A 72,089-nucleotide genomic window follows, 5' to 3' on the forward strand; every position below is an offset into this window, starting at 1 on the left:
ATTTCTTCTTCCTCTTCATCATTTTCCTCCTCCTCTTGTTACTGCTCTTCTTCCTCCTCCTTTCATGCATATGTTTTCCCTCTCCTTTTCTTTCTTCTTTTCAGATATTTCCACTATTTAGTCCTCGCCAGCCTGGAACTTGCTGTGTAGATTATGCTGACGATGAACTCACCAAGATTCACCTGTATTTGCCCCATGAGTGCTTGGATTAAAGACATTCCCTCCCTTGCTCAGCTTCTTCTTTTAATATTTTGATCATGCTTACTACAGTTTTATCAGTGTTATGCACCTAGAGTGCATACAAAATACTCACTTGGCACCAAGGACTGTAAAAGACTATGTAATATGGCAGGAGCTCAGACTTTTTCCACAAAACAAACAAGCAAAACTTGCTTTAAGGAACTAGACACTCTTGATCAGCAGGAAGTAGACAAACCATATTATCCCATTTAAAACCCTGACTTTATTTGGGGATGTCTTCTTTTCTCTTTCCTTTTTTTCCTCTCTTTCTAGTGTTATGGGGTTGAAACAGTACAAGAAGGTGAGGGCAAAAGAATGGAATATAGAAGAACCCATAAACTAGCAAAAGATAGCAATTCCCAGCATAGAGATAATGCAAAATGGGAAATGTGATTTCAAATGCAGTAGAGACAAAAGAAGGGGATGAGGGATAAAGGGATGAAGAGATGAAGGTATGGATATATTTTTTGAGACTCCATTAAAAATTTACTGGGGCCACAATTAGTGGTGTATCTCCCATTCTACTAAGAGAGGAGATTTCCTGTTTTGTTCTTTTTCTTCTTCCTAAACCTGTGTCAAGAAAGATTGGGGAAATGATTTTGCCTCTGGAAAAATTGCTGGTGGAAATGGGGGGTCTGAGAAACAAAAAAATGCCTGCAATGGGAAAACAAAAGGGTCCACTCTGCTCTCTCCTTTGTGAAGGCTAATTTATCATGGGCACAGACCAAATAGTGCTCTGCTAACTTTACATTTTACAAATGTTAATAAGAAAGGAACAACAGCATCCTAGAGACAATGAGGTATAAAACGACTGTGGAATTAAGTCTTCCTATTTACATAAAGAATATGTTAACCACAGAATGAAATTCCTCAAAATTCTTTCATTGGGAAGAGTGATTTGTTTATATTTTCTTCAGGAAATGAAAAACTTTGGATGCAATGAAATCTCATAAAGATTTGAATTGAGTGGGGGAAGTCTCCTGAAAACCTTCCTCAGTAAACCAAAAAAGTGCTTATTTCAGTGAAAGCATCTCTGTTTACAAATTCTTTGTGAATATTGTAGAATTAATTGCTTAAAACATATACAGGTAAATGTCATGAGAATTTTGAAATTTTGGTTCCTTAAAAAAAACACAGAGATATTGGAATATGGATTTGTTTTAATCCCAGGTGTAGGATATGAGGGGAACCTCACATTTTTCCAATGTCGTGATTATGATATGCTTCACTTTCTTTTTTTTGTGTCAATATATTTTTTAAAATTTTTAAATTTTTTATTACATATTTTCCTCAATTACATTTTCATTGCTATCCCAAAAGTCCCCCATACCCTCCCCCCCACTTCCCTACCCACCCATTCCCAATTTTTTGGCCCTGGCATTCCGCTGTACTGGGGCATATAAAGTTTGTGTGTCCAATGGGCCTCTCTTTCCAGTGATGGCCGACTAGGCCACCTTTTGATACATATGCAGCTAGAGTCAAGAGCTCCAGGGTACTGGTTAGTTCATAATGTTGTTCCACCTATAGGGTTGCAGATACCTTTAGCTCCTTGGGTACTTTCTCTAGCTCCTCCATTGGGAGCCCTGTGATCCATCCAATAGCTGACTGTGAGCATCCACTTCTGTGTTTGCAGGGCCCGGCATAGTCTCACAAGAGAGAGCTATATCTGGGTCCTTTCAGCAAAATCTTGCTAGTGTATGCAATGGTGTCAGCGTTTGGAGCTGATTATGGGGTGGATCCCTGGATATGGCAGTCTCTAGATGGTCCATCCTTTCGTCACAGCTCCAAACTTTGTCTCTGTAAATCCTTCCATGGGTGTTTTGTTCCCAATTCTAAGAAGGGGCACAGTGTCCACACTTTGGTCTTCATTCTTCTTGAGTTTCATGCGTTTAGCAAATTGTATCTTATATCTTGGGTATCCTAAGTTTCTGGGCTAAAATCCACTTATCATTGAGTACATGTTGTGTGAGTTCCTTTGAGATTGTGTTATCTCTCTCAGGATGATGCCCTCCAGGTCCATCCATTTGACTAGGAATTTCATAAATTCATTCTTTTTAATAGCTGAGTAGTACTCCATTGTGTAAATGTACCACATTTTCTGTATCCATTCCTCTGTTGAGGGGCATCTGGGTTCTTTCCAGCTTCTGGCTATTATAAACAAGGCTGCTATGAACATAGTGGAGCATGTGTCCTTCTTACCGGTTGGGATATCTTCTGGATATATGCCCAGGAGAGGTATTGCTGGATACTCCGGTAGTACTATGTTCAATTTTCTTTTTTCTTTTTTTTCCCCATTTTTATTAGGTATTTAGCTCATTTACATTTACAATGCTATACCAAAAGTCCCCCATACCCACCCACCCCCACTCCCCTACCCACCCAATTCCCCTTTTTGGCCCTGGCGTTCCCCTGTACTGGGGCATATAAAGTTTGCGTGTCCAATGGGCCTCTCTTTCCAGTGATGGCCGACTAGGCCATCTTTTGATACATATGCAGCTAGAGTCAAGAGCTCTGGGGTACTGGTTAGTTCATAATGTTGTTCCACCTATAGGGTTGCAGATCCCTTTAGCTCCTTGGGTACTTTTTCTAGCTCTTCCATTGGGAGCCCTATGATTCATCCATTAGCTGACTGTGAGCATCCACTTCTGTGTTTGCTAGGCCCCGGCATAGTCTCACAAGAGACACCTACATCTGGGTCCTTTCGATAAAATCTTGCTAGTGTATGCAATGGTGTCAGCGTTTGGATGCTGGTTATGGGGTGGATCCCTGGATATGGCAGTCTCTACATGGTCCATCCTTTCATCTCAGCTCCAAACTTTGTCTCTGTAACTCCTTCCATGGGTGTTTTGTTCCCAATTCTAAGGAGGGGCATAGTGTCCACACTTCAGTCTTCATTTTTCTTGAGTTTCATGTGTTTAGGAAATTGTATCTTATATCTTGGGTATCCTAGGTTTTGGGCTAATATCCACTTATCAGTGAGTACATATTGTGTGAGTTCCTTTGTGAATGTGTTACCTCACTCAGGATGATGCCCTCCAGGTCCATCCATTTGGCTAGGAATTTCATAAATTCATTCTTTTTAATAGCTGAGTAGTACTCCATTGTGTAGATGTACCACATTTTCTGTATCCATTCCTCTGTTGAGGGGCATCTAGGTTCTTTCCAGCTTCTGGCTATTATAAATAAGGCTGCTATGAACATAGTGGAGCATGTGTCCTTCTTACCAGTTGGGGCATCTTCTGGGTATATGCCCAGGAGAGGTATTGCTGGATCCTCTGGTAGTACTATGTCCAATTTTCTGAGGAACCGCCAGACTGATTTCCAGAGTGGTTGTACAAGGTTGCAATCCCACCAACAATGGAGGAGTGTTCCTCTTTCTCCACAATAACGCCAGCATCTGCTGTCACCTGAATTTTTTTCCCATTTTTTATTAGGTATTTAGCTCATTTACATTTCCAATGCTATACCAAAAGTCCCCCATAGCCACCCACCCCCACTCCCCTACCCACCCACTCCCCTTTTTTGGCCCTGGCGTTCCCCTGTACTGGGGCATATAAAGTTTGCCTGTCCAATGGGCCTCTCTTTCCAGTGATGGCCGCCTAGGCCATCTTTTGATACATATGCAGCTAGAGTCAAGAGCTCCGGGGTACTGGTTAGTTCATAATGTTGTCCCACCTATAGGGTTGCAGATCCCTTTAGCTTCTTGGGTACTTTCTCTAGCTCCTTCATTGGGGGCCATGTGATCCATCCAATAGCCGACTGTGAGCATCCACTTCTATGTTTGCTAGGCCCAGGCATACTCTGACAAGAGACAGCTATATCAGGGTCCTTTCAGCATAATCTTGCTAGTGTATGCAATGGTGTCAGCATTTGGAAGCTGATTATGGGATGGATCCCCGGATATGGCGGTCTGTACATGGTCCATCTTTTTATCTCAGCTCCAAACTTTGTCTCTGTACCTCCTTCCAAGGGTGTTTTGTTCCCAGTTCTAAGGAGGGGCATAGTGTCCACACTTCAGTCTTCATTTTTCTTGAGTTTCATGTGTTCAGGAAATTGTATCTTATATCTTGGATATCCTAGGTTTTGGGCTAATATCCACTTATCAGTGAGTACATATTGTGTGAGTTCCTTTGTGAATGTGTTACCTCACTCAGGATGATGCCCTCCAGGTCCATCCATTTGGCTAGGAATTTCATAAATTCATTCTTTTTAATAGCTGAGTAGTACTCCATTGTGTAGATGTACCACATTTTCTGTATCCATTCCTCTGTTGAGGGGCATCTGGGTTCCTTCCAGCTTCTGGCTATTATAAATAAGGCTGCTATGAACATAGTGGAGCATGTGTCCTTCTTACCAGTTGGGGCATCTTCTGGACATATGCCCAGGAGAGGTATTGCTGGATCCTCCAGTAGTACTATATCCAGTTTTCTGAGGAACCGCCAGACTGATTTCCAGAGTGTTTGTACAAGCCTGCAATCCCACCAACAATGGAGGAGTGTTCCTCTTTCTCCACATCCACGCCAGCATCTGCTGTCACCTGAATTTTTGATCTTAGCCATTCTGACTGGTGTGAGGTGGAATCTCAGGGTTGTTTTGATTTGCATTTCCCTGATGATTAAGGATGTTGAATATTTTTTCAGGTGCTTCTCTGCCATTCGGTATTCCTCAGGTGAGAATTCTTTGTTCAGTTCTGAGCCCCATTTTTTAATGGGGTTATTTGATTTTCTGAAGTCCACCTTCTTGAGTTCTTTATATATGTTGGATATTAGTCCCCTATCTGATTTAGGATAGGTAAAGATCCTTTCCCAATCTGTTGGTGGTCTTTTTGCCTTATTGACGGTGTCTTTTGCCTTGCAGAAACTTTGGAGTTTCATTAGGTCCCATTTGTTAATTCTCGATCTTACAGCACAAGCCATTGCTGTTCTGTTCAGGAATTTTTCCCCTGTGCCCATATCTTCAAGGCTTTTCCCCACTTTCTCCTCTATAAATTTCAGTGTCTCTGGTTTTATGTGAAGTTCCTCGATCCATTTAGATTTGACCTTAGTACAAGGAGATAAGTATGGATCAAATCGCATTCTTCTACACGATAACAACCAGTTGTGCCAGCACCAATTGTTGAAAATGCTGTCTTTCTTCCACTGGATGGTTTTATCTCCCTTGTCGAAGATCAAGTGACCATAGGTGTGTGGGTTCATGTATGGGTCTTCAATTCTGTTCCATTGGTCTACTTGTCTGTCTCTATACCCGTACCATGCAATTTTTATCACAATTGCTCTGTAGTAAAGCTTTAGGTCAGGCATGGTGATTCCACCAGAGGTTCTTTTATCCTTGAGAAGAGTTTTTGATATCCTAGGTTTTTTGTTATTCCAGATGAATTTGCAAATCGCTCCTTTTAATTCGTTGAAGAATTGAGTTGGAATTTTAATGGGGATTGCATTGAATCTGTAGATTGCTTTTGGCAAGATAGCCATTTTTATAATTTTGATCCTGCCAATCCATGAGCATGGGAGATCTTTCCATCTTCTGAGATCTTCTTTAATTTCTTTCTTCAGAGACTTGAAGTTTTTATCATACAGATCTTTCACTTCCTTAGTTAGAGTCACGTCGAGATATTTTATATTATTTGTGAGTATTGAGAAGGGTGTTGTTTCCCTAATTTCTTTCTCAGCCTGTTTATTCTTTGTGTAGAGAAAGGCCATTGACTTGATTGAGTTAATTTTATATCCAGCTACTTCACCAAAGCTGTTTATCAGGTTTAGGAGTTCTCTGGTGGAATTTTTAGGGTCACTTATATATACTATCATATCATCTGCAAAAAGTGATATTTTGACTTCTTCTTTTGCAATTTGTATCTCCTTGATCTCCTTTTGTTGTCGAATTGCTCTGGCTAGGTCTTAAGTACTATGTTGAAGAGGTAGGGAGAAAGTGGTCAGCCTTGTCTAGTCCCTGATTTTAGTGGGATTGCTTCCAGCTTCTCACCATTTACTTTGATGTTGGCTACTGGTTTGCTGTAGATTGCTTTTGTCATGTTTAGTTATGGGCCTTGAATTCCTGAATTTTCCAAGACTTTTATCATGAATGGGTGTTGGATCTTGTCCAATGCTTTCTCCACATCTAATGAGATGATCATGTGGTTTTTGTCTTTGAGTTTGTTTATATAATGGATCATGTTGATGGATTTCCATATATTAAACCATCCCTGCATCCCTGGAATAAAACCTACTAGGTCAGGATGGATGATTGCTTTAACGTGTTCTTGGATTCGGTTAGCGAGAATTTTTTTTTTCCAATTTTTATTAGGTATTTACTTCATTTACATTTCAAATGCTATCCAGAAAGTCCCCTATACCCTGCCCCACCCTGCTCCCCTACCCACACACTCCCACTTCTTGGCCCCAGTGTTCCCCTGTATTGAGGCATATAAAGTTTGTAATATCAAGGGTGCTCTCTTCCCAACGATGGCCAACTAGAATATCTTCTGCTACATATGCAGCTAGAGACACCAGCTCTGGGGGTACTGGTTATTTCTTCTTGTTGTTCCACCTATAGGGTTGCAGACCCCTTCAGCTCCTTGGGAACTTTCTTTAGCTCCTCCGTTTGGGGCCCTGTATTCCATCCAATAACTTACTGTGAGCATCCACTTCTGTGTTACCCAGACACTGGCATTGCCTTACATGAGACAGCTATATCAGGATACTTTCAGCAAAATCTTGCTAGCTTATTCAATAATGTCTGTGTTTGGTGGCTGATTATGAGATGGACCCCTGGGTGGGGCTGTCTCCGGATGGTCCATCCTTTCATCTCAGCTCCAAACTTTGTCTGTATACTCCTTCCATGGATGTTTTGTTCCCCATTCTAAGAAGAGGTAAGTATCTACACTTTGGTCTTCCTTATTCTTGAGTTTCATGTGTTTTGCAAATTGTATCTTGAGTATTTAAAGTTTCTGGGCTAATATCCACTTATCAGTGAGTGAATATCATGTGAGTTCTTTTGTGATTGTGTTACCTCACTCAGGATGATACCCTCCAGATCCATCCATTTGCCTAGGAATTTCTTAAACTTTCATAAAATTTCATTGTTTTTAATAGCTGAATAGTACTCCCTTGTGTAAATGTAACACATTTTCTGTGTCCATTTTTCTGTTGAGGGACATCTGGGTTGTTTCCAGCTTCTGGCTATTATAAATAAGGCTGCTATGAACATAGTGGAGCATGTGTCCTTCTTACCATTTGGAACATCTTCTGGATATATGCCAGGAGAGGTACTGCTGGATTCTCTGGTAGTAGTATGTCCAATTTTCTGAGGAACCCCCAGAATAATTTCCAGAGTGGTTGTACAAGCTTGCAATCCCACCAACAATGTAGGAGTGTTCCTCTTTCTCCACATCTGCTGTCACATGAATTTTTGATCTTAGCCATTCTTACCAGTGTGAGGTGGAATCTCGGGGTTGTTTTGATTTGCATTTCCCTGATGATTTAGGATGTTGAACATTTTCTTCTGGTGCTTCTCAGCCATTTGATATTCCTTAGTTGAGAATTCTTTGTTTAGCTATGTGCCGCATTATTTGATTTGTTGGAGTCCATTTTCTTGAGTTCTTTATATATATGGATATTAGTCCCCTATCTGATTTAGGGTTGGTAAAGATCATTTTACATTTTGTTGGTGGCCTTTTTGTCTTATTGACAGTGTCTTTTGCCTTACAGAAGCTTTGCAATTTTATGAGGTCCCATTTATTGATTCTTGATCTTACAGCACAAGCCATTGCTGTTCTATTCAGGCTCCCCCCCCCCCCCGTGCCCATATCTTCGAGGCTTTCCCCCACTTTCTCCTCTATAAGTTTCAGTGTCTCTGGTTTTATGTGGACTTCCTTGATCCATGTAGATTTGACCTTAGTACAAGGAGATAAGAATGGATCAACTCACATTCTTCTACATGATAACTGCCAGTTGTGCCAGCACCATTTGTTGAAAAATGCTGTCTTTTTTCCACTGGATTGTTTTAGCTCCCTTGTCAAAGATCAAGTGACTATAGGTGTGTGTGTTCATTTCTGGGTCTTCAATTCTATTCCATTGGTCTACCTGTCTGTTATTGTCAGAGTACTATGCAGTTTTTTTTTTTTTTTAAATCACAATTGCTCTGTAGAACAGCTTTAGGACTGGCATGGTGATTCCACTAGAGATTCTATTATCATTGAGAAGAGTTTTTGCTAGGTTTTTAGTTATTCCAGATGAATTTGCAAATTGCCCTTTCTTTTTTTTTAATTTAATTTTATTTTTATTAGGTATTTTCCTCGTTTACATTTTCAATGCTATCACAAAAGTCCGCCATACCCACCCCCCCAAACCACTGCCCACCCACTCCCCCGTTTTGGCCCTGGGGTTCCCCTGTACTGGGGCATATACAGTTTGCAAGTCCAATGGGCCTCTCTTTGCAGTGATGGCCAACTAGGCCATCTTTTGATACATATGCAGCTAGAGTCAAGAGCTCCGGGGTACTGGTTAGTTCATGATGTTGTTCCACCTATAGGGTTGCAGTTCCCTTTAGCTCCTTGGGTAATTTCTCTAGCTCCTCCATTGGGGGCTGTGTGACCCATCCAATAGCTGACTTCTGTGTTTGCTAGGCCCTGGCATAGTCTCACAAGAGACAGCTATATCTGGGTCCTTTCAGCAAAATCTTGCTAGTGTATGCAATGGTGTCAGCGTTTGGGAGCTGATTATGGGATGGATCCCTGCATATGGCAATCACTAGATGGTCCATCCTTTCGTCACAGCTCCAAATTTTGTCTCTGTAACTTATTCAATAGGTGTTTAGTTCCCATTTCTAAGAAGGGCCAAAGTGTCCACACTTTGGTCTTCTTTCTTCATGAATTTCATGTGTTTAGCAAATTGTCTATTATATCTTGGGTATCCTAAGTTTCTGGGCTAATATCCACTTATCAGTGAGTACATATTGTGCGAGTTCCTTTGTGTTTGGGTTACCTCACTCAGGATGATGCCCTCTAGGTCCATCCATTTGCCTAGGAATTTCATAAATTCATTTTTTAAAATAGCTGAGTAGTATTCCATTGTGTAAATGTACCACATTTTCTGTATCCATTCCTCTGTTGAGGGGCATCTGGGTTATTTCCAGCATCTGGTTATTATAAATAAGGCTGCTATGAATATAGTGGAGCATGTGTCCTTCTTACCGGTTGGGGCATCTTCTGGATATATGCCCAGAAGAGGTACTGCTGGATCTTCCGGTAGTACTATGTACAATTTTCGGAGGAACCACCAGACTGATTTCCAGAGTGGTTCTAATTGCTCTGGCTATGACTTCAAGTACAATGTAGAATAGGTAGGGCGAGAGTGGACAGCCTTGTCTAGTCCCTGATTTTAGTGGGATTGCTTCCACCTTCTCACCATTTACTTTGATGTTGGCTATTGGTTTGCTGTAGATTGCGTTTATCATGTTTAGTTATGGGCCTTGAATTCCTGATCTTTCCAAGACTTTTATCATGAATGGATGTTGGATTTTGTCAAATGCTTTCTCAGCATCTAATGAGAGGATCATGTGGTTTTTGTCTTTGAGTTAGTTTATATACTGGATTACATTGATGGATTTCCGTATATTGAACCATCACTGCATCCCTGGGATGAAACCTACTTGGTCAGGATGGATGATTGTTTTGATGTGTTCTTGGATTCGGTTAGCAAGAACTTTATTGAGTATTTTTGCATCGATATTCATAAGGGAAATTGGTCTGAAGTTCTCTATCTTTGTTGAGTCTTTTTGTGGTTTAGGTATCAGAGTAATTGTGGCTTCATAGAATGAGTTTTGTAGAGTACCTTCCGTTTCTATTTTGTGGAATAGTTTGTGAAGAACTGGAATTAGGTCTTCTTTGAAGGTCTGATAGAACTCTGCACTAAACCCATCTGGTCCTGGCTTTTTTTTGGCTAGGAGACTATTAATGACTACTTCTATTTCTTTAGGGGATATAGGCCCTTTGAGATCATTAACCTGATCTTGATTTAGCTTTGGTACCTGGTATCTGTCTAGAAATTTGTCCATTTCTTCCAGGTTTTCCAGTTTTGTGGATTATAGCCTTTTGTAGAAGGATCTGATGGTGTTTTGGATTTCTTCAGGATCTGTTGTTATATCTCCCTTTTCATTTCTGATTTTGTTAATTAGGATGTTTTTCCTGTGCCCTCTAGTGAGTCTGGCTAAGGATTTATCAATCTTGTTGATTTTCTCAAAGAACCAGCTCGTTGATTGGTTGATTCTTTGAATAGTTCTTCTTGTTTCCACTTGGTTGATTTCACCCCTGAGTTTGATTATTTCCTGCCTTCTACTCCTCTTGGGTGAATTTGCTTTCTTTTCTTCTAGACCTTTTAGGTGTGTTGTCAAGCTGCTAATGTGTACTCTCTCTAGTTTCTTTTTGGAGGCACTCAGAGCTATGAGTTTTCCTCTTAGGAATGCTTTCATTGTGTCCTATAAGTTTGGGAATGTTGTGGCTTCTTTTTCATTGAACTCCAAAAAGTCCTTAATTTCTTTCTTTATTCCTTCCTTGACCAAGTTATCATTGAGAAGAGTGTTTTTCAGTTTCAACTTGAATGTTGGCTTTCTATTATTTATTTTGTTATTGAAGATCCGCCTTAGTCCATGGTGATCTGATAGGATGCCTGGGACAATTTCAATATTTTTGGATATGTTGAGGCTTGTTTTGTGACCAATTATGTGGTCAATTTTAGAGAAGGTACCATGAGGTGATGAGAAGAAGGTGTATCCTTTTGTTTTAGGATAAAATGTTCTGTAGATATTTGTTAAGTCCATTTGTTTCATCACTTCTGTTAGTTTCACTGTGTCCCTGTTTAGTTTCTGTTTCCATGATCTGTCCATTGGTGAAAGTGGTGTGTTGAAGTCTCCCACTATTATTGTTTGAGGTGTAATGTGTGCTTTGAGCTTCACTAAAGTTTCTTTAATGAATGTGGCTGCCCTTGTATTTGGAGCATAGATATTCAGAATTGAGAGTTCCTCTTGGAGGATTTTACCTTTGATGAGTATGAAGTGCCTCTCCTTGTCTTTTTTGATGACTTTGGGTTGGAAGTCAATCTTATCAGATATTAGGATTGCTACTCCAGCTTGTTTCTTCAGACCATTTGCTTGGAAAATTTTTTTTTCCAGCCTTTCATTCTGAGGTAGTGTCTATCTTTTTCTCTGAGATGAGTTTCCTGTAAGCAGCAAAATGTTGGGTCTTGTTTGTGTAGCCAGTTTGTTAGTCTATGTCTTTTTATTGGGGAGTTGAGACCATTGATATTAAGAGATATTAAGGAAAAGTAATTGTTGCTTCCTGTTATTTTTGTTGTTAAAGTTGGCATTCTGTTCTTGTGGCTGTCTTCTTTTAGTTTTGTTGAGGGATTATCTTCTTGTTTTTTCTAGGGCGTGGTTCCCATCCTTGTATTGGTTTTTTTTCTGTTATTATCCTTTGAAGGGCTGGATTCGTGGAGAGATAAGGGGTGAATTTAGTTTTGTCGTGGAATACTTTGGTTTCTCCATCTATGGTAATTGAGAGTTTGGCTGGGTATAGTAACCTGGGCTGGAATTTGTGTTCTCTTAGTGTCTGTATAACATCTGTCCAGGCTCTTCTGGCTTTCATAGTCTCTGGTGAAAAATCTGGTGTAATTCTGATAGGCTTGCCTTTATATGTTACTTGACCTTTTTCCCTTACTGCTTTTAGTATTCTATCTTTATTTAGTGCATTTGATGTTCTGATTATTATGTGTCGGGAGGAATTTCTTTTCTGGTCTAGTCTATTTGGAGCGCGAGACTAGCTCTCTCCTCTGAGTTTCAGTGGTCAGAGCAGTCTCTGCAGGCAAGCTCTCCTCTTTCAGGGAAGGTGCACAGTTATCTGGTGTTTGGACCTCCTCCTGGCTGAAGATATAGGCCCAAAACAGGATCTTTCCCAGAAGCTGTGTTGCTTTGGCCAGGAAGGTGGCTGGTTGTCTGGAACCAAAGATGGCGCCACCTCAGAAGCTCCGTTGCTCTCGCCTGTCCCAGAAACTGCTGGCCTCTGATTTCCACACCCTCACCCATGCAGCCTGCCCTCTGCGGAGTCCAGGAGCCAAGGTGGCTCCCTCCGGAGGAGCCTGAGGCAGAAACCTCTCGGGCCGGGCAGACCCCTTTGCTCTCACCAGGGAGGTGGCTCTCGCCTGTCCCAGAAACGGCTGGCCTCTGTATTCCACACCGTCACCCGTGCAGCCTGCCCTCCGCGGAGTCCCGAAGCCAAGGTGGATCAATCACAACTTAACCAACTTTTTGTTTTCGATAGTCTCCTTCACTGGATACATTTGGCTTTCCTGGAACTTACACTGTAGACTAGGCTGGACTTGAACTCTGAAAATATTCCTGTCCTTTAAGGGTTTATGCCATCATGCTCCACCCTAAGCATTTCTTATTTCCTTTTCACAAGTTGGAAGCTTAGCTAGTCACCACTCCTTTTATTCTATTTAATATCAGACCTTCCATAATCTGTTTACCTCCCTTAATACAAGATTTAGCTCCATTACACTTCTTGTTGCCCCCTTTTCCCTTGTCCTGTACATTTTCTAATTTTCCTTGCTTAGTTTGCTTATTTTGTTATACATTTTCATAACAGTAAGCACTAATAACCACACAATAAGTCAATTCTAAGCTGTTTTGAGATTTCCTGTACTAAGAGAATTAATAAAAAAAAAGACTTTAGCCTCAAGCTGACATTTTGGACAAGAGTAGAAAGCGGTCTCATTCTTCAAAAAAATATCCTAAGAACCATCTATAGGCCACATATTCATATTCTCTGAAACCACTTGAAACAAGGCCCCACTTCTCAAATCACCCTCAGAACTTTACTCTTCTGATATCCTTCTAAGATAGCCCACACATAAAAGCCTTCTTCCCTAATTCAAAATTCTAAAGTCCATATTTCTCCAAATAAAAGCATGATACACCAGTACTCTAGTCCTTGCATCCAACTTTTATCTTAATTAGCTTTTAATTGCTGTGGAGGGACACCATGACCAAGGCAACACTTATCAATGCAAACTTTTAATTGGGGCTGGCTTACAATTTCCAGGTTCAGTTCATTATCATCCTGGCAGGAAGCATGGCAGTGTTCAGGCAGACATATTGCTGGAGAAGAAGGTGAGAGGTCTGTTTTGAACTGCAGGCAGCAGAAGGAGACTGGATATAACATGGGAATATCTTGAGTACATTTAAGATGTCAAAGTCTGGCTCCACAGTGACACACTTTCTTCAATAAGACCATACCTACTCCAACAAGGCCAAACTTCATAATAATGCCATTCACTATGGTTCAAGCATTCAAACACATGTATCTCTTGGGGCCATTACTATTCAAATCACCATAAATAGTGTGACTTTAATTTATTTAATGCCAACTACTTTTTCCAGACAGGGATTCTCTGTGTATCCCTGGCTGTCCTGGAGCTTACTCTGTAGACTAGTCTGGCCTTGCGCTCAGAAATCCTCCACCATCTGACTTCCAAGTGCTGGGATTAAAGGTGTGTTCCACCACTGTCCTGCCAATGCCTCCTTTTAATGATGGTTCTTAAATACTTCAACCTCCTTTCTACCCATCTCAAACAGAGGTAGTAGAAAAGAAAGGGTAAAGGACAAATAGACCTGTTTAAAAATGATTCTTTGGAGCAAATACCATAAGTTTTGTTTTGGAAATCACCAGTCCAGTTCCCAGGTCAGCAGGAGCAGCTCAATCCACTCACAAATACTTCATGGTTATACCAGAAGTCCAGTTAAGAAGTTTTGGTTTACCAGAGGCAGTGGCACTACATAGCAGGAACTGTCAGGACTTGGCCAAATATGCATGAATCATTCATCAGTTGAGACCAGGGCCCAGAGGAAAAGCAGGAGAAGTTCACATCTGTGCCTGTCACATCAAAATATAGCTAAGCAAAGTCATGGGACCAAGAAGTGTATAGCTATGCAAGAAGGCCAATCTGCTCCCACAGTCCATTGGGCCCTATTTATGCTCCTTCCAAACTTCAAGTGTCCTACATGCATCTTGCCTTGCCAGGTGTCTTACCGCAGCATCTGAGTCTGACTTTGCTGTCATCAGTTTGCCAATCATCCTGAGTCTTAGGAAGCAGCAAAAAGTACCAGTACACCACTAGAAGTTTTTGATGCCTTTCTCTCTTTGGACTTACAATAAATGGAGCTCAATTATACAATGAAAGGTGGACCAACTTTTTATATTTGGTCCTTGCTGCTTGTATTATGCTCATTTAGTCCCAAACACTTCACAAGAATCTGTGTGTCCATCCACATGTAAGACACTGAGGGAACCTGCCCTTAGTTGGCTTTGATTGGTAAATAAAGGCCCAGGACACCACCAGAAGTTTTTTCATATTTTTCTCTAGGGGTACCTAACAAGGGGAGCTCAACTACATTATATAAGGCAGTACAATACATGTGTATAGTCACACATGGTCACCTGTCCTTACACATGCTTGCTTTATTAGAACATCCTTTCATCTGTGTCTGCTTCAGTGAAAAGTTCTTTCATGAATCTGCCTTAGCCTTTCACCTATGTTTGTTTCAGCACAACCTTCCTTCAGGTGTTTGCCCAAGCAGAACACCATCCAAAGTAATTGACTTGCCAAAGAACCCTGAAGTTTCTATTTCAAATGGGGCTTGAAGGTGCAAAACGACTTATGACCCGACCTTTGCTTTTCCATGAAAACCCCAAAGACACTGGAAAGATTTCTGGTAGCATTACAACAGAGTCAAACACTTTAATTCCAAAATCACCAAAGACAGCCTCTGTGCATTCCCATCTTCTTCTGTCCCATATCACATCTGCTCTTGCTCCACTGTACAACTACACGAACTCTGGACAGTACATGTATATTAGTAGGTAAGGTAAGACATGTAAGAAGAGAGTGAAAAACCATGGAAAAGGAAATGTGACACTTGAAAAGTGAAAGACCATGGAAAAGAAAATGTCAAAATTATACAGTTTGCTCAGTGGAAAAAGATGTTGGTTTCTAATTTTGGTGAGTCTAAAGGATTTTGCTCCTTCTGGAAATGGACAGACACAGTATCAGCGGTTGCTGACCCAGTATTTCTATAACCTGTTTTCTGCACACATGGAAGGGAAAAATGAGTTGATTGTCTTGCTCTGTTTTCTTGGACTTGGACTATCTTTGCCCCTGGCAGGGGTGGTCTATCTGTGTGTTGATTAAATTGTCCTTGGAGACTGGCAATGAATGGGATTTTCCTTTTCCCCTGGCCCAGTTCTGAACCCACAATACCCCTACCATTTTAACCGTTTCTCTTTTGAGATCCTGATGGTACCTCAATTCCCTTGGTGTTTACTGGGCCCTCCCTGGAGTTTTTCCAACTCATTGGTAGGAAAATTTTCTTGAGGCCAAGCCCTTCAGTCAATAAAACATGAGATTTGGCCCAAATTGTCTACCTTCAATGTTCTAGGAATGTCCAGACCCCTTACCACTTCCAGATTGGTGAATATGTCTACAAAAGGAGGCATCAGCACAGTTGCTGGACTCCTGGTGGAAGTGACCCTTCCTGGTGCTGCAAAGGATGTCTTTCCTGCAACTCACTCTGTAGACCAGGGTGACCTCAGCATCAAATATTTGTCTGCCTCTGCCTCCCAAGTGCAAGGTATAAAGGCTTGTACCACCACTACCTAGACAAATATATACTTAAAAACTCTTTTGAAAATCAATAATGAAAATACATCTGGCAAACAAAGAAGCAAAATGTCAACTAAAGCTACAGACTTCCAGTGAATATGCCAGAATCAATGTCCTGTATATAATGTTATCATGACCTTGATATAAAAAAGCTTCTGGCAGGCTGTGCTGGTACACACCCTTAGTCCCAATACCATTATGGAGAGGAAGAAATATCTCTGTGAGTTTGAGGCCATCAAGGTAGTTGAGGTGAGTTCCAAGAGAGCCTGAGCTACCTAAAAAACCCTGTCTCAATAAAGCAAAAGGGAAACTAAAAAAGATGCAGACCCAGACCCTGCAGAACTGTTGTTTCTAGACATTGCTGAGCAAAGAAGAACATGGTGTCTTGGAATTATATTATGTCTAAGTATGTGACCAAGCCACCTCAGACAGTCAATGGGTTCTCCTGGGAGGGACTGATGATCAAAATAGAACAAAAGACAATTAGACAATATTATAACATGACTCCAGTCAATTCTGATGCTGAAGTAAGTTTATATTTTCCCAGTCTGCTTTCATACCATTTTAATGATATGCAAGTAATAAGATAATTTCTAGGTTAAGGAAATAGCAAGGTAATAAACAAATGTACCAAGAACACTGTTTCTAAGGGGCATATCAGGATAAACAACATATCTGAGACTACTTTTCTGTTCTCGTCCAATGTAAAATTACTGTCACGTTTTTAGAAGTGGTCCTAAGAGCTCTCCACAACGATGTCTTCTGGACTTCTTTTCAGATTGCTTTTTTTTCACATTAATTTTCAAAAATATGAGGGGCAAGCAGTGTTACAAAACAAAACAGAATTTTTTCTTAGTTGTTTTTAAGTTAGTCAGTCAGCAAAGATGTTCTCTACTGGACACTAAGAGGACACTGAGTTTGAGTTTCTTACTCATATATTGTGGAAAATTGAAACCAAACCCAAAACTTGGATGTGGCAGCTTTTTCCCTTGCACCATCTTCTTCTCCCATGGTCCTCTTCAAATCCAAATCCAATGAAACCTAAACCACATCTATGTCTCTTATGCTCAGTTATTGGCTGTTGGCATCTTTATTTACCAATCAGAAATAACTTGGGGGCAGAATCATAGGTCTACATGCAGACTCCAGTTCTTGGTTGGGTGGGGAGTCTACCCTTAGCATTACAACAGATATTAAGACAAAACCTCAAAAATTCCCCTTTTAGTCCAATAAATGTCTCCTTTCTCATAGATATAAATTGAGTAACATTATGACAATTATGAAAACCATAAGGTATTATATACACCTATAATGTCCAGTCTGTTATATTTGGCAATTGAGATAAAGTATTTTCTCATCTGTGCTAACTTAATGAGTTTATCATTCTGTACCTTCCCAGCATTCCTTCCCCCTGTTCTATAGGAGTACCTAAGAAGCATCCTCTGTTCTGCTGTGGGTGTCTGCATCTGTCTGAGTCAGATGCTATGTGGACCTTCTCAGAGGACAGCTGTACTAGACTCGTGTTTGCAAGCAGATTAGAATATCATTAATAGTGTGAGTGACTGATACTTGCCCATGGGATGGATCTCAAATATGACCCATTATTGGTTGGTCATTCCCTCAGTTTCTGCTCCATCTCCACATCACATCCATGTCTCTGTTTTAAAAGTGTCTTAGTTAGGGTCTTACAGTTGTTAACAGACACCATGACCAAGGCAACTCTTATAAAGACAGCACTGAATTGGGGCTGACTTACAGGTTCAGAAGTTCAGTCCATTATCATCAAAGTAGGACATGGCAGCATTCAGGCAGACATGGTGCAGGAGTTGCTGAGAGTTCTACATCTTTATCTAAATTCTTCTAGCACAATACTGGCTTCAAGGCAGCTAGGATGAATTCTTAAAGCCCATACCCACACTGACACACCTACTCCAACAAGACCACACCTACTCCAACAGAGCCATACCTACTAATAGTGCCACTCCCTGGGCCAAGCATATACAAACCATCACAAAATTCATCATCTTCATATATTAAAGAGCTCACACCAAAGGAGACCTTGAGCTACTGGCTCTCCCTCCTACAATGGGAGATTTACCATGGAGTAAGAACTTGAAGTTCATGGAGTGTATGACCTATAGAGACAGCTTAATGCCTGGCAGCAAAAATGATTGCCAAAGTGGCCTTTGTGATATAGCCATCACCCATATGTTGACATAAGCATGGAGATATAAGCTATGGGGGACAGTTATGTGAGAGGGGTCATTAGCCATGTTGCTCTTGTAATCTGCATAAATATCCTTCAAAAGGTCTATCACTACAAGTCCTGTGACTGAAGCTTGCTTACTCCAGGGAGCTGGTATGTATCATGTGGAACAGTATTCGATAACTAACACATGGGACTTCATGTATATTCCTTCAAGGATATCAGGTATAGAATAAGCACATTACAGCTTGACACAAATATATCCAAACACGATGTTTAATTAGTAAGAATTCAGGGAAGCAAAACCAAGAAGGCTGTTATGGATAGCCCTGGGGCTAATTATATTTGATTTTAATTCTGTTCTCCTGTGAGGGGTTGGGAACAAGGATTGAGTCAGCACTTAGATGATTACCTGTATACCTGCTTCCCACCTTAATTTGTAAAATAAAGGAGAGCTGATTATTGGGAAATAAAGGGAATGTGGAGCCGAAGGTGGAGGGAAGAGAAAGAAGGATAAAAAGGAAGAGGAATAAAGTGCAGAGGAGGAAGAAAAAGATGGTAACAAGCAAATGTTCTGGAGAAACCGCAAGTTATATGGGGTCACTTGATGTGGAAGATGGTATTGTAGCAGTAGATCTGCCCTAGAATCTAGGCACACAGTATGTATTTACATTAATTGTGTTGTGTTTTCATTGCCTAGGCATATATTGGATGGAGAGTTACTGCAACAGAAGGCTCTTAGTACTGTGCTGCGAGAGATGAGGGCACACAGACAGTCTCCAGCCTTCTCTAATTATTTCTTTGTAGGAAAATATTCAAATGTTTCTGGCTACACAGGCCAGTGGTGATGATGATCCCTTGACTTGGAATTCAAAGTCAGTTATTACTGTTCATGATGCTTTGCTCTGGTCAAAGTAGGAATCTCTTCCAACTAGCAGGAGCAGTGGCTTTGGTCAAACTCTGGACTTATAATAGATAGAAGAAATCAGATTCTTGTGATGGTTTTAAAATAATTTCTTTTGTACCGAACCATTTCTTTTATTAAAGCTTGGTTGAGGCAGAATTTCTGTGCCTTCTACTGTGTATAAATTTTAAAATGTGAGAGACTTGTTAATGTTGGTGTTAGTGGTTTTGTATTGTGAGTCAGGGTAACTATGTGTAGTCCTGGCTGCCATGGAAGTCTCTCTGTTGACCAGGCTGGACTCCAGCTCAGAGATTTTTCTGCTTCTGCCTCCCAAGTGCTGCAATTAAAGGCCTTCTCTACAACTGACTGGCATGGTAGGTGTTATTTAATGTATAAAACCAAGAAATCACTGTAGTCCTGATAGTGATCACTTTCATTGCTCCTAATGTGACCACTTATAGTCACCCTTTTCCTAACTGCCCATCAGGGTGTTCATTGATTTGTTTTCCCCCTTCAGAAGAACTTGTAAATAAAATAATTATCTCTGATTTGTGTACAACCATGAGGATTTTCCATTAATATATGTGTGGGATTGTGTGTTGTAAGGCAATTTCTCCTATGTCATTAGTCCAAGAACTTTTTGCTGCCTTCAGTTTGGGACTATTTTAAATAAAGCTTCTATGTGCATTCATTAACCTGTTCCTCTCTTCTGCGTGTCAATAATCAGACATCAAAGGCCTGCATGCCTCATTTCTACATGTGAGAGTTTACCTTCTAGATATGATGGAACAAGAATGTCAACAACGAAGGAACATACTACCTACATGTATCAAGAGAAGGCACATATATCATGCCACACAATGCTATGTCAGGCAGACTATTGTTGAGTGGGAGACAGAAAAACATGAGGAAGAGGCCTCACCCTTTCGTGGGGACTCCTTGGGCACAGGAAACTGTTCTTGGACTTGCTGGTTTGAATAAGCTCAACAGGTTTCAGATTTGGGACCAGGCTTGGTCCTGAGATGGTATTTTGGAAAAATACTGGATAGGGTGTTAAAAGTGAAGATGTTCTGTTTCCTCAGAGTCATTGGTTTGCCTGTGAGAACTTTGTCCCTGGGAAGGCCATTTGGCCTTCCACAGAACAAGTCAGCCTTCTTTAGGAAGCCCTAGTTGTTTTCATGTCACATCAGGAAACAGATGAACAGAGCAATGGATCCATGCTTGTCAGTCTTAAACACTGACCAATGTGTCTTTTTTGTATAACTTTCAGTCCCTCAGCCTGCTCACCAGCACTTGTTCTCTTCGATGTGTCTTCTCAATTTTTGCCACTGTTATACAGAATAAGAGTTGTGTTACTATGTTGTATGCCAATTTTAACAAATGGAGTTCATCATTTTCATTTACACAGCTTTCCAGTCCTCTCTCCCTTTTACTTTTTGGGTTGCTGTTTTGTGTTTGAGTGTAGAAAGAGTGGATATGCATATGGCACAGCATGCATGTAGAGATCAGAGGACAATCCTGAGCCATTGTTTAGTACAGTCCTCTGGCTTTCTGATATTGTGGAATGCCAGGGTAGCTGGTCTACAAACTTTTGAGAATTTACCTGAGCCCTCCAATCTCTCAACAGGAGCACTAGGACTCTAGACACATACTAACAAGTCTGGCTTTACATTGATTCTGGCAGCCAAACTCAGGTTCCCAATAATGCACTGAAACACTCTACCCATTCAACCTTCTTCCAAGTGCTTCACTCTTTCCTCATGTTGGGCATTGATTCCTGTCTCTTTCCTCATTGAAATTTTTTTGTATATTATTAAGTTTTGGATTTCTTTTAAAGATTTATTTATGTATGTTATGTATATTAGTAAACTGTTGCTGTCTTCAGACACACATGAAGTGGGTCACAGATGGTTCTGATCCTTCTTGTGGTTGCTGGGAATTGAACTTGGGACCTCTGGAAAAGCAGCCAGCATTCTAAACTCCTGAGTCATCTCTTCAGCCCCCTTGGTTTTGTCTTTGAGGTAGGTCTCATAGTGTAACCATCACTGTCTTAGAAACTGCTATATTGGTCAGGGTGTGACAAATGGTAAATGTCACTATCAGACCAAGATTATCTGAGAAGCACACCCTTGTGATCTCTGCTTTACTCTCCTGATATAACTGGAAACAAGGATTTCATAGTCTTGTGATACAGCCCAGAGAACGCACATGAGTTAAGTGTTTTTCCACTTCTTTTCTATCCTGACAACCTGGTGAATCCTGTGGCTACTTACATGCTATTTTCCCTCAGACAATCCCAGTCTCCAGAGTCTCACAGAGCTCCAGTAAACTGAGCATGGGGGCTCACATCTATAATCCCAGCACTCGGGAGGAAGAGGATCATGGATCTCTGTAAGTTCCAGGCCAGCCTGGTCTACACAGTAACAATAAAAGGAGACCAGAAAGTCTCTCTCATGATCACCTGGCTAATCAGGAGCAGTCACGTTGCTCTCAGTGACTATACAAATCATTTCTCTCAGTATTTCCTGGATCCTCTGAAGACCTTGTTTAGCACATAGACACAGGTCACAGAACAGAGCTGCAAGCATTTATTTGAATCAGTCTAAGAGACTGGATCATGAAAGAACAGGATCAGGAATCCAACTTCAGGAGAGAAAGAGGACAGGTCAGCAAGATGGCACTTGGATCAGAAATGTTGCAAAGATGGGTTGTCCCAAACACATTAACATCTACTGTCTTAATACCTTGAAAAGATAGTCTAAATAGGATTTTACAGTGCCCCTTCTATAGTGTGACTGGCATTCTGGGCTGGCGTCCATGGCTTTCTGGAAAACAAAAAGGCAGAGAGGGACAGTGTTGGCTATAGGCAAGGTACAGGACCTCAGCAGGGCTCCCCAACCACCCACAAGGAGACTGATCCTCATGCACAGCAAAGAAAATCCAATACAGTGATTCAGGTCTCCAGTAACTAATTTTGCCTCAAGGGAATTGGAGTTCACTCACACCCTTCAGGAGGAAGCCTGAAAAACCACCATAGTCAAGCAGGGAAGAAGTGGAGAAGGTTCTGGAAAGCATAATGGCGGCTAGGTCTAGAGAGGGACAGTAGATCTGAGTATGAGTTTGGTGATATCTCACATAATTGAGCACCTCTCTACGGGCACATTTGCTGTGTAGCCATGTTAAAAATATGTCCCCCATTTGGACTTGCTAGAGGAAGATAATTTTGGATAGCACTGTTGTTTTTCAAGACCTGATACTCAAGTAATATACTTTGGGAAATAGGGTGAGAGCTGCACTGTTCAAAATATGCATCTCTGTAATCCAGTTATGCTTGAAACAAGAGAGGACAGGTGACAACAGTGGTGAGGAACTATAGACAGTCCCTGGGGTGGGGGTGGCATTTCAGACATGGTGGGAGGTTTTGTTTTAGCACAGATGATGTCCGCAGAAATGGCCTTCATCGGGCTGGGTAAAATAGACCCCAGAGAGGTTCCAAAAAAGACACTGGTGAGAAATTTCAAGCATCTTAGAGTAGAGCTGGGAGTACCAAACCAGTGCAGAGGCCATCCCAAGGATTCCCTGTTCCTACTATGGGTGAGAACATATTTAACCAGCATGTGCGAGTGAGCTGCAGGATCATGCAAGGAACAGGCTGGCTGTGTACATGGCATGCTGCTTTACATGTACTAGGGTGGGCAAAGGTTTCAGTTCTCAGTTGCAAGTCACCTGACATGTAGTAATGGTTGCATCTATCACTTGTACACAGCCTTACAGCATCTGTTTCATGGGTGAGTGGAGGTAGGGAGAAAATTACCATAATTTTGCGTTCCAGAAGTATGTTTCTTAATCTTTCCTTTCAATAGCAGCCCTGGATTTTTTCCAAGGCCACCTTTTCCTCTGCAGTAGCATTGAATGCCTGGAGTTCTTGATACATCCACACCCTACTTCCAGAGACAACACTTGAATAGACTTCAAAGAAAGGAACACATGCTTCTGCTGCAAACACAGAGTGAAAAACACCATTAAAAGACAATGGGATGGTCAAAACAGAGGCCCAATGTTCCTTGCAGCACCTACAAATGCCTTAACTGACTTTTCTCATAGTCAAATGTGGAGAGCCATGCAGCGAGCAATCGGGAGCCATGAGCAATTGCCACTATAAGATGGCGCTGGCCTCTGCTGAGCCTAACTAGTAAACAAGCCTTGTACGCAGGTGTGAGAGTGAACTCACGTCTAGTCACTGCCCATCTTGGGGCGTAGTAATGGGGTGATGGGCGAGCAACAAATCAGGAGCTGGCAATCATATCAGTTGCTGTAACTCCATGGCTGAGGGCTATATAAGCGACTTTATTTTCTGGGGTCTGGGTCTTCCTGAGAAGTAAGCAATAAAGCTTTGCTGCAGAAGATTCCAGTTATTCTGAGTGTGTTCTTGCCAGCGGGGACAAAAGCTCGGGCAATAGTCAAACCCTCCCAAAGGCTTCAGCCTCCCAGAAAAAACATGGTTTACATGAGATACACAGATCTAGCACAAAAACATCAACGAGAGGACAGACCTTGATATCTGACCTTCACATAAGCCCAACACTTGCCTCAGCTACAACTGTGCATCTAAGGTCCCTTCATCATGAGTATCATCACCAGCATACCTCTGTCTCCATGTCCCACAAACCTAACAGTTTTAACTCAGTGCAGAAAGCATGAATTACTTTTGCAGCTCCTTGCCAGTGGCCTCTGGAGGACACCTAGGTCTGTCTCAGGCCCCCATTTAGATATCTCCATGGGACTGAGATGGGGTGAACAAGGGTACCACTCTCACTTGTCCAGAAGGTCAGCTCTCCAGTCACCAGCAAGCCCAGCAGAAGAAGTGTCCCCTTCATGGTGAAGAGTGCTAAATGCTCCTCACAGTGCAGATCCTCTTCTTTATAAACCATTCTAGCTCTGAGCCCAGCCACACCCACCCACAAACATGCCTCCAGGAGTTCCAAACACCATTTGGGAAAGAGCCTAGCACCTGTGGATCTCCTTTCAACTTGCACAGAGGTAGCAGCATGGGGCCTCTCCCATTCTGAAGAACAAACACCCTGAGACAGCCTGATGTCATCAGTTTCTGGAGAGAAGTTGTTTGTACCTTTGCCAAAGATGGTTTAGTGCTGATCTTTGCAAGCAGCTCATGTGCTGAACAAAATGACATGTGGTCCTGTATTACTTGTCACCTGTGCTTCCTTGTCAAACTCCTTACCTATGCTTGATCCCATTGTCCAAGCTACTGAGACCTTTGTATTGGAAGGCTGAGGACAAGGAAGCAGCATCTACCTCTCTGTGACACTCAGCCAGGGTAGTCACCAGCTCTTTGGCAGTGTGGATATCCTTGGGGGCTGATGATGATTTTGTACCACAAACTGTGCTTCACTGCACAGTCGCTCATTCCTGTTGTCATGTTCACCTTGTCCACTCTCGGCTCTGTTAGGAACCATGTCTTAAAGAGGTTTGAACAGTATTGTCCATGTGGTGAGAGCAGTGCGTGGTACAGTGAGGTATTCAACCCTGAACATGAACTCTGCTGTCCAACACCCCTCAAGCTACTATGAACTGCCTGCCTGTATACTACACTGCTCCACAGGCCACAGGAAGTGCTGTGTGTATAGTCTGTCTCAAGTTTAGAACAACATACTTACCCTAAGGAAGACATTTCCAGCACAGATATGATTGTCAGCTCTGTGTGGTAGTTCATGTTTCTTATAACAGGAAGGTCTTAAATTTAGGCTCACCCTGTTTGCAGTGTGTGATGGTTGATCTTGATGATCATTCTGACTGGGTTGAATGTTGCCATAGAAACAAAGTTCTGAGTGGGTGTTTTTAGGCGTGGTCAATTGAGGTGGGTAGACTTACTTTTATGGGGAAATGTGTACTATGGTTCAGAGACAGAGGTAACCAAGCTGAGCAGAACCATTCATGCCTATCTGCTTCCTGATTATAGATGTGACCAACCACCTCAAGTTCCTTCACTGTGCCTAACTGAGTGTGATGAACTGTATCTCTTCAAACTGTGATTAGAAATGTTGCTTCTCACCTGTCATTTTGTCACTAGTTCTCTACAACAGTGGCAGAATAGTTTTTTAGCACGTGTAAAGTCCTAGGATTATCTTACAGCATTGCACACATAAACATTAGCAACCAAAGAGATAGCTCAGTGTGCAATTTGCTTATTTTGCAAGCATAAGGTCCATTGTTCAAATCCCTAGGACCCATAAGAGTGTTGGCATACATGGCTAATTCCATGTGAGCCTCATGTTCAATAAGAGACTTGGTCTCAAAAAATCGTGTGGAAAGATGAGATAGCTCAGTGATTAAAGGTGCAGTGATTGAAAGTGATGACCTGAGTTCAAATCTCAGAAACCACCTGGTAGAGGAAGAGAAATAACTCCTCCAAATTGTCGTCTGACCTTCACATGCACACGAACACGCACACGCACACGCACACGCACACGCACACACACACACACACACACACACACACACACACATCTTAGTACCACTGTCCATACACAGGCACATACACAAGTACACAAACACATGAACAGACATCTAGAATTTTCTGTGGAAGCTGGAATGAGAAAGCATGAACAGGCTCCTAATTGACCAATATAAAACAATTTGAACAAAAAAACTAAACAACATGATATTGGATTGTACTAGAATTTTAAAATAACCTATAAAATCATGCTGTTGTGAATGGTTTTGTGGCATATAAATGAGCATGGATGAAAGTCAGTGTTCTTACATCTCACAGAAAAATTCCAGAGGATCTGTAGATGTTTCTCCTGGGAGCAGTCCCCTCTTCAGTCCTTCACTGTGAGCTATATGTTCTCAAGAAAGCAGCAGGGTGAGCTTGGGGAACAGGCAAGTAAGTGAAGTAGTTGCTTGGCATACACTCTTGAATCCATGGTTTCCAAACCTCTGAACTTGTGAGGACAGCTAGGCACAATGTGACCCCTTGTAACTCCAGCACCAGAGAGCTTACTGTCCAGTCCATCTAGCCATTAGCAAGCTCCAGTAAGAGGCCCTGTCTCAAAAAATATAAGATTGTCTCAGCTCTAAAAAGGACACAGAATTACTTCCCAGTACTCACATGGTAGCAAACAACCGTCTGTAACTCCAGTTGCAGAGAATCCAGTGCTTTCCTGTTACCTACACAGGGAAAGCATTCAGTATTGCATAAGACACTCATGCAGGCACAATCTCCATACACATACATTCAACCTAAATAAAATGTCAAATAAGCACACACATATGCATATATGTATCAATACACAGATATAATGTATATACACACATCTCATGGAGGAGAGCAACTGAAGGTCCTCACTTTCTTTCCCTGGCCACTTTGTACATACAGATATAAATGTCACGTGTCTTATTTAAGATTACTGTTACAGTGATACAATACCATAATCAAATCAGAGTAGCATCGGGTCACTGGGAAGTAGACACTTGCTTAACCACATGATGCCCTTGTCTCCATTCCCAACCCTGTGCAGAACAGAGAAGCACCCAGTGGGCACATTCTACAGGCCATCTCAGCCCTCAGGACACGCAAGGTTATAAAAACAAGGACCAGTAGACCGAGCAGAGAGCTCAGAATTAGATCTCAGTACTTGGCACCTAATTGACCAAACAGTTACAGGAGGTAAATCCTGTTTGGCTCAGATAACCAGTAAAATTCAAAGGCGTTGGACTTTTTAAGTCTTCAGCAAAGTTCATTCTGTCACTGTGTGCTGTACAGATTGTGACAGTCAAGTGCCTTTTACAACAAACTACTTAATTGTGCCTTATCAAAACACATATAATCTTTACTTTTAAAATTAAATACCAACCAAATTACTTAAGCACAAACACTTATGTAACATAGGCATGTGGGAAGAGTAGTTTGAAACCAAGGCTGCATTATATGACAAGATAGTGTTGTGTGTTTTAAATAGGGTCTTGTTTATAGATTTGAGAGAAGTGAGATAGCCCTTTGGCCAGTCTAACCAGCATTTGTGAAGACATCCTATGTGTGCTGACTCTGGGAGAGAGGAAGGCTTTGCTCTACTGAGCCTTCAGATATCTAAATAACACCAACAGTCAGCCAAGGAAAGAGGAGCTATAGAAGAGGAAACAGGATTCAGAGCCTTTGCTATGGTGAAGGTCAGATGTCTTCTTATATACGAGGGATCCATGTGGACTGTAGGGTTGTAATTCATGTTCTGTTGCTTTGACAAATGACCCAAGACTAGGTCATGTATATAGGAAAGAGTTTAATTTGCTTCATGGTCTGGAATCTTGAAGGTAGAGAATAGGGCAACTTCAGGTAGTCAGGGACTTGTGTTATCTGAACACAGGGTGAACTGCAGAAAGGCAACAGGGGATTGTGGAAGACTGAGAGCAGAGGCTCTACCTTCCTTCTCAAAGACTTACCATACATTCCTCAGTCCTGACACAGTGGGGACAAAGGCTCAATGTGGGTGTTTGGTGTTTGCCTTAAACATGGCGAAAGCTATAGCTTCCCTCTGATATGTTGGTTATTGATGCAATCTGGGGATTTAGGTGACAGATTTTCCAGGAATATGAAGGGAAAGCATTTCAGGCAGTGAGGGCAGAGCATATGAAAGCCCTGGTTCTCTCTTGGGTAACAAATATGGAAAAGTAGTGTCATACCAAATGTAGACACTCAATAAATAATAAACACACTGGTTAAATGGTAAATTCTAGGTTCACGTGTAGACAGAGCAGTCAGATGACTGGTAAAGTCCAAAGCAAAGAGATGAAAACATAGTGCTTCTCACCTTTGGTCCTCACTTGTGGGAAGTTGAGGCAGGTGTGTCCCAGTTACCTGTGTGGGATCCCCTCAATCACAAAGAAAAATTTTGCTCAGGTAGGGAGATGCTCTCCCAGGCTGACTTCCGCTTCTTCATTACTCACAATGTTTCACAACAAGGAGCTGAATATGGCTATAAATGAAATACATATTTTGTTAGCCTCTATAAAAGACCAAAATATTTGTATATTATTTGATGAGCTGAAAACCTAGATCAGACAGGTTGTATACTATTTTGACTTGCATACAATCCATAGGCCCGATGTTAATTGCTGGTTAAGTGTTGCCCAGGGTTATTTCTGCTCCATTAGCCTGTACTCATGGTCCAGAGCTCCTCGTAATGTGCTCTTGAGCCATCAGGCCCTTGGGCAGCCTTCCCCTTTCTCCATCTTCTTCCTCTAACTCTCTCCTCTTCTCTTGCCTTATAATACCTACATGTGACACACAGCCCATTGGAAAAAAAAGCCCAGCATACCTCTCCTCTCTCTATCATTGCCTGGCAGTAACATTTTCTTAGATAGTAAGAGATTTAGGTGAGCTGCTTTACTAAGCAACATCTGGTGTATGTGAGAATTTTTAAAGAGATTGGCAAGTAGTTGGAGGTTTGGGGGATTCCATTCTGTGGGTTCCAGTACTTGGCATTTGAATACACAGCAGCAAGGGACTAACTCCAACAGGTAGCAGGTGGTAGAGGCAGCAGTGGTATACTGTCCTGAGAATTCCTCTTACAAGCATGGGACCCTGATGCCTACCTGTGCTGCAGATCCTCCACTGCATGGACAGGAAGCTGAGCCTTTCTGGCACTCTGCCATGATGAGTCTCCAGGCCTTAGTGTAGTCTCCAAAGACTGTACAATTTCTTAGACAACTTCTGGCAATTGGGGTCAAATTATCCTGTCCTCTGGATCCCTCGTGTTCTTCTTCAGAGTCTGCCTCTGCCCTCTCTTCATTCCATGACCCTACCTACTCTCTCCTGCATTTCCCCCATCAAATGCTTCAGCTACCATAGAGCAGTAAGACTCTTGGCCTATTTCACAGCTCATCCTGCAGACCCTTCAATCTTTACAAGTCTGCCTCAGGCTTTGCTCTGCTGTCTTAAGCCTCCTCCATTGGTGTTTGTTCAGCCCACACTTCCTAAAGAAGGACAAAAGAGCTGTCAAAAGAAACCATTCATGAAGCCTAAAATGGCAATGCCAGGGTGGCCAGTGTATCTCCTATCTGAGTGAATGGGCTTAAGCAGTCTGCTTCCAAGGTGGGTGGAGCAGGGGGCCTACCACAGCCTTGCCTCTTAGCACCCTTCCCAACAGTCCCCTTATGTTGAAAATGGCCATCATGCAGGCTTTTTGATCAGTAGTCAGAATAGCTAGAGCAGCAATGCATAGTCTGGCAGTGACCAATTAGGAGGCCAGGTAGCTCAGAACTGATATATCCTTGCTTAGTTATGAGAAAATGAGCACAAGGCACTTGAAGTGAGAACTTAATGAACACACTAAAGATGTTTATTAACAGGGTCTTCCTGTGTAATTTTGGGTAGCCTAGAACTCTTTGTGTAGACCAGACTAACCTCTAACTCACAAGGTAGGAAAGCTCTTCCTCCAAAATAGTAAGATCAAAGGTGAGAATTACCATACCTGTTCATTGCTAACTGATTTTGATAATGATTTCCACCAGGCCCAAATAAAGTTGTTTCTACAACATATATACATAAACAGACAGATATACAGACAGACTCACAGACCGACAGACAGAAGACAGATAGTTAGGCAGGCAGGCAGGACCACACACTCATTTCTCAGGAAGGTTATGAGGTCAACACAACCTGAGCAAGATCTTCTTTAAAAAACAACAACAACAACAAAAACAAAACAAAAAACTAAAAAGCAACAAACAAAACAGAAAACCTCAACAATGGGTTTAAGAAGTCAAGTTTAGGCAAAAGTGAAATTACTTGCCTTTTATTCCACTATTTACATGGGAGAGAGTCACAAAGACTTCTGTGAGTACAAGGCTAACCTGATCTACATATTTTCAGGACAGCTTGGTCCACACACCTTGGAAGAATATGGAATTAGAGGAAGAACAAAGACAGGGCAGGCGTCCCATGCCCAGTGGTCTGAAGTTTGGCTTGTTTAGAAGTGACTATGAGTATGGCTCTTGAGGTTCCCATTGTGAGAGGAGGACACAGGTCTCATTCTGGAAGTCTGATTGAGAGACCATTTGATCCTCTCCCTAGTCATACTTTTTTTTTTTTTTTTTTGGCTGTCAAATGGCAAGTGACAGTTGTCATATCTTTAGAAGATCACTAAGAAGGCAAACAAGCTGAAATAGGTTATTGACCAGGATCTTGCCAAAATACATATCTCTCAATGATGCAAACACACACCCTCAGGAAGTTCCAAGATGTGTACTGGGAGGGGCATGGAGAGGCTCAGACACGGGCCCCTCCCTGCACACTGAGGCAAACAGGGCAGTTAAAGAAGGGGACCAAGCTGTGTAAGAACACCTGCCACCATTATCATGAAGCTTGCTGGTGCTGTGGTTCTTTGGGGCTGCCCTGCTCCTCCTGACTTCAGGGGGAGGTAGTTATTACTGTGTTGGGGTCATGGATGCAAGCTATCTAGGCTCTCACACCCTCTGTCCTCTGGGATATACTGATGCAGGTCTTTCAAGTGAAGGTCACCTTGTCTTTGTGTTCCAGATTGTGGCATTTGCCCAGCTATAAAAGAGGATGTTCGTCTATTTTTAAATGGAACCTCAGAAGAGTATGTTGAGTACGTGAAACAATACAAAGATGACCCTTAAATACTGGAAAATACTGAAAAAATCAAGCAGTGTGTTGATATATTATTGACAGAGGAAGACAAGGCACATGCAACTTCTTTCATCCTGAGTCTCTATATATCTGGTTAGGGGCGAGGCTTGTGCTCTTGCACACCACTGAAGCTTCACTGAGAATCCAGATATGTGACAAACCTGATTGAGAATGTCAGAAGGATAGGGCAGGAAGGAGCTCTAGGACTGCCTGAGCTGGCCCTGGCTGCTCAGCTCAGCAAAGCCACCATAGATCCCTGCCTGAGTTTGGCCTCCCTCAGACTTCCTGACACAGCCTTCCAAGTCTAGCTATAGAAGCTTGGCACCTGGCACCCTTCTCTAGCTTAGGTCTTTTATCCTCAATTTTCAAGCCTATCACTCCAGCTCCAAAAAAGTCATATGTTATCCTGTTCTCTGAACTTTGAAGACCACGTTGTGGAGTCCACATGTGAATATTCAAGGGTACAATTAAAGTGAACCCCCTCATGTCCCTAGAGCAGGTATGTTAAAGCCCTGCCTTTAGCTGAAGATATTTGAGGGTCATCATCAACATGTGACAGGAGTCAGTTTGCTTGTGGGGCCCCAGCTGCCCAGAGGGTCACATGGGTCTCTGTCTGTCCTCCCCATTCAGACCCACTGGGACTATGTTGTCTCCCAAGTTGGTTCCTCCCATCTGGCTGGATTTGGGGCTCTTTACTAAGCTTGTCTCAACCGGTTGGGGAAAAGGCTCCCTGGTCCTGGTCAGATGTAAGAGCAATTGCAAATTGGCTGCAGGTCTTTCTAGGAAGTGTCTCAGTGCATGGTCAGTGTGGCATTAGGTCTGCTTCACCCCCGAAGTATCACTTTGCTTTCTGTTTGTAGCAAAAAATAGAAGCCAGCCCCACTATGTTGATGGCTACAACTTTACTCTCAAGGAAACCATTTGCCTTCTCACCTGTATAGATGCAGCAGGCTATATCCCTTCCCTCCAGGTGTCTAAGAACAGGAATCCAACAATAAAAACCTTGCAATTCATTCGGGAGTCTGGATTTTTGGATTCAAGGTTGGGTCTGATTTGATTGAAAGATATTGCAGGTACAACCTCTGGGACATTGAGGTGTCACAGCTCAATTGTGGTGTTGCCTAAATGCCATGCAGAATGCATTAGAGAATGCTAAGATACCATAGTCATTACTCTACACTGCCTGTCACCTTCATGGGACAGGGTCCACAGGGCAATTAGATGACCTCCCAGACTGAACTCCTCAGGAACATGGAACAGAGTAGGACCAGGAATACCAAGGGTCTGTTGAGGACCACACAGGCTCTAGATAGCAAAATCTGTCCCTGCTCTCTAGTGTTTGGTACATGATCCAGTTGTGCATGTCTGTGTGTCACAGTGTGTCCCATGTAAACAATAAAATAAAAGTACCTATTTCAAAAGCTTTTGTGAGGCTTCCTGCCCCTCACAGTGAACAGAATTTCAGCCTGGTTATCAGAGCGGGATGTGGCCAGAACAGAATTCAGGTTATGCTAATATCAACTACCCAGTTTTGAACCCTGTTACCTCACCACTGGGTGTTACATGGAGTGGGGACCCATGGTCTTAGGGCTTTAGGATCTGTCCTGTGGCTCTTCTCTGTGGACATGGCAGGATGTCGTTTCCCACACCAGTCACTAAATCGATTTTCTGTGGCCCATCTCAAGGCCATGTGCCTTACTGCTCCATCAATGAGTCAGATCCTCACATAGGTCCCAGGCTCACACCATCAGGCATACCCAGAAGAATGAACATATATATACATATACATATACATATACATATACATATACATATACATATACATATACATATACATATACATATACATATACATATATACATATATATACATATATATATATATATACATATACATATATATATATGTATATGGAAGGCCCAACATATACAGTCTTACTCATTATAGAGTATGTCCTGGAAAGAGTAAAATGTATTATTCTTTTTCATAAGGCTATGATAAAATAACCATGGTTGAGTATTTATTAAAAAAAAAAAACCTAATCATTTTGAAGGCTCCATGTCCACAGTCCAGTAGCTTAACCTCTTAGATGCTCTTGAGGACCCTGTCATTATTAGAGACAAAGAAAATTGCATGAGACTTGTTGCCAAGTCAGTGTGTGGGTTGTCTCCAGTATTCACCCAATCTATAGCAGTTTTCCCTTTCCATGGCAACACCCCATGATTATAATCATTTTTCCAGTTGTCTCCTGTTCTCCATCACATTTTATCTTGAGACCTTATGATGGTAACCAAGTTTCCAGCACAGGACACATTGAATCAGATTCAAATCACACAGCACATTAGGAGGCCATCTTACGTAGACTGAGGCCTGATGTCTGTGGCCCTGGCCTACAACTAACCATTGTCTAGCCAGAGGTTGCTTCTGAAGGATGTCTCCTTCCTTATGGAAGCTAAGGGTGCTCTAGGGACTATGCAGATGCTGTGACCTAACTCTCCGCACTACACATGTAAGTCAGAGAAGGCTTTTCTACTATGCTTCTCTCTACAGATTAAAAAACCCAGAGCCCCTCCATCTGATGAACAGCTCTATTTGGTTATCTGGGATTTTCTAAAATTCTAGTGGATTTTCCTACATACTTTCATGTAGGGTATTCATCTGCAAATTAGTTTATATTTGGGTGTAGTAACTCTTGTCTCCCTGAGACAGTTAAGAAGAAAGGTTCCTTACTCCATTTATTGAAAGAATTTAACGTTAGAGAAATATTGTTCTAATGTACTTGATTGGCCAGTGTTCATTTCCATCATAGAAAGGTGTTTATCATCACTTGTTATTCTTTGAGTATTGGGACTTAAGTGATGTTCTTGCCTTCATTCCTGATGTTATTTGATACTTCCCATTTGAATTTTTTTGGTTGAGATAGGATCTCACAATATAGACTAGGCTGTGCTGACAGGCTGAGAGAGCTGTCTGCATGTGTCCCTTTGTTCTAGTATTTAAGGAATGTACCACCAAGACCCAGCCTTTAAATTTCTTCTTCTTCCTCTTCCTCTTAGTCATTTTTCTCCTCCCCTTGTTACTCCTCTTCTTCCTCCTCTTTTCATGCATCTGTTTTTCCTCTCCTTTTCTTTCTTCTTTTCAGATATTTCCACTATTTAGTCCTGGCCAGCCTGGAACTTGCTGTGTAGATTTTGCTGAAGATGAACTCACCAAGATTCACATATATTTTCCCCATGAGTGCTTGGATTAAAGACATTCCCTCCCTTGCTCAGCTTTTTAAAAATATTTTGATCATGCTTACTACAGTGTTATTAGTGTTATGCATCTAGAGTGCTCAGCAAATACTCACCTGGCACCAAGAACTGTAAAAGACTATGCAATATGGTAGGAGCTCAGACTTTTTCCACAAAACAAACAAACAAACAAACAAACAAACAAACAAACAAACAAAACTTGCTTTAAGGAACTAGACACCCTTCATCAGCAGGAAGTAGACAAACCATATCCTACCATTTAAACCCCTGGCTTTATTTGGAGATGTCTTCTTTTCTCTTTCCTTTTCCCCCTCTTTCTAGTGTTATGGGGTTGAAACAGTACAAGAAGGTGAGGGGAAAAGAATGGAATAAAGAAGAACCCATAAACCAGCAAAAGATAGTGATCCCCAGCATAGATGTAAGGCATAATGTCAAATTTGATTTCCATTGCAGTAGAGAAAAAAGCAGGGGATGAAGAGATGAAGGTACGGATAATTTTTTTTGAGGCTCCATTAAAAATTTACTGGGGTCAGAATTAGTGGTGTATGTCCCATTCTACTAAGAGAGGGGATTTTCTGTTTTGTTCTTTTTCTTCTTCCTAAACCTGTGTTTAGGAAGATTGGGGAAATGATTTTGCCTCTGGAAAAATTGCTGGTGGAAATGGGGATCTGAGAAACAAAAAAATGCCTGCAATAAGAAAACAAAAGGGTCCATTCCTCTCTCTTCTTTCTGAAGGTTAATTTATCCATGGTCATAGACCAAATAGTGCTGTGCTTACTTTATATTTTACAAATGTTTTTAAGAAAGGAACAACAGCATCGAAGAGACAATGAGTTATAGAAAAGACTGTGGAATTAAATCTTCCTATATACATAAAGAATATGTTAACCACAGAAAGAAATTCCTCAAATGTTTTGCACTGGGAACAGTAATTTTATTTTATTTTATTTTTATTTTTTACATTTTCTTTAGGAAATGAAAAACTTTGGATGCAATGAAAACTCGTAAGATTTGAATTGAGTGGGGGAGGTCTCCAGAAAACCTCCTTCAGTAAATCAAAAAAGTGCTTATTTTAGTCAAAGCATCTCTGTTTACAATTTCTTTGTGAATATTGCAGAATTAATTGCTTAAAACAGATACAGGTAAATGTTATGAGAATTTTGAAATGTTGGTTCCTTAAAAAAAAACTGAGATATTTTAATCCCAGGTGTAGGATTTGAGGGGTGCCTCACATTTTCCACTGTCATGACTATGATTTGCTTCACTGTCTAGAACAGGCATAATTTTGCCATCTGTGGATAGAATGTGTGATTTGTGATGTGTAGAATTCTGGGGACATTTTAAGGCTGTATAATTGTTATGGTCCTGAGAAGGGTGGTTGATTGTTGTTGGTCATGGTCTTTTAAGTAGTTAGGTGCAAAATGGAAATAGTAAGAAATCATATATCCTGACAAGAAAGATCAACATTGCCTCATGGAGGTCATTGCCCAAATTATCAATAAGTAGTCTAATGATAATATTGCCACCTTTCTGACCCCTGACTTTATTCTGGGATCTATTTCCTTTCCCCTCCATGTTGTTTTCAAAACAAACAAAAAAAAAAGAAAAAAACAAATGAACAAAAAATCTCTCATCTAGTGTTAGGAGTTTAAAATGGTGGAAGAAAGAGGATGAGGGAGTGTGGAAGAAAGAAGAACCCACACAGTAGATAACAAAATGTACAGTGGATTCTTATCACACACCAATAGCCCCATCTCATAATAATGCCCCATTAGATGTGACTTTGTGTGGAAAGTTTCAAGGAGCATGAAACTTTGAAGCCACAGCTGTTCCACTGTAGCTTCTTATAAGCCTAACTACGTTCCTACTTTTCAGCCACATCCTGCAACATCATTATTTTTCTTGAATGTTTTGGAAGTTGCCTTAGAAGGATCAGATCTTTTTCCATAGGCAAAATCCTGTACCAGAGAGAATCCATTGCTGGAGCTCTGCTTCTGTTCCTGTGTATTCTTTAGCCCTACACATCCTCCTCCAGCTTTGCAAAAGCAGCCATGATACTGATTTATACATGTTGGTCAGCATCCTCAGGAAGGTGAAGAAAATGACAAATGCCACCTGCATAGTGATGGATATTGAGATGAGTAGTTCTAGAACCCCCTGAATTATTGGGTGACCTTTTGGGAAAGGAAAACCCCAAAATGCCTATGGACGTTCAAACTAATTTAAATTTAGAAGCGGAAAAATCCTGGCAAAGGTCATTGCTGGAGGGCTAGAGGTACCAAAATACCCTATAGCATGGGGAATAATTTCAGGAATCTCAGGTGCTAGCTGAATGGTTTCTTATCAGAAGGAAATTAAACTTGAAATCTTAATCATGGTCATAAGGAATTCTGCAAGTAGAGGTAAGGGTGAGGTTTGAATTCCTATACAAGGTAGAGAAGAGTTTGTTTAAGCCTATTGTATATGCATGCCATGCTTTACCAGCGCACAAACCAGACTCAGAAAGATGTTGAGAGTTTAGACCTGCTTCTAGTAACTTGGAAAGAATTTGACATTGATCCTAGACAAGGAAGTAGGCTTCAGGACAGTATTTGACTTTGAGCTAGGATAGTGAAGTAGGTTCAGATATCTTGGTCATCTGGTTAAGCCTCTAGAAACAGTGATCATGGGACTTTGTTCACTGCCATGCTTGTTCCTTAACTATTCGTGTTTATTGCCTTGTTTGTTCCTTAACCTAGAACTGACCTATTACTTGCCTGTAATTAAAATGGTATACAAGCAGACTTCGGAAAAAACAAAGCTGCTTCATTCTCAGAACTGGCTGGGGTCATGATACACTGTTGTCTAATTTTTTTTCTTTTTAATCCTTGCTCCTGCCCAGGAGAACCTGTTCTTTGACTAAGCTGACTCTGTCAGATCTCATCTTAACGTTGGAGCTCTAGTAAATGGGATAAAGTGAAGGACACCTTTGGAATTGGAAGTGCAGAGAAGGGAAGTCAAGAAGAGTTGGCTTAGTGATGACATAACCCTGTCAATTGGGACAAGCTAATGGTAAAATTCCTTTTGTATGTATGCTTTTGCTAAAACACAGAGAAGCAATAATAATTCTCATAGATGCTCTTGGTCTTTGGAACCTGACTAGATATAGCTTACACCCTAGGCATAAGAGAGAGTAGGTTTCAGAAAAGCAGTCTTTCCCAATTGTCCAGGGATGGTTTGACAATGAATGTAAGCTGTTTTAGAGCTTCTCTAGGGACAAACAGAGGACAGGAGACATCATGATCCTCTTGGCTCCTACTGGAGGAATGCTTATTTCTCGCTCTGGTTTTTTTAGGTGGGATATCTGAGTCCTTTTGGCACATCTAGTACTCTCCTCTCTGTCTGTTGACTCTCCTTGGCATGCCAATCTGTCCATGTCTTTCAGTTTATGTCTGTGTTTTTGTTTCATTTTTTGTTGTACTATGTTTCATGTTCAAAAGAAAAAAATGTTAAAACTTAATTGTTGGTTGTTCACCCCTTGATATGTTTTTAACTCATTGAAAAAAAATAGTCTCAGTTGGTCTTTGGACTCCTAAACCTGTAGCTAGGAGGCTTGCACAGCTGGAGAATCCCTGCTAGGAGCTGATTATCTGCACAAGCCCTCTTAAAGTCTAAAAGGGCCAATAGCTTCTCAGCTTCTATGGTAAGGAAGCTGATGGCTATTTCCTTTACAAGAATATCTGTGACTGACATTATTGGGTTCATAACATGAGAAGGTGTTCCTCTCTTGAAATTACAGCTAGGAAAATTAAGAAAATTTTGTTTTGTCTAAATAATAAATATATTAAGCTACTTCAGTTTTATTTCTGACTGTTGCAGAAAATATTTAATATATCAACCTGCCATCTCTACTGTCCCTTGGGTCCACATTCCCACTCTAATACTGGTGCTGGCAGGCCACAAGACTATGTTCCTGATGGGTCTTGCTCTATGTATTCTCACCTCTGAGCTACTCTCTCCCATCTAGCGAGTTTATCTAGTTTCCATACAGCTGCCCACACATCCATGACCAGACACTTCAATACCCAATTACCCAAATAGAAACATGCCTCTCAAAGTTTAATTATCCAATCAGATTTTTATAGCAATAAGATCAAAATTTACCAGATGCCAATACAATAATTTCTGAGCCAAGAGATAAAGATACAGCTTTAACCCAACTTTTCTAACCTTGTGAAAATCTTAACTACTTGTGGCTTTATATCCCCACGTGAAGGTAGTTTCAAAAAATTCAGGATTTTCTACCTGTTCATCTGTTGGCTTCTCTCCCTCCTCCTGTTACCTCTCTATCTCTCTCCCCAGTTCTTAGCTCTGCCTCTCTTTTCCTGTCTAATCACAGGACTGTTACTGCTCTAATGTGTCTAGACAGGGAACGTCCTGCAACATCTGACTGATTTTAAAATATGTTCTGCATGTCTTGGCTATATAGTATTGGCTTATAAATTATTGGGGATGATTAAAATTTTGTAATGTTGGTAAGAGAAAGTTGGATTAAACTGGTAACTCAGTGTTGTAGTCAGTCAGAACAACAACATGGGAGTTGATAGATGGCTCAGTGGTTAAGAGCACTGACTGCTCTTTCAGAGATCCTGAGTTCAATTTCCAGCAAACACACTGTGGCTCACAACCATCTGTAATGGGATCTTATGCCCTCTACTGTTGTATCTGAAGACAGTTATAGTGTATTCATATGAATAACATAAGTAAATAAATATTATGAAAAAATAAAAAAGAAAAGAAAAGAAAAACAACATGTGGCATGAGCTTTATAGAGCTTGCAAACAGAACTTCAAAGATACTTCCAAATTGGGCAACATTGTATGTAGTTCTTATCCTAGAAACCAGACTTATAAAACATAGGATTTAAGGCCATGTCTCTGTGGTGAGGTCTTAGAGTCTGCACCATTATGTGTCAGTCTCCAGGAACTGGCCGCCAAACGCTGTAGTGGGGGTGATGCACTCAGAGATTTTGGAGAGAATAGATTGTCTGTTGGAGGTTGAGTTTGCTTTCCAAAGTTGTGGTTGTACTCTGATTTTGCAAGGGAACCTTGAAGATTGTGTTTGAACTGCCAGTGTTCTATTGGCTGCAGTTTGCAGTTTGATCCCAGGCTCAGGATTCTAACTCACACATATTTGGAATTAGGAGGATAGATCAGGCTTTGTGAAGAGCTGATGAGGCTATGGAACTTATGAATGTATTATAGCTTAACTTGTGTACTCCAGCTGCCTTTAAGGAAATGCAGATAGCATTATTATCGATTTGGAGGATTGTTTTTATACTATTCCTTTGCATCCTGTTGAGTGTAGGATGTTCACATTTAGTGAGATTGTTTGCAATTTTAAAGAACCCTTGAAGTGATATCATTAGAAAGTTTTGCCTCAAGGAATGGTCAATAGCCCTACATTATGTCAAAAATCTGTTGCTGCTTCAATACAAGAAGTTAGGACTTTGAATCTTTCAGTGTATATTATTCATTATGTGGATGGTATTATATTAGCTGATTTCTCTGCAGGCATTGTACTACAAGCCTTTGCTCTTACAAAACAAACTTTGAAAACTTAGTGATCAGTTCTGAGCCCCATTTTTTAATGGGGTTATTTGATTTTCTTAAGTCCACCTTCTTGAGTTCTTTATATATGTTGGATATTAGTCCCCTATCTGATTTAGGATAGGTAAAGATCCTTTCCCAATCTGTTGGTGGTCTTTTTGTCTCATTGACGGTGTCTTTTGCCTTGCAGAAACTTTGGAGTTTCATTAGGTCCCATTTGCCAATTCTCGATCTTACAGTACAAGCCATTTAGCCTCATAGGGTTGCACACCTCTGTTCAGGAATTTTTCCCCTGTGCCCATATCTTCAAGGCTTTTCCCCACTTTCTCCTCTATAAGTTTAAGTGTCTCTGAGCTTTTGACTCTAGCTTCATATGTATCAAAAGATGGCCTAGTCGGCCATCACTGGAAAGAGAGGCCCATTGGACACGCAAATATTATATGCCCCAGTACAGGGGAACGCCAGGGCTAAAAAGGGGGAGTGGGTGGGTAGGAGAGTGGGGGTGGGTGGGTATGGGGGACTTTTGGTATAGCATTGGAAATGTAAATGAGCTAAATACCTAATAAAAAATGGAAAAAAAGAGAAAACTTAGTGATTCAAAGTTGCTCCAGAATATATTAAAAAAATATACCCCTTTCAATATTTGGGACATTAGTTATATCCTAAACAAATTTTGGTACAGAGTAGTCACATAAGAAAAGATAATTTACTTACTTTAAATGCTTTTCATAAGCTGTTAGGGATAGTTAATTGGCTAAGAGATTATTTTAAGCTTATCTCAGGAGAACTTAAAACACTTTTTGATTATCTTTTTAATTTTTTTAATTAGGCATTTTCTTCATTTACATTTCAAATGCTATCCCAAAAGTTTGCCAGACACCCCTGCCACTCCCTTTACCCACCCACTCCCACTTCTTGGCCCTGGCGTTCCCCCTTACTGAGGCATATAAAGTTTGCAAGACCAAGGGACCTCTCTTCCCATTGATGGCTGACTAGGCCATCTTCTGATACATATACAGCTAGAGACATGAGCTCCAGAGGTTACTGGTTACTTCATATTCTTGTTCCACCTATAGGGTTGCAGACCTCTTGAACTCCTTGGGTACCATCTTTAGCTCCTCCATTGGGGGCCCTGTTTTCAATTCAATAGCTGACTGTGAGCATCTACTTCTTTGTTTGCTAGGCCTTCACATAACCTCATAAGAGACAGGTATATCAGGGTCCTTTCATCAAGATCTTGGGAGTGTATGCATTGGTGTCAGTGTTTGGAGGCTGATTATGGGATGAAACACTGGATATGGCAGGCTCTAGATGGTCCATTTTTTCATCTCATGTCCAAATTTTGTCTCTGTACCTCCTTCCATGGGTGATTTGTTTCCAGTTCTAAGAAGGGCAAAGTGTCCACACTTTGGACTTCGTTCTTCTTGAGTTTCATGTGTTTTGCAAATTGTATCTTGTATCTTGGTTATTCTAAGTTTCTGGGCTAATGTCCACTTCTCAGTGAGTACATATCATGTGAGTTTTTTTGTGATTGGGTTACCTCACTCAGGATGATGCCCTCCATGTTCATCCATTTGCCTAGAAATTTCATAAGTTCATTTTTAAATAACTGAGTGGTACTCCATTGTGTAAATGTACCACATTTTCTCTTCCTCTGTATCAATTCCTCTGTAGAGGGACATCTGTGTTCTTTCCAGCTTCTGGCTATTATCAATAAGGCTGCTATGGACATAGTGGAGCATGTGTCCTTCTTACCTGTTGGAACATCTTCTAGATATATTCCCAGGAGCAGTATTGCTGGATCCTCAGTTATTACTAAGTCCAATATTTTTAGGAACCGCCAGACTGATTTGCAGAGTGGTTATATAAGCTTGGATCCCACCAACAATGGAGGAGTGTTACTCTTTCTCCACATCCTCACCAGCATCTGCTGTCACCTGATTTTTTGTTCTTAGCCATTCTGAATGGTCTGAGGTGAAACTCAGGGTTGTTTTGATTTGCATTTCCCTGATGATTAAGGATGCTGGCCATTTTTTCAGGTGCTTCTCAGCCATTCCGTATTCCTCAGGTGAGAATTCTTAGTTTAGTTTGAGCCCCTGTCCTGTCCAGGAGGACTTAGTTATTCCCTGGGTTGAGGAGGACCAGGGCCTGAAAGAGAAATGATCGGAGAACGGGGAGCGAGACCAAGCAAAGAGTTGTCAAGGTCTGTTTAATGAAGGTTAGGAGACTGATTATAAGCACACAGTGAGAGAAAATAGGGAGGGATTTGAAGGGGCATAATAAAATACAGAGAAAGGGATGGACATCTGGGACGAATGCTGATTACAGGCTTCTTGAAACTTATCTTGCTTAAGATTAGGCATGGTGATTTAACCAGATGTTCTTTCATTGTTGAGAATAGTGTTTTGCTCTCCTAGGTTTTTTATTATTCCAGATGAATTTGCAAATTGCCCTTCAGGTGCTTCTCAGCCATTCGGTATTCCTCAGTTGAGAATTCGTTCTTTACCTCTGTACCCCATTTTTAATGTTTTTTTTTTTTTTTTTTTTTTTTTTTTTTTTTTTTTTTTTTTTTTTTTTTTAGTTTTTGGAGTTCAGTTTCTTGAGTTCTTTGTATACATTGGATATTAGTCCCCTCAGATTTAGGCCACTCTGTTGGTGGCCTTTTTGTCCTATTGACATTGTCTTTTGCCTTACAGAATCTTTCAATTTTATGAGGTCCCATTTGTCAATTCTTGATCTTACAGCACAATCCATTGCTGTTCTGTTTAGGCATTTTTACCCTGTGTCCATATCTTCAAGGTTTTCCCCCACTTTCCCTCTATTAATTTCAGAGTCTCTGAGTTTATGTGGAGGTCATTGATCCGCTTAGACTTGAGTTTTGTACAGGGAGATAAGAATGGATCAATTCACATTCTTTACATGATAACCGCCAGTTGTGCCAGCACCATTTGTTGAAAATGCTGTCATTTTTTCCACTGGATGGTTTTAGCTCCCTTGTCAAAGTTCAAGTGACCATAGGTCTGTCGGTTCATTTTTGGGTCTTCATTTCTATTACATTAGCCTACTATTCTGTCGCTATAACAGTACCATTGAGTTTTTTTTTTTTTTTCACAATTGGTGTGTAGAACATCTTTAGGTTAGGCATGGTGATTCTACCACAGGTTCTTTTATCATTGAGAAGAGATTTTGCTCTCCTAAGTTTTTGTTATTTCAGATGAATTTGCAGATTACTCTTTGTAAGTCGTTGAAGTTTTATGTTGGCTACTGGTTTGCTGTATATTGCTTTTATTATGTTTATGTACGGGCCTTGAATTCCTGATCTTTTCAAGACTCTTATGAAGGGGTATTGGATTTTGTCAAATGCCTTCTCAGCATCTAAGAGGATGATCATGTGTTTTCTGTCCTTGAGTTTGTTTATATAGTGGATTATGTTGATGTGTTTCCTCATATTAAACCATCCCTGCACCCCTGGGATGAGCCTACTTGGTCATGGTGGATGATTATTTTGATGTGTTCTTGGATTCGGTTTGAAAAGGATTTTATTGAGTATTTTTGTATCGATATTCATAACGGAAATTGGTCTGAAGTTCTCTTTCCTTTTTGGATATTTGTTTGGTTTAGTTATCAGAGTAATTGTGGCTCCATAGAATGAATAGGGTAGAGTACCTTTTGTTTCTATTTTGTGGAATAGTTTGAGGAGAGTTGGAATTAGGTATTCTTTGAACTCTGATAGCATTCTAAAGTAAACCCATCTGGTCATGGGTTTTATTTGGTTGGGAGTCTCTTGATGACTGCTTCTATTTCTTTAGGGGAAATGGGACTGTTTAGATTGTTAATCTGATCCTGATTTAACTTTGGTACTTGGTACCTGTCTAGGAAGTTGTCCATTTCATCCGGTTATTCTAGTTTTATTGAGTATAGCCTTTTGTAATAGGATCTGAGGATGTTTTGGATTTCCTAAGGTTCTGTTGTTATGTCTCCTTTTTCATTTCTGATTTTGTTAATTAGGATACTTTCCCTGTGCCCTCTAGTGAGTCTGGCTAAAGGTTTATCTGTGTTGTTGATTTTCTCAAAGAACCAGCTCCTGATTTGGTTGATTATTTTATAAGTTCTTTTTGTTTCCACTTGGTTGATTTTAGCCCTGAGTTTGATTATTTCCTGCTGTGTCCTCCTCTTGGTTGACTTTGCTACCTTTACTTATATAGCTTCCAGGTGTGCTGTCAGGCTGCTAGTGTATGGCCTTTCTAGTTTCCTTTTTGAGGCACTCAGAAGTATGAGTTTTCCTCTTAGGACTGCCTTCACTGTGGCCCATAAGTTTGGGTATGTTGTGGCTTCACTTTCACTAAACTCTAAAAAGTTTTTAATTTCTTTCTTTATTTCATCCTTGACCAAGAAATCATTGAGTAGAGTGTTGTTCACTTTCCATGTGAATGTTGGCTTTTTTTAATTAGGTATTTTCCTCATTTACATTTGCAATGCAATCCCAAAATCCCAGATACTATCCCCCAACTCCCCTACCCAACCACTTCCACTTCTTGGTCCTTGCATTCCCCTGTACTGAAGCATATACATTTTGCACGACCAATGGGCCTTTCTTTCCACTTATGGCCAACTAGCTCATCTTCTGATACATATGCAGCTAAAACACGAGCTCCGGGGGTACTGGTTAGTTCATATTGTTGTTCCACCTATAGTGTTGCAGATCCCTTTAGCTCCTGGGGTAATTTCTCTAGCTCCTCCATTGGGGGCCCTGTGATCCATCAAATAGCTGACTGTGAGCATCCCCTTCTGTGTTTGCTAGGTCCCGGCATAGTCTCACAAGACAGAGCTATATTAGGGTCATTTCAGGAAAATCTTGCTAGTGTATGCAATGGTGTCAGGGTTTGGAGGCTGATTATGGGATGGATCCACTAATAAGGAAGGATCTAGATGGTCGATCCTTTTGTCTCAGCTCCAAACTTTGTCTCTGTAACGTCTTCCATGGGTGTTTTGTTCCCAATTCTAAGAAGGGGCAAAGTGTCCACACTTTGGTCTTCGTTCTTCTTGAGTTTCATGTGTTTTGCAAATTGTATCTTATATCTGGATATTCTAAGTTTCTGGGCGAATATGCACTTCTCAGTGAGTACATATCATGTGAGTTCTTTTGTGACTGGGTTACTTCACTCAGGATGATGTCCTCCATGTACATCCATTTGCATAGAAATTTCATAAATTCATTGTTTTTGATAACTGAGTAGTACTCCATTGTGTAAATGTACCACTTTTTCTGTATCCATTCCTCTGTTGAGGGGCATCTGGGTTCTTTCCAGCTCCTGGCTATTATAAATAAGGCTGCTATGAATATAGTGGAGCATGTGTCTTTCTTACCAGTTGGAACATCTTCTGGATATATGCCCAGGAGAGGTATTGGGGGATCCTCTGGTAGTACTATGTCCAATTTTCTGAGGAACTGCCAGAGCGATTTTCAGCGTGGTTATACGAGCTTGCAATCCCACCCACAATGGAGGAGTGTTCCTCTTTCTTCACATTCTCGCCAACATCTGCTGTCACCTGAATTTTTCATCTTAGCCATTCTCATTGGTGTAAAATGGAATCTCAGGGTTGTTTTGATTTGCATTTTCCTGATGATTAAGGATGCTGAATATTTTTTTAAGGTGCTTCTCAGCCATTCAGCATTCCTCAGGTGAGAATACTTTGTTTAACTCTGAGCCCCATTTTTAATGGGGTTATTTGATTTTCTGGAGTCCACCTTCTTGAGTTCTTTATATATATTGGATAATAGTCCCCTCTCTGATTTTGGATAGGTAACGATCCTTTCCCAATCTGTTGTTGGTCTTTTTATCTCATTGACGGTGTCTTTTGACTTACAGAAGTTTCACAATCTTATGAGGTCCCATTTGTCAATTCTCCATATTACAGCACAAGCCATTGGTGCTCTATTTAGGAATTTTTCCCCTGTGCCCATATCTTCGAGGTTTTTCCCCCACTTTCTCCTCTATAAGTTTCACTGTTTCTGGTTTTAGGTGGAGTTCCTTGATCCACTTAGATTTGACCCTAGCACAAGGAGATAGAAATGGATCAATTTGCATTCTTCTATAGGATAACCATCAGTTGTGCCAGTACCATTTGTTGAAAATGCTGTCTTTTTTCCACTGGATGGTTTTAGCTCCCTTGTCAAAGATTAAGTGACCATAGGTCTGTTGGTTCATTTTTGGGACTTCATTTCTATTCCATTGGTCTACTTTTGTGTCCCTATACCAGTACCATGCAGTTTTTGTCACAATTGTGATATAGAACGTCATTAGGTTAGTCATGGTGATTCCACCAGAGGTTCTTTTATACTTGAAAAGAGTTTTTGCTATCCTACGTTTTTTGTTATTCCAAATGAATTTGCAGATTGCTCTTTCTAATTCATTGAAGAATTGAGTTGGAATTTTGATGGGGATTGCATTGAATCTGTAGATTGCTTTTGGCAAGATAGCCATTTTTACTTTATTGATCCTGCCAACCCATGAGCCTGGGAGATCTTTCCATCTTCTGATATCTTCTTTAATTTCTTTCTTCAGAGACTTGATGTTCTTATCATACAGATCTTTCACTTCTTCGGTAGAGTCATGCCAATGTATTTTATATTATTTGTGACTATTGAGAAGGGTGTTGTTTCCCTAAATTCTTTCTCAGCCTGTTCATCCTTTGTGTCTAGAAAGGCCATTGACTTGTTTGAGTTAATTTTATATCCAGCTACTCCACCGAAGCTGTTTATCAGGTTTAGGAGAGTTCTCTGGTGGAATTTTTAGGGTCACTTATATATACTATCATATCATCTGCAAAAAGGGATAATTTGACTTCTTCCTTTCCAATTTCTATTCCCTTGATCTCCTTTTGTTATCGAATTGCTCTGGCTAGGACTTCAAGTACAATGTTGAATAGGTAGGTAGAAAGTGGGCAGCCTTGTCTAGTCCCTGATTTTAGTGGGATTGCTTCCAGCTTCTCACCATTTACTTTGATGTTGGCTACTGGTTTTTGTAGATTACTTTCATTATGATTAGGTATGGGCCTGGAATTCCTCATCTTTCTAAGACTTTTATTATTAATGGGTGTTAGATTTTGTCAAATGTTTTCTCTAAATCTAATAAGATGGTCATGTGGTTTTTGTCTTTGAGTTTGTTTGTATAGTGGATTACTTTGATGGATTTCCATATATTACACCATCTCTTCATCCCTGGAATGAAACCTACTTGGTCACGATGGATGATTGTTTTAATGTGTTCTTGGATTCGGTTTTAGAGAGTATTTTTGCATTGATATTCATAAGGGAAATTGGTCTGAAGTTCTCTATCTCTGTTGGATTTTTCTGTGATTTAGGTATCAGAGTAACTGTGGCTTCATAGAATGAATTGGGTAGAGTACCTTCTGCTTCTATTTTGTGGAATAGTTAGTGCAGAACTGGATTTAGATCTTCTTTGAAGGTCTGATAGAACTCTGCACCAAATCCATTTGGTCCTGGGCTTTTTTTTTGGTTGGGAGATAATTAATGACTGCTTCTATTTCTTTAGGGGGTATAGAAGTGTTTAGACCATTAACCTGACTGATCCTGATTTAACTTTGGTACCTCGTATCTCTCTAGAAATTTGTCCATTTCATCCAGGATTTCCAGTTTTGTTGAGTATAGCCTTTTAGAAGTATCTGATGGTGCTTTAATTCTTCAGGATCTGTTGTTATGACTCCCTTTCATTTCTGATTTTGTTAATTATGATGTTGTCCCTGTGCCCTTTACTGAGTCTGGCTAAAGGTTTATCTATCTTGTTGATTTTCCCAAAGAACCAGCTCCTCCTTTGGTTGATTCTTTGAATAATTCTTCTTTCCACTTGGTTGATTGTGCCCCTGAGTTTGATTATTCGCTGCTGTCTACTCCTCTTGGGTGAATATGCTTCTGTTTGTTCTAGAGCTTTTAGGTGTGTTGTCAAGCTCCTAGTGTGTGCTCTCTCTAGTTTCTTTTTGGAGGTAATCAGAGCTATGAGTTTCCCTCTTAGAAATGCTTTCATTGTGTCCCATAAGTTTGGGTATGTTGTGGCTTCATTTTCATTAAACTCTAAAAAGTCTTTAATTTCTTTCTTTATTCCTTCCTTGACCAAGGTATCATAGACAAGAGTGTTGTTCAGTTTCCATGTGAATGATGTTGGCTATTATTTATGCTGTTATTGAAGATCAGCCTTAGTCCATGGTGATCTGATAGGATGCATGGGACAATTTCAATATTTTTGTATATGTTGAGTCTTGTTTTGTGACCAATTATATGGTCAATTTTGGAGAAGGTACCATGAGGTGCTGAGAAGAAGGTATATCCTTTTGTTTTAGGATAAAATGTTCTGTAGATCTTTTAAATCCTTTTGTTTCATAACTTCTGTTAGTTTCACTGTGTCCCTGTTTAGTTTCTGTTTCCACGATCTGTCCATTGATGAAAGTGCTGTGTTGAAGTCTCCCACTATTGTTGTGTGAGGTGCAATGCATGCATTGAACTTTACTAAAGTTTCTTTAAAGGATGTGTCTGCCCTTGCATTTGGAGCATATATATTCAGAGTTGAGAGTTCTTTTTGGAACATTTTACCTTAGTGTCCCTCCTTGTCTTTTTTGATAACTTTGGTTTGGAATTTTATTTTATTAGATATCAAAATGGCTACTCCAGCTTGTTTCTTCAGACCATTTGCTTGGATAGTGTTTTCCAGCCTTTCATTCTGAGGTAGTGTCTGTCTTTTTCCCTGAGATGGGTTTCCTGTAAGCAGCAAGATGTTGGGTCCTGTTTGTGTAGCCAGTGTGTTAGTCTATGTCTTTTTATTGGGGAATTGAGTCCATTGATACTAAGAGATATTAATGAAAAGTAATTGTTGCTTCCTATTATTTTTGTTGTTAAAGTTGGCATTCTGGTCTTTTGGCTTTATTATTTTTGTTTTTTTTTTGAGGATTACTTTCTTGCTTTTTTTAGGGCATGGTTTCCATCCTTGCACTGTTGTTGTTGTTTTTTTGTTGTTGTTGTTTTGTTTTGTTTTGTTTTTCTTTTATTATTCTTTGAAGGGCTGGATTCATAGAAAGATAATGTGTGAATATGGTTTGTCGTGGAATACTTCGGTTTCTCCATCTATGGTAATTGAGTGTTGGGCTGGGTATAGTAGCTTGGGCTGGCATTTGTTTTCTCTTAATGTATGTATAACATCTCTCCAGGACCTTCTGGCTTTCATAGTCTCTGGTGAAAAGTCTGGTGTAATTCTGATAGGCCTGCATTTATATGTTACTTGACCTTTTTCCCCTTTCCTCTTTTAATATTCTATCTTTATTTAGTACATTTGTTGTTCTGATTATTATGTGTCAGGAGGAATTTCTTTTCTGATCCAGTCTATTTGGAGTTTTGTAGGCTTCTTGTATGTTCATGGGCATCTCTTTCTTTAGGTTTGGGGAGTTTTCTTCTATAATTTTGTTGAAGATATTTGCTTGCCCTTTAAGTTGAAAAATCTTCATTCTCATCTACTCCTAGTATCTGTAGGTTTGGTCTTCTCATTGTGTCCTGGCTTTCCTGGATGTTTTGAGCTAGGATCTTTTTTGCATTTTGCATTTTCCTTGCTTGATTTACAGATGTTCTCTATGGAATCTTCTGCACCTGATATTCTCTCTTCCATCTCTTGTATTCTATTGCTGATGCTCACAACTATGGTTCCATATTTCTTTCCTAGGCTTTCTATCTCCGTGTTGCCTCACTTTGCATTTGTCTACTTCCCTTTTTGGGTCTAGTATGGTTTTGTTCATTTCCATCACCAGTTTGTATGTGTTTTTCGGTTTTTGTCTAAGGACTTCTCCCTGTTTGGTTGTGTTTTCCTGTTTTGTTTACGGACTTGTAACTCTTCAGCAGTGTTTCTTTAAGCGAGTTATGAAAGTCCCACTTGATGTCCTCTACCATCATCATGAATTCTGCTTTTAAATCCGGGTCTAGGTTTTTGGGTGTGTTGGGGTGCCCAGGACTGGGTGGGGAGGGAATGCTGCGTTCTGATGATGGTGAGTGGTGTTGTTTTCTGTTAGTAAGATTCTTACGTTTGCCTTTGGCCATATGGTATTCTCTGGAGTTGGTTGTTATAGTTGTCTCTGGTTAGAGCTTGTTCCTCTTGTGATTCTGTTAGTGTCTATCAGCAGACCTGGGAGACTAGTTCTCTCCTGAGTTTCAGTGGTCAGAGCACTCTCTGCAAGCAAGCTTTCCTGTTGCAGTGAAGATGCCCAGAGATAACTTCTTCTAGTGTCCATCTGTCTCTGTTTAATTTCTCTTTTCTGGATCTGTCCATTTTTCAAATTTGGGTGTTGAAGTCTCTCACTATTATTGTGTGAGGTGAAATGTGTGCTTTGAGCTTTACCAAAGTTTCTTTAATGAATGTGGCTGCCCTTGTATTTGGAGCATAGATATTTAGAATTGAGAGTTCATCTTGGTACATTTCACCTTTGATGAGTATGAAGTGCCCCTCATTGTTTTTATGATAACTTTGGGTTGAAAGTCAATTTGCTTCGATATTAGAATGACTACTGCAGGTTGTTTTTTAGGACCTTTTGTTTGGAAATTGTTTTCCAGCCTTTCACTCTGAGGTAGAGTCTGTCTTTTTCCCTGAGGTGGGTTTCCTGTAAGCAGTAATATGTTGGGTCCTGTTTGTGTAGCCAGTCTATTATTCTATGTCTTTTTACTAGGGAATTGAGTCCACTGATGTTAAGAGAAACTAAAGAAAAGTAATTTTTACTTCTTGTTATTTTTGTTGTTAAATTTGGGATTCTGTTCTTCTAGCTGTCTTCTATTAGGTTTGTTGAAGGATTTCTTTCTTGCTTTTTCTAGGGTGTAGTTTCTGTCCTTGTTTTAGTATTTTCTCTTTATTACCCATTGAAAGGCTGGATTCGTGGAAGGAGTTTGTGTGAATTTGGTTTTATCATGGAATACTTTGGTTTCTCCATCTATGGTAATTAAGAGTTTTGCTGGGTATACTATCCTGGGCTGGCATTTGTGTTCTCTTTGGGTTTGCATAACATCTGTCCAGGATCTCCTGTCTTTCATAGTCTCTAGTGAGAAGTCTGGTGTAATTCTAATAGGTCTGACTTTATATGTTACTTTTCCTTTTTCCCTTACTGCTTTTAGTATTCTATCTTAATTTAGTGCAATTGATGTTGTGATTATTATGTGTCAGGAGGGATTTCTTTTCTGGTCCAGTCTATTTGGAGTTCTGTAGGCTTCTTGTATGTTCATGGACATCTCTTTGTTTAGTTTTGGGAAGTTTTTTTTTTTTTTTATAATTTTGTTGAAGATATTTGCTGGTCCTTTGAGTTGCAAATCTTCATTCTCATCAACTCCTATTATCCATAGGTTTGGTCTTCTCATTGTTTCCTGGATTTCCTGGATGTTTTGAGTTAGGATCTTTTTGCATTTTCCATTTTCTTTGATTTTTGTGCTGATGTTCTCTATGGAATCTTCTGCACCTGAGATTCTCTCTTCCATCTCTTGTATTCTGTTGCTGATGCTCCCATCTATGGTTCCAGATTTCTTTCCTAGGGTTTCTATTTCCAGCGTAGTCTCACTTTGTGTTTTCTTTATTGTGTCTTCTTCCCTTTTTAGGTCTAGTATGGTTTTGTTCATTTTCATCACCTGTTTGGATGTGTTTTCCTGTTTTTCTTTAAGGACTTGTTCCTGTTTGGTTGTGTTTTCCTGTTTTTCTTTAAGGACTTGTAACTCTTTAGCAGTGTTCTCCTGTATTTCTTTAAGTGAGTTATTAAAGTCATTCTTGATGTCCTCTACCATCATCATGAGATATGCTTTTAAATCCGGGTCTAGCTTCTCAGGTGTGTTGGGGTGACCTGGACTGGGCAAAGTGGGAGTGCTGGGTTCTGATGATGGTGAGTGGTCTAGGTTTCTGTTAGTAGGATTCTTACATTTACCTTTTGCCATCTGGTAATCTCTGGAGTTAGTTGTTATAGTTGTCTCTGTTTAGAGATTTTTCTTCTGGTGATTCTGTTATAATCTATCAGCAGACCTGGGAGACAGGCTCTCTCCTCTGAGTTTCAGTGGTCAGAGCACTCTCTGCTGGTAAGTTCTCCTCTTACAGGGAAGGTGCCAGGCCAGATATCTGGTGTTTGGACCTCCTCCTGGCAGAAGATGAAGGCCCAAAACAGGATCTTTCCCAGAAGCCGTGTTGCTTTGGCAGGTTCTAGAAGCTGTCAGCTTCTGTGGTGCACACTCTCACCTCTGCAGACTAAGTTCCTAAGTTCAGTGGAGTCCCAGAACCAAGATGGCACTGCTGCTCCTGAGGCAGAGGGCTTCTGAGCCAGGCGGACACCTGTCCTCTGGCCGGGAGGGTGGCCGGATGTCTGGAGCCAGAAAAGGGCGCTGCCTCAGAGGATCGGTGGGTCCCGCCTGTCCCAGAAGCTGTCAGATTTTGTGCTGCGCACTCTTGCCTGTGCAGAGTAAGTTCCTAAGTTTGGTGCAGTCCTGGAACCAAGATGGTGCCCACCGCTCCTGAGGCAAAGGGCTCCCGGGCAGGGCAGACACCTGTCCTCTGGCCGGGAGGATGGCTGGATATCTGGGTCCCAAAAAGGGCGCTGCATCAGAGGCTCTGTGCCTCCCACCTGTCCCAGAAGCTGTCAGCTTCTGTGGTGCACACTCTCACCTGTGCAGACTAAGTTCCTAAGTGTGGTGGAGTTTGCAAATTGCTACTTTTGCAAGCATAAAGTCCATTGTTCAAATCTCTAAGACCCATAAGAGTGTTGGCATACATGTCTAATTCCATGTGAGCCTCATATTCAATAAGAGACTTGGTCTCAAAAAACCATGTGGGAGGATGTTGAGATAGCTCAGTGATTAAAGGTGCAGTGATTGAAGGTGAAGACCTGAGTTCAAATCCCAGAAACCACCTGGTAGAAGAACAGAATTAACTCCTCAAAATTGTCCTCTCACCTTCACATGCACACACACACACACACACACACACACACACACACACACACACATCTTAGTACCACTGTCCATACACAGGTACATATACAAGTACACAAAGAGTTGAACAGACATCTAGAATTTTCTGTTGAAACTGGCATGAGGAAACATGAAAAGGCTCCTAATCGACAAATATAAAACAATTTGAACAAAAAAATTAACAACATGAAATTGGATTGTAATAGAATTTTGAAATAACCTATAAAACCATGCTGTTGTGAATGGTTTTGTGGCATATAAATGAGCATGGATGAAAGTCAGTGTTCTTACATCTCACAGAAGAATTCCAGAGGATCTATAAATGTTTCTCCTGGGAGTAGACCCCCGCTTCAGTCCTTCACTGTGAGCTATATGTTCTAAAGAAAGCAGCAGGGTGAGCTTGGGGACAGATCAGAGAGTGAAGTAGTTGCTGGGCATACACTCTTGAATCCATGGTTTCCAACCCTCTGAACTTGTGAGGACAGCTAGGTACAAAGTGACCCGGCACCAGAGAGCTTACACGCCAGTCCATCTAGCCAATAGCAAGCTCCAGTAAGAGGTCTTGTCTCAAAAAATATAAGGTGGTCTCAGCTATAAAAAGGACACAGAATCACTCCCCAGTACCAACATGGTAGCTAACAACTCCAGTTCCAGAGGATCCAGTGCTCCCCTGTGACCTCCACAGGGAAAGCATTCAGTACTGCATAAGACACTCATGCAGGCACAATCCCCATACACATACATTCAAACTAAATAAAATGTCAAATAAGCACACACATATGCATATATGTATGAATACACAGATATAATGTATGTACACACATCTACATGGTGGAGAGCAACTGAAGGCCCTCACTGTCTTTCCCTGGCCACTTTGTACATACAGATATAAATGTCATGTGTCTTAGTTAAGATTACTTTTACAGTGATACAACACCATGATCAAATCAGAGTAGCATCGAGTCACTGGGCAGGAGACTCTTGCTTAACCACATGATGTCCTTGTCTCCCTTCCCAACCCTGTGCAAAGAGAGAAGTGCTCAGTGGGCACATTGTACAGGCCATCTCAGCCCTCAGGACACGCAGGGTCATAAAAACAAAGACCAGTGGACTGAGCAGAGAGCTCACAATTAGATCTCAGTACTTGGCACCTAATTATCCAAACAGTTACAGGAGGTAAATCCTGTTTGGCTCAGATAACCAGTAAAATTCAAAGGCGTTGGACTTTTTAAGTCTTCAGCAAAGTTCATTCTGTCACTGTGTGCTGTACAGATTGTGACAATCAAGTGCATTTTACAACAAACTACTTAATTGTGCCTTATCAAAACACATATAATCTTTACTTTTAAAATTAAGTACCAACCACATTACTTAAGCACAAACACTTATGTAACATAGGCATGGGGGAAGAGTAGTTTCAAACCAAGGCTGAATTATTTGAGAAGATAGTGCATGTTTTAAGTAGGGTCTTCTTTATAGACTTGAGAGAAGTGAGATAGCCTTTTGTCCAGTCTAACCAGCATTTGTGAAGACCTCCTATGTGTGCTGACTCTGGGAGAGAGAAAGGTTTTGCTCTACTGAACCTTCAGACATCTAAAGAACACCAAAAGTCAGCCAAGGAAAAGGGAGCTATAGAAGAGGAAACAGGATTCAGAACATTTGCTATGGTGAAGGTCAGGTGTCTTCTTATATACAAGGGATCCATGTGGACTGTAGGGTTGTAATTCATGTTCTGTTGCTATGACAAATGACCTAAGACTAGGCCATGTATATAGGAAAGAGTTTAATTTGCTTCATGGTCTGGAATCTTGAAGGTAGAAAATAGGGCAACTTTGGGTAGCCAGGGACTTGTGTTCTCTGAACACAGGGTGAACTGCAGAAAGGCAACAGGGGGTTGTGGAAGACTGAGAGCAAAGGCTCTACCTTCCTTCTTAAAGACCTCCATATATTCGTCAGTCCTGGCACAGTGGGGACAAAGGCTCAATGTGGGTGTTTGTTGTTTGCCTTAAACATGGTTAAAGCTGTAGCTGGCCTTCCCTCTGATATGTTGGTTTTTTATGTAGTCTGGGTAATTAGGTGACAAATTTCCCAGTAATATGAAGAGAAAGCATTTCAGGCAGTGAGGGCAGAGCATATGAAGGCCCTGCTTCTCTCTTGGGTCACAATTATGGAAAAGTGGTGTCATACTTATTGTAGAGACTCTATAAATCCTAAACACTCTGGTTAAATAGTAAATTCCAGATTGAGGTTTACACAGAGCAGTCAGATGAGTGGCAAAGTCCAAAGCAATGAGAAGAAGACAGAGTGCTTCTCACCTGTGGTCCTCACTTGTGGGAAGTTGAGGCAGGTGTGTCCCAGTTCCCTGTGTGGGATCCCCTCAATCACAAAGGTAGAGGGATGATCTCCCAGGCTGGCTTCGTCTTCTTCATTGCCCACAATGTTTCACAACAGGGAGCAGAATGTGGCTATAAATGACATATATATTTTAACTAGCCTCTATAATGACACAAAGATTTGTATATTATTTGATGAGCTGTAAACCTAGATCAGACAGGTTGTGTACTATTTTGACTTGCATACAATCCATAGGTCCGATGTTAATTGCTGTTTAAGTGTTGCCCAGGGCTATTTCTGCTCCATCAGCCTATACTCATGGTCAACAGCTCCTGGTCATGTGCTCCTGAGACATCAGGCCCTATGGCAGCCATCCCCTTTCTCCATCTTCTTCCTCTTCCCCTCTCCTCTTCTCTTGCCTTCTGATCCCTACATTTGACACCCTACTCAGAAAAAATAAAGCCCAGAATACCTCTCTCCTCTCTGTCATTGCCTGGCATGTATATTTTCTTAGATATTCAGAAATTTAGGTGAACTAATTTACTAAGCAACATCTGGTGTATGTGAGAATTTGTTAAAGAGATTTGTAAGTAGTTGGAGGTTTGGGGGATTCCATTCCCTGGGTACCAGTACTTAGCATTTGAATACAGAGCAGCAAGGGACTAACTCCAACAGGTAGCAGGTGGTAGAGGCAGCAGTGGCATACTCTCCTGAGCAGTCCTCCTACTAGCATGGGACCCTGAGGCCTAGCTGTGCTACAGATCCTCCACAGCATGGACAGGAAGCTGATCCTTTCTGGCACTCTGCTATGATGAGTCTACAGACCCTAGTGTAGTCTCCAAAGACTGTAAAAATTCCTAGACCACTTCTAGAAATTGGAGTCTAATTATCCTGTCCTCTGGATCCCTTGTGTTCTTCCTCAGAGTCTACCTCTGCCCTCTCTTCATTCCATGATCCTACCTACTCTCTCCTGCATTTCCCCCATCAAATGCTTCAGCTACCATAGAGCAGTAAGACTCTTGGCCTATTTCACAGCTCATCCTGCTGACCCTACAGCCTCCACATGTTTGCCTCGGGCTTTGCTCTGCTGTCTTCAGCCTCCTCCATTCTATTTGTTTAGCCCACACTTCCTAAAGAAGGACAAAAGAGCTGTCAAAAGAAACCTTTCATGAAGCCTAAAATGGCAATGCCAGGGTGTCCAGTGTATCTCCTATCTGAGTGAATGAGCTTAAGGAGTCTGCTTCCAAGGTGGGTGGAGCAGGGGGCCTACCGCAGCCTTTCCTCTTAGCACCCTTCCCAACAGTCCCCTTATGTCCCTGTGCAGTTGGAGATGCTCCCCTACTGGCCCAGGTAGAGGGGGTTGAACAGTCATCTGGAATTCTTTTTTAGCAAAGGTCAGCTGGACACACTGGCATGGATGGACTGATGCTGAGCCTTCAGGAGCTTGGGAATCCAGCTAAGATTGGAGTATAATTTTTATAGGGTAGCTGTGGAATATTGAAAATGGCCATCATGCAGGCTTTTCGATCAGTAGTTAGAATAGCTAGAGCAGCAATGCATAGTCTGGCAGTGACCAATTTGGAGGCCAGGTAGCTCAGAATTGAAATATCCTTGCTTAGTTATGAGAAAATGAGCACAAGGCACTTGAAGTGAGAACTTAATGAACACACTAATGATGTTTATTAACAGGGTCTTCCTGTGTAAGTTTGGGTAGCCTAGAACTCTTTGTGTATACCAGACTGTCCTCTAACTCACCAAGATAGGAAGCCTCTTCCTCCAAAATACGAAGATCAAAGGTGAGAATTACCATACCTGTTCATTGCTAATTGATTTTGTCAATGATTTCCACCAGCCCCAAAGAAAGTTGAATCTACCACACATACACATAGACAGACAGACAGACTGACAGGCCCACAGACAGACAGACAGACAGACAGACAGAAGATGGATAGTTAGGCAGGCAGGCAGGACCACACACTCATTTCTCAGGAAGGTTATGAGGTCAAGACCAACCTGGGCAAGATCTTCTTTAAAAACAACAACCACTGAATGAAGCCCCAAACGCCATTACAAGATGGCGCTGGCTACCACTGACCACCGCCCATGATTATGGGAAAACAACCAATGTGCGCATGTGCAGAAGAGTTTTTTGCTGAGTCACTGCCTGGCCCAATGCATATTAATGAGGTACTGGTAGCATAACCAATTGGGTTTGGACACGTCACTCCTAGGCCTATATATGCAGCGCCATTTCTTGGCTCAGGGTCTTTTTGCCTATGCAGTCAATGCTCTCCCAATAAACGTGTGCAGAAGGATCCTATTGTGGCATAGTTCTTGCTGGCGAGTCGGGTGCTCTTCAGGCACGAGCGAAGACCTCCTGTTACAGGGAGGATTCAGAACTGCATCACGGGGAAGGAGTGGTTAATGATGTGTTCCCACAACACAGACTGTTGAGAAGGATTCAACTGGGTGAATTCTGAACTCTTTAGCTGGGGAACAGTGGTACAGGTAAGTAAGAAGAAATTAATATAAGTCTTTGAGAGGTATGCTTTCCCACGCAGTAGGTCTGGTAATTGTCGCTGGGGTTGTGTTGCTTGCTTTCTTTCTTAGCCTTGATATTATGCTATTGCCTTAACTTTTCATCACCCTGGACACGAGTGTATGTGCTGGGGGTAGCCCGGCAGACACATAAGATCATAAAGCGAGTGTAGATAAACTCATGGATCGACCTTGGGGCTAAGAACCTCACGTAGATAAGTGAATATCTCAAGGACACTTCAGTCCAGGACAAGTATGGCTACTGACCAGTCTACGCCAATAGTAGGGCCGGTGCAAGCCTTGCTCAAAGAACGGGGTTTAAAAATTTCTGAAAGTACAGTGAGCAGGTTTTTAAAAGAGATAGACAGACTCGCTCTTTGGTTTGCCCCCACTGGGTTGCTGAGGCTACCTAGTTGGGAAAAGTTAAGAAAAGAGATATTGAGGGAGGAGGCAGAAGGAAAAGTGAAAACAGGAACAAGGCTGTTATGGAAGCTGACTAAGGCCAGTCTATCCAGGACAAGAAATGTGAGCCAGCTGTTAAGGAAAGGTAGCGACTTTTACAGGAGCACCAAGGAAGCATATCAGAAACAGAGAGAAATGAAAAGGAAGGCACGTGCAGAAATATAGTAAAATAAGAAACATAAGAAGAGGAAAAAAAATGAAAATAAGCTATTTCAGAGCTCTCCTAGGGACAGAAAGAAAACAGGAGAAGTCTTGCTTCCTCTCTGGCTCCTATGGAGATATTCTTAGCTCTGGTTAGGATATATGGGTCCCTTTGAGACACCAAGTTCTATTCCCTGTCTGTCTATTATCTGGTTTTGGTGCACCAAATTGTCCGTATATCTGTCAATTCATGTTTGTTTTTTGTTTTGTTGTTTGAATGATTGTTGTTCTGTGATTCATGTTGAAAAATAGGTACAGCTGAAAAGGCCCTGCTGAGGGCCGATTGCAAATGGAGCTCTTAAATGGGCAGGCAGCCTTTTGCTTGTAACAGAAAGTTAGCTTAAAATTGGGAACTCAGGGTTGGAGTCATTCTAAGCAACATGAAAAACACAAGAAAACAGGTCACAAGCAAAAGCAGTGTACAAAGGATGGAAAGAATAGGTTTAAAAAGAAATTACCAGGCATTTGCTCAAAATGTGGGAAAGGAAGACATTGGGTAAATGAATGTAGATCAACCAGAGATGTAACAGGAAGGCCAATACCTCAGTTTAAAATGCAACAGCCAAAAAACGGAGTGAGGGGTCCCTGTCCCCAGGGCCCCCAAATGTATGGGGCACTTCAGACCACAGTGTCCATGAGGCCACCCAAAGACCGAGGAGAGCCACTCTGGGTTTAGCAGGATTGGACATATGTGCCAACTCCAGAGTAATTCTTTCACTACAAATGGGTTGCCAACCTATTCCCTCAGATTTTAGTGGTCCCTTACCAAAGGATACAGTGGGCCTACTAGTAGTTGGGTAGGCCCTCTTCTGCTTTGAAAGGATTTTTAATACATCCCGGAGTTATAGACTCAGATGATGAGGGACAAGTTAAGATTATGTGTTCTGCACCCGAGGTATTGTGGCCATTTCACCTGGAGATCACACTGCTCAATTGTTGGTTCTTCCTAGTTTGCATAAGAAGGAAGGACAGGGCTTTTTCAACTTTATACTGACTAATGATTACTCTCAGAAAAGCAAGGAACTGATAAAAGGAATGGGATATATACTGGGACTAGGTCTTGGAAACAATTTACAAGGTAGAGTTTCTCCAGTTAAAGCCACAGAAAAAGCAGATAGGAAAGGGCTGTGTTTTTTCTAGGGGCCACTGAGGAGCCTTTGCCCATTCTGTGGCGTGCCTCAGTGACCTTTTCCCTCTGAGAAGTTAAAAGCAGCTTATGGCTTACTTAATGAAACTTTAAAAAATAATGGCTTGATTATTGCACCAAAAAAGGTACAGCAGTCTAATGTTAGTCATTTTTTAGGAGCCACTATTACTTCATGATGTGTTTCCCCACAAAAGATTAATATAAGAAAAGATCATTTAAAGACATTGAATGATTTTCAAAAATTATTAGGAGATATAAATTGGATTAGACCTTATTTAAAGATCCCTACTTCAGAATTAAAACCTTTATTTCAAATTTTAGAAGGAGAATATTACCTCATTGAGACAACTAACACCCGAGGCTTCTGAAACTCTTAGGAAGGTAGAAACAGCTATCCAAAAGGCACAGTTGAATTGTATAAATGAGCCCATATACTGCTGCACAAATGCAAATATTGTGTGCTACTGTAGATGAATGGGCCATTCTTAGATGTGCTTATTCTGGTTTAATTAATAATCATTATCCTAAACATCCTTTATTACATTTTATGCTATTGCATTGAGTGATTTTTCCAAAGGTGACAGCTAATACCCCTATAAAGGGAGCTATTGATATTTATACAGATGGATCCAAAACAGGAATTGGAAGTTATGTGATTAATGAAAAAGCTGTGAGGTTGCAATTTACACCAGGAGCCCCTCAATTGGTGGAATGTTTGGTGGTTTTAGAAGTTTTTAAAAGGTTCCTTATGCCCATAAATATTATCTCTGATTCTGTTTATGTAGTTAATGCTGTATTAGCATTAGAGACTGCCAGAAATTTTAAGCAGTCTAGTCCAGTATCTGAAATTTTGATGAAAATACAAGATTGTATTTCGATGCGTGAGCATCCCTTTTATATTCAACATATTAGAGCACATACATCTTTACCTGGACTTATAGTTAAGGGAAATGCAATTGCTGATTCAGCCACCAGAGATATGGTTTTCCTATCACAAAGTTCTATAGAAGGTGTTAAGAATTTTTATCAACTTTATCATGTCCCTGCTTCTACTCTGCGACAGAAGTTTAAGCTCACACGAACAGATTAGAGACATTGTTCTACAGTGTGGTAATTGTGTAGAATTTATTAATGCACCTTCCATGGGCATTAATCCTCACAGATTGCGACCCCTAGATGCTTGGCAGATGGATGTGATGCATATCCCAGCTTTTGGTAAATTACAATATGTACATGTGTTCATCGATACCAGCTCTGGTGTCCTATATGCCTCTCCCTTGACAGGGGAAAAAGCAGTTCATGTCATATCTCACTGCTTAGAGGCTTGGGTTGCATGGGGCAAGCCCCTAGTGCTGAAGACAGACAATGGTCCTGCATATACTACTTCTAAATTTAGTCAATTTTGCAAACAAATGCAAGTGAAACATATTATAGGATTGCCCTATGATCCACAGAGCCAAGGCATCATTGAAACAGCTCATCGTACTTTGAAACAATACTTGCAAAAAGAAAGAAGGGGAATAGAGTCTATGACGCCAAAGATGGCTCTATCCCTTGCAATATTTACTCTTAATTTCTTAAAATTGGATGATGCTGGAAGATCACCAGCTGGAAGGCATGGACAAAGGCCTCAACCGCCCAATGAAATGATCAAGTGGAAAAAATGTCCTTGATAATAAATGGTATGGCCCGGATCCCATATTAATCAGATCCTGGGGAGCTATTTGTGTTTTTCCACAGGGTGAAGATAATCCACTTTGGGTTCCGACGCGACTGACAAGGATCATGAAAGAGCAACATGAATCTCAAGACGATCCTGTTATTCTTACTCCTGATGATTGAGACCGGGATAAGTATGCCTTTGTGGGCCATAGTAAGATCATGGCCAGAACCTTTACTGGTATATTCCAATTCTTCTACTTTGCCTTTGTTTTTTTTACAACGGAATGTTTTTTGGATGTGTCTTGTGCACGACAAACTCCTCAAGAGCCACGAGTGTATAATAGTACAAGTTTTCATTTAAATTATACACTATGCTTTGTGCATAATGTGGATAAACCTTTTACACCCTGTATATTTTTAAAGAAAAAGATTATCTCTAATTGGGCAAATCCCATTTACCAAAATAAAGTGAGCTCTGGAGTGTTATTTAATGCTTTAATGCAAGTTGCTCAAGGAGCACAATCAGGACCAGGTGATGTTGGAAATAATGTAACTTCACCTATAAACATCACCACTATCATGATAAAGGGAAATGTGACTATTCTCAAAAGATCACGATGGCCTGTTGGCAATGCTACTGCTATACGCAGCATGCCTTAGTGCCATCCAGACCTCTCATTTCCTATAGTTTTTTTTTTTTACCTTGTCAATCAAATGTTTTTCTTCAGAAAGAAATAGCAAAGGGTTTTGTTTTGTCACCACCATTAGATTATGCTGTAATGAATGATAAAGGAAATGCTACAGGGAAAGAAAATATTTGGCCATATTACCAATGGATTTTAAGTAATGAGGCAGGTGCTAGTACCAGCTTATCAGCCTTTGCATTGCTGACTGGAACCTTTCATGAGATATTACATGTTTCTGCAACACTTTCCAATACCTCTGCTCATTTAGATAATGTGACATCTAATAGAGTTATCAGAAATATGACTACTTCTCCAGTAGAAGTTTGTGTTAATCCTCCATTTTTTTTATATTGGCTGAATTTCAAAATAATACAGAATGGTTAGATTGTACAAATGTCACTTGTTTTTTGACACAATGCTAGAATAGAACTAATTTCTTAGCCTTAGTGGTACATTTACCAACCTTTGTCCCTGTGCCTGTTGAGGCAGATCCAGAGAACTTCCCAATCATGAGTCTTGTTCGGCAGAAGAGAGATTTTGGAATCACAGCTGCCATTGTTACTGCTATTGCAGTGTCTGCCATGTCAGTGGTTACCACAGGAATTGCTATGGCCAATCAAGTTAATACTGCTGACACCATAAATCAGATAGCAGAAAAAACGTTTGAGGCATTGCTTACCCTGCGAAGGGTGGATTCTCATATTGCCTTAGGACTAATGTTAGTGAATCAAAGAGTAGAAATTTTACAACATAATATGGAACAGATGATGGATGTCATACAAATGAGTTATGTGGCATCAACTCTGCATGTGGGCATTACTCCCGTTAGGTATATTAATAATTCTTTCATTAAAAGTACAGATTTATCGAATTATCTGAATGGGAAATGGTCGCAGGAGCTGGAAAGGTTGCAGACAAAGCTGCAGAAACAGATCCTGAACCTTAATGGAACCAGAGTGGAACCAGTGACCCTTGGAGACTTCATCACTTGGCTTACCTCTGCATTCTCTTACTTTAAGGAATGGGTGGGAGTGATTTTGTTTTGTGCTGCCATATGCTATGGACTGGTGTTCATGCTTTGGTTGGTTTGCAAATTCAGAACTCAACAAAAATGTGACAAGGTGATAATAACTCAGACACTTTTAGCCATTGAAAACGGCGCCTCCCCTGAAGTTTGGTTATCTATGCTCAAGAATTAGTCGGCATCTGAGTTCTCTGCTCTTGCACCCCACAGATTTATAGATCCATTGCACTGGGATGAGAGAGACTCGACGATCATTGATCAGCCCTAGCACATCACTGAGGTTTCCTCATTGCACGTGACAGGGTGATCATGATTTCTCCACTAATTCATTCCTTAAAAATCTTGGCTGGCCTCTTTTGTAGAGTTTGCCCTAGGTCATTTAGCAATTACTGTCACACAGCACCGCAGTATCCAGAGATGGGCAACTTTAGTCACGCACAGACCAACCTAAGACACGATGCCTGGTGGCGATAGGGTTACCCTATGACTAGTAAGGCTGTAACATAGAGGAACGACCTAAAACAGGAGCCTTGGCAGATGGACATAATTGCATAGGCCTAATCCAGCATCATTTTATTGAAATAAAAATGGGGAGATGTGGGAAGCTGCAAACGCCATTACAAGATGGCGCTGGCTACCACTGGCCACCACCCATGAATTTGGGTAATCAACCAATGTGCGCATGTGCATAAGAGTTTTTTGCCGAGTTACTGACTGGCCCAATGCATATTAATGAGGTACTGGTAGCATAACCAATCAGGTATGGACACGTCACTCCTAGGCCTATATAAGCAGTGCCATTTCTTGGATCGGGGTCTTTTCGCCTATGCAGTCAATGCTCTCCCAATAAACGTGTGGAGAAGGATTCTATTGTGGCGTCATTCTTGCTGGTGAGTAGGGCGCTCACAAACAACAACAAAAACCAAAAAAAACTACAAAACAACAAACAAATAAGCAAACAAAGAGAAAACCTCAAGAATGGGTTTAAGAAGTCAAGTTTAGGCAGAAGTGAAATTACTTGCCTTTTATTCTACTATTCACATGGGAGTCACAAAGACTTCTGTGAGTCCAAGGATAACCTGATATATATATTTTCAGGACAGCCTGGTCCTAGAAGTTAGGCCCCCTGCTCCACACACATTGGAAGCAGTCTGTTTAAGCCCATTCACTCAGACAGGAGATACACTGCCCCCCCCCCCCAGCATTGCCATTTTAGGTTTCTTGAAAGGTTTCTTTTGACAGTTCTTTTGTCCTTCTTTAGGAAGTGTGGGCTGTGTAGAGAGAAGCCCATTCACTCAGACAGGAGATACACTCCCCCCCCCCCGGCATTGCCATTTTAGGCTTCTTGAAAGGGTTCTTTTGACAGTTCTTTTGTCCTTCTTTAGGAAGTGTGGGCTGTGTAGAGACCCTATCTCAGAAAAAAACCTACAACCAACAAAAAAAAGGGGGGGAATTGAAGGATGCCTACAACAGCAGGATAAACATGGGTTGAAGAGCCTAGTTCAAGGGAAGGCACGAAGCATATGGTATTAGGGGAAGAACAAAGACAGGGCAGGGGTCCCATGGCCAGTGGTCTGAAGTTTGGCTTGTTTAGAACTGACTATGAGTATGGCTCTTGAGGTTCCCATTGTGAGAGGAGGACACAGGTCTCATTCTGGAAGTCTGATTGAGAGACCATTTGATCCTCTCCCTAGTCATACTTTTTTTTTTTGGCTGTCAAATGGCAAGTGACAGTTGTCATATCTTTAGAAGATCACTAAGAAGGCAAACAAGCTGAAATAGGTTATTGACCAGGATCTTGCTAAAATACATATCTCTCAACGATGCAAACACACACTCTCAGGAAGTTCCAAGATATGTACTGGGAGGGGCATGGAGAGGCTCAGACACCGGCCCCTCCCTGCACACTGAGCCAAACAGGGCAGTTAAAGAAGGGGACCAAGCTGTGTAAGGACACCTGCCACCATTATCATGAAGCTTGCTGGTGCTGTGGTGATCCTCGGGGCTGCCCTGATCGTCCTGACTTCAGGGGGAGGTGGGTATTACCGTGTGGGGCTCACGGATGAAAGCTATCCAGGCTATTACATCCTCTATCCCCTGGGATATAGAGATGCAGGTCTTTCAAGTGAGGGTCACCTTGTCTTTGTGTTCCGGATTGTGGCATTTGCCTAGCTATAAAAGAGGAGGTTCGTCTATTTTTAAACGGAACCTCAGAAGAGTATGTTGAGTATGTGAAACAATACAAAGATGACCCTGAAATACTGGAAAATACTGCAAAAGTCAAGCAATGTGTTGATAGCACATTGACAGAGGAAGACATAACACATGCAACTGTTTTTATCGTAAGACTCTATGTGTCTGGTTAGGGGCAGGGCTTTTGCTCTTGCACACCACTGAAGCTTCACTGAGAATCCAGAAATGTGACACACCTGATTGATAATGTCAGAAGCATGGGGCAGAAAGGAACTCTCAGACTGCCTGAGCTGGCCATGGCTGCTCAGTTCAGCCACGCCACAGTAGATATCCGCCTGAGTTTGGCCTCCCTCAGCCTTCCTGACACAACGTTGCAAGTCTAGCTGCAGAAGCTTGGCACCTGGCACCCTTCTTTAGCCTGGGTCTTTTATCCTAATTTTCCAAGCCTATCACTCCAGCTCCAAAAAAGTCATATATTATCCTGTTCTCTGAGTTTTGAAGACCACTTTGTGGACTCCATATGTGGACATTCAAGGGTAGAATTAAGGTGAACCCCCTCATGTCCATAGAACAGGTATGTTAAAGCCCTGCCTTTAGCTGAAGATATTTGAGGGTCATCATCAACATGTGACAGGGGTCAGTTTGCTTGTGGGGCCTCAGCTGCACAGACACTCATGTGGGGCTCTGTCAGCTCCTCCCCATTTGGTCTATGTAATCTCCTAAGTTGGCTCCTCCCATCTGGCTGGATTTGAGGCTCTTTATGAAGCTTGTCTCAAAAGGTTGGGGACAAGGCTCCCTGGTCCTGGTCAGATACAAGAGCAATGGCAAATTGGCTGTAGATATTTCTAGGAGGAGTCTCATTGCATGGTCAGTGGGGCATGAAGTCTCCTTCACCCCCGAAGTCTCACTTAGCTTTCTGTTTGGAGGAAAAAATAGAACCCAGCACACTATGTTGATGGCTCTAACTTTGCTCTCAAGGAAGCCATTTGCCTGCTCACCTGCATAGATGCAGCAGGCTATAACCCTTCCCTCCAGGTGTCTAAGAACAAAAATCAAACAATAAAAACCTTGCAATTTATTGGGGAGCCTGGATTTTTTAATTCAAGGTTGGGTCTGATTTGGTTGAAGGATATTACAGGGACAACCTCTGGGATATTGAGGTGTCACAGCTCAATTGTGGTGTTGCCAAAATGCCCTGCAGAATGCATTAGAGAATGGTAAGAGACCATGGTCACTACACTAGAGTGTCTGTCACCTCATGGGACAGGGTCCACAGGGCACATACACGACCTCCCAGACTGAACTCCCCCAGAACGTAGAACTGAGTAGGACCAGGAAAACCAAGGGTCTGTTGACGACCACAGAGGCTTTAGATAGCAGAATTTTTCCCTGCTCCCTAGTGTTTGGTACATGAGCCAGTTGTGTGTGTCTGTGTGTCAGAGTGTGTCCCATGTAGAAAATAAAATAAAAGTACCTATTTCAAAGGCTGTTGTGAGGTTTCCTGCCCCTCACAGTGAACAGAATTTCAGCCTGGAAATCAGAGCGGGACGTGGCCAGAACAGAAGTCAGGTTATCCTAATATCAACTACCCAGTTCTGAACCCAGTTACTTCCCCACTGGGTGTTACATGGAGTGGGGACCCAGGATCATAGCGATTTAGGACCTGTCATGGTGCTCTTCTCTAGACATGGCAGGAAGTCGTTTCCCACACCAGTCACCAAATAGTTGTTCTGTGGCCAGTCTCAAGGCCATGTGCCTTACTGCTCCATCAATGAGTCAGATCCTCACATAGGTCCCAGGCTCACACCAGCAGACATACCCAGAAGAATATATAGGTTCCTCATGATGCAAAGGCTCATGGAATGCCCAACATGTACAGTCTTTCTCATTATAGAGTATGTGCTGAAAAGAGTAAAAGGTATTAATCTTCTATATAAGGCTATGATAAAATAACCATGCTTGAATATTTATAAAGAAAAAGTAGTAATTTTGAAGGCTCCAGCTCCACAGTCCTGTAGCCTAACTTCTTAGCTTCTGTTCAGGACCCCCTCGCCATAAGAGACCCAGAAAATTGCATGATATTTGTTGCCAAGTCAGTGTTTGGCTTGTCTCCAGTACTCAGCCAATCTATAGCATTTGTCCCTTTCCATGGCAACACCCCAGAGACCTAATCACCTTTCTAGTTGTCTCCTGTTCTCCATCACATTATACCTTGAGACCCTATGATGGTAACCAAGTTTCCAGCACAGGATCACTTAGGGGACACAAGGAATCAGATTCAAATCACACAGCACATTAGGAGGCCATCTTGCATAGACTGAGTTCTGATATCTGTGACCCAGGCCTCCAACTATTGTCTAGCCAGAGGTTGCTTCTGAAGGAGGTCTCCTGCCTTATGGAAGCTAAGGGTTCTCTAGGGACTATGTAAATGCAGTGACCTAACTCTTCGCACTACACAAATAAGTTAGACAAGGCTTTTCTACCATGGTTCTCTCTACAGATTAAAAAACCCAGAGCCCCTCTATCTGATGAACATCTCTAAATGGTTAGTTGGGATTTCCAAATATGCTAATGGATTTTCATATATACTTTCAGGAAGGGCATTAATCTGCAAATAAGTTTATTGTTGGGTGTAGTAATTCTTGTCTCCCTGAGACACTTAAGAAGAAAGCTTCTTTAATCCATTCATTGAAAGAATTTAACTTTAGCGAAATATTTTCCTAATATAATTGATTGGCCAGTTTTCATTTCCATCATAGAAAGGTGTTTATCCTCACTTGTTATTCTTTGACTCTTGGTACTTAAGTGATGTTCTTGCCTTCCTTCCTGCTGCTATTTGATATTTTCTGTTTTAATCTTTTTTTTTTTGCTTGAGATAGGATGTCATGATATAGACTAGGCTATGCTCAAAGGTAGAGAGAGCTGCCTACATGTGTCCCTTTGTTCTAGGATTTAAGAAATGTACCACCAAGACCCAGCCTTTAAATTTCTTCTTCTTACTCTTCCTCTTAGTCATTTTCCTCTTCCTCTTTTTACTCCTCTTCTTCCTCCTCCTTTCTTGCATTTGGTTTTCTTCTCCTTTTTTTTCCTTCTTATCAGATATTTTCAATATTTAGTCCTGGCCAGCCTGGAACTTGCTGTGTGGATTATGCTGACCATGAAATCACTAAGATTCACATGTATTTGCCCCATGAGTGCTTGGACTAAAGACATTCCCTCCCTTGCTCAGCTTCTTTTTTAATATTTTGATCATGCTTACTACACTGTTAGTGTTATGCACCTAGAGTTCACAGGAAATTCTCACTTGGCACCAAAGACTGTAAAGACTAAGCAATATGGCAGGAGCTCAGACTTTTTCCACAAAACAAAGAAAGAAACAAAGAAATAAAGCTTGCTTTATGGAACTAGACACCTTTCATCAGCAGGAAGTAGACATACCATATCATCCCATTTAAACCCCTGGCTTTATTTGGAGATGTCTTCTTTTCTCTTTCATGTTTTCTCTACTCTAGTGTTATGGGGTTGAAACAGTATAAGAAGGTGAGGGGAAAAGAGTGGTATATAGAAGAATCCATAAACTAGCAAAAGATAGCGATGCCCAGCATAGAGGTAATGCAGAATGGGAAATGTGATTTCAAATGCAGTTCAGAAAAAAAGCAGGGGATGAAGGGATAGAGTGATGAAGAGCTGAGGGGATGGATTTTTTTTTGAGACTCCATTAAAAATTTACTGGGGCCACAACTATTGGTGTATCTTTCATTCTACTAAGAGACGGGATTTTCTGTTTGTTCTTTTTCTTTTTCTTAAACCTGTATCAAGAATGATTGGGGGAAATGATTGTGCAACTGGAATAATTGCTGGTGGAAATGGGGGTCTGATAAACAAACAAAAAAATTCCTGCAATGGGAAAACAAAAGGGTCCATTCTGCTCTCTCCTTTCTGAAGGCTAATTTATCCTTTGGCACAGACCAAATAGTGCTCTTCTTACTTTACATTTTAGAAATGTTAATAAGAAAGGAACAACAGCATCCTAGAGAGAGTGAGTTATAGAAAAGACTATGGAATTAAATCTTCCTATATACATAAAGAGTATGTTAACCACAGAATGAAATTCCTCAAAATTTTTTTCACTGGGAACAGTGTTTTGTTCATAATTTCTTCAGGAAATGAAAAACTTTGGATCCAATGAAAACTTGTTAAGATTTGAATTGAGTGGGGGCAGTTTCCTGAAAACCTTGATCAGTTAACCAAAAAAGTGCTTATTTCATGAAAGCATCTATGTTTACAAATTCTTTGTGAATATTGCAGAATTAATTCCTTAAAACAGATACAGGTAAATGTCGTGAGAATTTTGAAATTTTTTTCTTTAAAAAACAAAACAAAACAAAACAAAACGAAACAACACAGATATACTGGAATATGGATTTGTTTTAATCCCAGATGTAGGATGTTAGGGGTTAGCCTCACATTTCCCACTGTTTTGACTATGATTTGCTTCACTCTCTAGCACAGGCATAAAATGCCAGCTGAGGATAGTTTATGTGATTTGTGATGTGTAGAATTCTAGGGACATTTTAGAGGCTGTATAATTGCTATCGTCCTGAGAGGGGTGGTTGATTGTTTTTGGACATAGCCTTTTAAGTAGTCAGGTGCAAAATAGAAACAGTAAGAAGAAATTATATATCCTGACAAGAAAGATCAATGTTGCCCAAGGAGCTCATTGCCCAAATTATCAAGAAGTAGTCTAATGATAATATATTCCCCTTTCTGGCCCCTGACTTTATTCTGGGATCTATTTCCTTTCCCCTCCATGTTGTTTTCAAAACAAACAAACAAAGAAACAAACAAACAAAAATCTCTTATCTAGTGTTAGGAGGTTGAAATGGTGGAAGAAAGAGGATGGGGAAGGGTGGAAGAAAGAAAACCCCACAAGTAGCTAAGAAAAAGTACAGTGGATTCTTGTCACACACCAATAACCCCATCTCCCAATACTTTCCCACTAGAGGTGACTTTGTGTGAAAAGTTTCAAGGAGTATGAAACTTTGAAGCCACAGCTGTTCAACTGTAGCTTCTTATAAGCCTAACTACATTCCTACCTTTCAGCCACATCCTACAAGATCATTGTTTTTCTTGACTGTTTTGGAAGTTGCCTTGGAAGGGTCAGATCTTTTTCCATAGACAAAATCCTGTGCCAGAGAGAATCCATTGCTGGAGCTCTGCTTCTGTTCTTGGGTAAGATTTAGCCCTACACATCCTCCTCCAGCTTTGCAAAAGCAGCCATAATACTGATCTATACAAGTTCATTAGCATCCTCAGGAAGCTGAAGAAAATGACAAATGCCACCTGTATATTGTGGATATAGAGATGAGTTATTCTAGAATCCCCTGAATTATTGGGTGACCTTTAGGGAAAGGAAAACCACTAATTGCCTATGGACGTTCACAGTATTTACATTTAGAAGCAGATAAATCCTAATGTTTCATATGTGTGTGTGTGTGTGTGTGTGTGTGTGTGTGTCTAATATATATATGTACACACACAAATAATTTAACTCTTATTATTTGTAATCAATATATTATATTATAATATAAAATAAATTATAATATATAATTTAGAAATGTATTGAAATGTATTATATATATATATATATATATATATATATATATATATATATATATATATATACGTGTGTGTGTGTGTGTGTGTGTGTAATTTAACTCTTGGGGTTGAAATGTAGCTATGTGTACAGAGTTCTTGCCTAGCATGCACTAGGCCCTGGGTTTTATGTTCAGAACTACACAAAAATATGATGGTGGCATACATCTGATTGACCAGGACAAGGAGGTACAGATTGGAAGATCAGAAGTTCTAAGTCATCCTTAGCTACATAGCACGTTTGAGGGCACCCTGAGTTACAGCAGAGGTCCACTTAAAAAATTATTCTTCAAAAGCTCACTTTTTGGAGTTAAATAGATGTGCTAATGGTTAAGAGAACTAGCTGGTCATTCTGAGGACTCAGGTTTATTCCCAGTTCCCACAGGGCAGCTCACAACCTGCTATGATAAAAATGACATAATCTATCACAATACACAATAATACATAATACATGATTTGATTCTCTCTGCCTTGGGGATTTAGACTGATATGGTACATGATGGCAAAACGAGCAGATGTGACTGAGGTGTTTTAGAAATGGAAAAATACCAGGGCCAGATGCAAGGAGAGAGAGCAACATTACTTGTGGTGATTTAAGGCTTATATAAGTTTAGGAGTGAGGCAGCAGAAATATCCATGATTGGGAAAGGTTATTGGTGGAAGGCTAGAGGTACCAAAATACCCTATAGCATGGGAAATAATTTCAGGAATCTCAGGTGCTAGCTGAATGGGTTCTTATCAGAAGGAAGTTAAACTTGCAACCTTAATCATGGCCATATGGAATTCTGTAAGTAGAGGTATGTGTGATGTTTAAATTCCTAGATAAGGTAGAGAAGGTTTTGTACAAGCCTATTGCATATGCATGCCATGCATTACAGTGCATAGACCAGACTCAGAAAGTTGAGAGTTAAAACTGCTTCTAGTAAATTGGAAGGAATTTGACACTGAGCCAGGACAAAGGAGTAGGCCTCAGGCAAGTATTTGACTTTGGGCCAGGAAAAGGAAGTAGTCTCAGATATCTTGGTCATCCGGTTAAGCCCCTGGAAACAGTGATTTTGGGACTTTGTGTATTGTCTTGCTTGTTCCTTACCTATTTGTGTTTATTGCCTTGTTTGTTCCTTAACCTAGAACTGACCTATTACTTGCCTGTAATTAAAATGGTATAAAAGTAGACTTGGGAAAAAACAAACCTGCTCCAGTCTCAGAACTGGCTGGAATCATGCTACAATGTTGTATAATTTTCTTTTTTCTTTTTAATCCTTGCTCCTGCCCTGGAGAACCTGTTTTTTGACTGAGCTGACTTTGTCAGATGTCATCTTAACGTTGGAGCTCTAGTAAATGTGATAAAGTGAAGGACACCTTGGGAATTGGAATTGCAGAGAAGGGAAGTAAAGAAGATTTGGCTTAGCTATGACCTAATCTTGTCAATTGGGACAAGCTAATGGTATAATGCCTTTTGTGTATATGTTTTTGCTAAAACACAGAGAAGCAGTGATAATTCTCATAGATGCTCTTGGTCTTCGGACCCTGACTAGAGATAGTTTACACCCTAGACATGAGAATAGGTTTCAGAAAAGCAGTCCTTTCCAATTGTCCAGGGATGGTTTGACAATGAATTTAAGCTGTTTCAGAGC

At 41.0% G+C, this 72,089-nt stretch overlaps 1 protein-coding gene across 1 annotated transcript; it reads right to left on the reverse strand.

Annotated features, from left to right (window-relative positions):
• Positions 1–21,786: 21,786 nt before the first annotated feature.
• Scgb2b4-ps lies at positions 21,787–23,934 on the reverse strand. Its single transcript, XM_030243140.1, has 3 exons — positions 23,874–23,934; positions 22,947–23,053; positions 21,787–21,882 (listed from the first exon to the last, which is right to left on the reverse strand). Exons 1-3 carry the CDS (start codon positions 23,932–23,934, stop codon positions 21,787–21,789), a joined length of 264 nt encoding a protein of 87 aa, XP_030099000.1.
• Positions 23,935–72,089: the final 48,155 nt, after the last annotated feature.

Source organism: Mus musculus, chromosome 7, assembly GCF_000001635.26.
Source record: "Mus musculus strain C57BL/6J chromosome 7, GRCm38.p6 C57BL/6J".
NCBI classification, from domain to species: Eukaryota; Metazoa; Chordata; class Mammalia; order Rodentia; family Muridae; genus Mus; species Mus musculus.

Excerpts from the sequence above, each read along its gene's own strand:
- Scgb2b4-ps (XM_030243140.1), bottom strand. The coding sequence starts at position 23,934 with ATGAAGGGGACACTTCTTCTGCTGGGCTTGCTGGTGACTGGAGAGCTG. Across the intron at positions 23,054-23,873 it reads AGAGCTGACCTTCTGGACAA|CAGAAGCATGTGTTCCTTTC; the intron begins GTGAGAGTGGTA and ends CTGTGTTTGCAG. Across the intron at positions 21,883-22,946 it reads ATGCTACTGCAGAGGAAAAG|AAAGCCATGGACGCCAGCCC; the intron begins GTGGCCTTGGAA and ends TTTGTTTTCCAG.